Below are 72089 nucleotides of genomic sequence, written 5' to 3'. Positions count from 1 at the left end.
CACAGAAATAAGGCTAGCAAAGAGATCCACGAAATACAGATGTAACTCTGTGAGTGGAAGTCACACATAACAGAGCAGTTTCTCAGAAAGCTTCTGTCCAGATTTCATCTGAGGATATTTGCTTTTTCACCGTAGCCCTCTATGGCGTTCCAAATATCACTTTGCCAATTCCACAAGAACTGTCTTAGCGAAAGGCTTCTTGAGGGGAAAGCTGTAACTCTGTGAGATGATTTCACAGAACACAAAGAAGTTTCTCAGAAAGCTTCTTTCTCTTTGTTATCGGAGGATATTTCCTTTGGCCCTATAGTCTTCCAAGGGATCCGAAATATCTGTTCTCAGATTCCACAGAAATAAGGCTAGCAAAGAGATCCACGAAATACAGATGTAACTCTGTGAGATGAATTAACAGAACACTAAGCAGTTTCTCAGAAAGCTTCTTTCCAGATTTCATCTGAGGATATTTCCTTTTTCACCATAGCCCTCTATGGGCTTCCAAGTATCACTTTGCCAATTCCACAAGAACTGTCTTAGCGAAAGGCTTCTTGAGAGGAAAGCTGTAACTCTGTGAGATGATTTCACAGAACACAAAGAAGTTTCTCAGAAATCTTCTTTCTCTTTGTTATCGGAGGATATTTCCTTTGGCCCTATAGTCTTCAAAGGCATCCGAAATATCTGTTCTCAGATTGCACAGAAATAAGGCTAGCAAAGAGATCCACGAAATACAGATGTAACTCTGTGAGTGGAAGTCACATATCACAGAGCAGTTTCTCAGAAAGCTTCTTTCCAGATTTCATCTGAGGATATTTCCTTTTTCACCGTAGCCCTGTAAGGCGTTCCAAATATCACTTTGCCAAATCCACAAGAACTGTCTTAGCGAAAGGCTTCTTGAGGGGAAAGCTGTAACTCTGTGAGATGATTTCACAGAACACAAAGAAGTTTCTCAGAAAGCTTTTTTCTCTTTGTTATCGGAGGATATTTCCCTTGGCCCTATAGTCTTCAAAGGGATCGGAAATATCTGTTCTCAGATTCCACAGAAATAAGGCTAGCAGAGAGATCCACGAAATACAGATGTAAGTCTGTGAGATGAATTAACAGAACACTAAGCAGTTTCTCCCAAAGCTTCTTTCCAGATTTCATCTGAGGATATTTCCTTTTTCACCATAGCCCTCTATGGACTTCCAATTATCACTTTGCCAATTCCACAAGAACTGTCTTAGCGAAAGGCTTCTTGAGGGGAAAGCTGTAACTCTGTGAGATGATTACACAGAACACAAAGAAGTTTCTCAGAAAGCTTCTTTCTCTTTGTTATCGGAGGATATTTCCTTTGGCCCTATAGTCTTCAAAGTGATCCGAAATATCTGTTCTCAGATTCCACAGAAATAAGGCTAGCAAAGAGATCCACGAAATACAGTTGTAATTCTGTGAGATGAATTAACAGAACACTAAGCAGTTTCTCAGAAAGCTTCTGTCCAGATTTCATCTGAGGATATTTCCTTTTTCACCATAGCCCTCTATGGGCTTCCAAATATCACTTTGCCAATTCCACAAGAACTGTCTTAGCGAAAGGCTTCTTGAGGGGAAAGCTGTAACTCTGTGAGATGATTTCACAGAACACAAAGAAGTTTCTCAGAAAGCTTCTTTCTCTTTGTTATCGGAGGATATTTCCTTTGGCCCTATAGTCTTCAAAGGGATCCGAAATATCTGTTCTCAGATTCCACAGAAATAAGGCTAGCAAAGGGATCCACGAAATACAGATGTAACTTTGTGAGTGGAAGTCACATATAACAGAGCAGTTTCTCAGAAAGCTTCTTTCCAGATTTCATTTGAGGATATTTTCTTTTTCACCTTAGCCCTCTATGGCCTTCCAAATATCACTTTGCCAATTCCACAAGAACTGTCTTAGCGAAAGGTTTCCTGAGGGGAAAGCTGTAACTCTGTGAGATGATTTCACAGAACACAAAGAAGTTTCTCAGAAAGCTTCTTTCTCTTTGTTATCGGAGGATATTTCCTTTGGCCCTATAGTCTTCAAAGGGATCCGAAATATCTGTTCTCAGATTCCACAGAAATAAGGCTAGCAAAGAGATCCAAGAAATACAGATGTAACTCTGTGAGTGGAAGTCACATATAACAGAGCAGTTTCTCAGAAAGCTTCTGTCCAGATTTCATCTGAGGATATTTCCTTTTTCACCATAGCCCTCTATGGCGTTCCAAATATCACTTTGCCAATTCCACAAGAACTGTCTTAGCGAAAGGCTTCTTGAAGGGAAAGCTGTAACTCTGTGAGATGATTTCACAGAACACAAAGAAGTTTCTCAGAAAGCTTCTTTCTCTTTGTTATCGGAGGATATTTCCTTTGGCCCTATAGTCTTCAAAGGGATCCGAAATATCTGTTCTCAGATTCCACAGAAATAAGGCTAGCAGAGAGATCCACGAAATACAGATGTAAGTCTGTGAGATGAATTAAAAGAACACTAAGCAGTTTCTCAGAAAGCTTCTTTCCAGATTTCATCTGAGGATATTTCCTTTTTCACCATAGCCCTCTATGGCCTTCCAAATATCACTTTGCCAATTCCACAAGAACTGTCTTAGCGAAAGGCTTCTTGAGGGGAAAGCTGTAACTCTGTGAGATGATTTCACAGAACACAAAGAAGTTTCTCAGAAAGCTTCTTTCTCTTTGTTATCGGAGGATATTTCCTTTGGCCCTATAGTCTTCAAAGGGATCCGAAATATCTGTTCTCAGATTCCACAGAAATAAGGCTAGCAAAGAGATCCACGAAATACAGATGTCATTCTGTGAGATGAATTAACAGAACACTAAGCAGTTTCTCAGAAAGTTTCTTTCCAGATTTCATCTGAGGATATTTCCTTTTTCACCATAGCCCTCTATGGCCTTCCAAATATCACTTTGCCAATTCCACAAGAACTGTCTTAGCGAAAGGCTTCTTGAGGGGAAAGCTGTAACTCTGTGAGATGATTTCACAGAACACAAAGAAGTTTCTCAGAAAGCTTCTTTCTCTTTGTTATCGGAGGATACTTCGTTTGGCCCTATAGTCTTCAAAGGGATCCGAAATATCTGTTCTCAGATTCCACAGAAATAAGGCTAGCAGAGAAATCCACGAAATACAGATGTAACTCTGTGAGATGAATTAACAGAACACTAAGAAGTTTCTCAGAAAGCTTCTTTCCAGATTTCATCTGAGGATATTTCCTTTTTCACCATAGCCCTCTATGGCCTTCCAAATATCACTTTGCCAATTCCACAAGAACTGTCTTAGCGAAAGGCTTCTTGAGGGGAAAGCTGTAACTCTGTGAGATGATTTCACAGAACACAAAGAAGTTTCTCAGAAAGCTTCTTTCTCTTTGTTATCGGAGGATATTTCCTTTGGCCCTATAGTCTTCAAAGGGATCCGAAATATCTGTTCTCAGATTGCACAGAAATAAGGCTAGCAAAGAGATCCACGAAATACAGATGTAACTCTGTGAGTGGAAGTCACATATCACAGAGCAGTTTCTCAGAAAGCTTCTTTCCAGATTTCATCTGAGGATATTTCCTTTTTCACCATAGCCTTCTATGGCGTTCCAAATATCACTTTGCCAATTCCACAAGAACTGTCTTAGCGAAAGGCTTCTTGAGGGGAAAGCTGTAACTCTGTGAGATGATTTCACAGAACACAAAGAAGTTTCTCAGAAAGCTTCTTTCTCTTTGTTATCGGAGGATATTTCCTTTGGCCCTATAGTATTCAAAGGGATCCGAAATATCTGTTCTCAGATTCCACAGAAATAAGGCTAGCACAGAGATCCACGAAATACAGATGTAACTCTGTGAGATGAATTAAAGGAACACTAAGCAGTTTCTCAGAAAGCTTCTTTCCAGATTTCATCTGAGGATATTTCCTTTTTCACCATAGCCCTCTAGGGCCTTCCAAATATCACTTTGCCAATTCCACAAGAACTGTCTTAGCGAAAGGCTTCTTGAGGGGAAAGCTGTAACTCTGTGAGATGATTTCACAGAACACAAAGAAGTTTCTCAGAAAGCTTCTTTCTCTTTCTTATCGGAGGATATTTCCTTTGGCCCTATAGTCTTCAAAGAGATCCGAAATATCTCTTCTCAGATTCCACAGAAATTAGGCTAGCAAAGAGATCCACGAAATACAGATATAACTATGTGAGATGAATTAACAGAACACTAAGCAGTTTCTCAGAAAGCTTCTTTCCAGATTTCATCTGAGGATATTTCCTTTTACATCATAGCCCTCTATGGCCTTCCAAATATCACTTTGCCAATTCCACAAGAACTGTCTTAGCGAAAGGCTTCTTGAGGGGAAAGCTGTAACTCTGTGAGATGATTTCACAGAACACAAAGAAGTTTCTCAGAAAGCTTCTTTCTCTTTGTTAACGGAGGATATTTCCTTTGGCCCTATAGTCTTCAAAGGGATCCGAAATATCTGTTCTCAGATTCCACAGAAATAAGGCTACCAAAGAGATCCACGAAATACAGATGTAAGTCTGTGAGATGAATTAAAACAACACTAAGCAGTTTCTCAGAAAGCTTCTTTCCAGATTTCATCTGAGGATATTTCCTTTTTCACCATAGCCCTCTATGGCCTTCCAAATATCACTTTGCCAATTCCACAAGAACTGTCTTAGCGAAAGGCTTCTTGAGGGGAAAGCTGTAACTCTGTGAGATGATTTCACAGAACACAAAGAAGTTTCTCAGAAAGCTTCTTTCTCTTTGTTATCGGATGATATTTCCTTTGGCCCTATAGTCTTCAAAGAGATGGGAAATATCTGTTCTCAGATTCCACAGAAATTAGGCTAGCAAAGAGATCCACGAAATACAGATGTACCTCTGTGAGATGAATTAACAGAACACTAAGCAGTTTCTCAGAAAGCTTCCTTCCAGATTTCATCTGAGGATATTTCCTTTTTCACCATTGCCCTCTATGGCCTTCCAAATATCACTTTGCCAATTCCACAAGAACTGTCTTAGCGAAAGGCTTCTTGAGGGGAAAGCTGTAACTCTGTGAGATGATTTCACAGAACACAAAGAAGTTTCTCAGAAAGCTTCTTTCTCTTTGTTATCGGAGGATATTTCCTTTGGCCCTATAGTCTTCAAAGGGATCCGAAATATCTGTTGTCAGATTGCAGAGAAATAAGGCTAGCAAAGAGATCCACGAAATACAGATGTAACTTTGTGAGTGGAAGTCACATATAACAGAGCAGTTTCTCAGAAAGCTTCTTTCCAGATTTCATTTGAGGATATTTCCATTTTCACCGTAGCCCTCTATGGCCTTCCAAATATCACTTTGCCAATTCCACAAGAACTGTCTTAGCGAAAGGTTTCTTGAGAGGAAAGCTGTAACTCTGTGAGATGATTACACAGAACACAAAGAAGTTTCTCAGAAAGCTTCTTTCTCTTTGTTATCGGAGGATATTTCCTTTGGCCCTATAGTCTTCAAAGTGATCCGAAATATCTGTTCTCAGATTCCACAGAAATAAGGCTAGCAAAGAGATCCACGAAATACAGTTGTAATTCTGTGAGATGAATTAACAGAACACTAAGCAGTTTCTCAGAAAGCTTCTGTCCAGATTTCATCTGAGGATATTTCCTTTTTCACCATAGCCCTCTATGGGCTTCCAAATATCACTTTGCCAATTCCACAAGAACTGTCTTAGCGAAAGGCTTCTTGAGGGGAAAGCTGTAACTCTGTGAGATGATTTCACAGAACACAAAGAAGTTTCTCAGAAAGCTTCTTTCTCTTTGTTATCGGAGGATATTTCCTTTGGCCCTATAGTCTTCAAAGGGATCCGAAATATCTGTTCTCAGATTCCACAGAAATAAGGCTAGCAAAGGGATCCACGAAATACAGATGTAACTTTGTGAGTGGAAGTCACATATAACAGAGCAGTTTCTCAGAAAGCTTCTTTCCAGATTTCATTTGAGGATATTTTCTTTTTCACCTTAGCCCTCTATGGCCTTCCAAATATCACTTTGCCAATTCCACAAGAACTGTCTTAGCGAAAGGTTTCCTGAGGGGAAAGCTGTAACTCTGTGAGATGATTTCACAGAACACAAAGAAGTTTCTCAGAAAGCTTCTTTCTCTTTGTTATCGGAGGATATTTCCTTTGGCCCTATAGTCTTCAAAGGGATCCGAAATATCTGTTCTCAGATTCCACAGAAATAAGGCTAGCAAAGAGATCCAAGAAATACAGATGTAACTCTGTGAGTGGAAGTCACATATAACAGAGCAGTTTCTCAGAAAGCTTCTGTCCAGATTTCATCTGAGGATATTTCCTTTTTCACCATAGCCCTCTATGGCGTTCCAAATATCACTTTGCCAATTCCACAAGAACTGTCTTAGCGAAAGGCTTCTTGAAGGGAAAGCTGTAACTCTGTGAGATGATTTCACAGAACACAAAGAAGTTTCTCAGAAAGCTTCTTTCTCTTTGTTATCGGAGGATATTTCCTTTGGCCCTATAGTCTTCAAAGGGATCCGAAATATCTGTTCTCAGATTCCACAGAAATAAGGCTAGCAGAGAGATCCACGAAATACAGATGTAAGTCTGTGAGATGAATTAAAAGAACACTAAGCAGTTTCTCAGAAAGCTTCTTTCCAGATTTCATCTGAGGATATTTCCTTTTTCACCATAGCCCTCTATGGCCTTCCAAATATCACTTTGCCAATTCCACAAGAACTGTCTTAGCGAAAGGCTTCTTGAGGGGAAAGCTGTAACTCTGTGAGATGATTTCACAGAACACAAAGAAGTTTCTCAGAAAGCTTCTTTCTCTTTGTTATCGGAGGATATTTCCTTTGGCCCTATAGTCTTCAAAGGGATCCGAAATATCTGTTCTCAGATTCCACAGAAATAAGGCTAGCAAAGAGATCCACGAAATACAGATGTCATTCTGTGAGATGAATTAACAGAACACTAAGCAGTTTCTCAGAAAGTTTCTTTCCAGATTTCATCTGAGGATATTTCCTTTTTCACCATAGCCCTCTATGGCCTTCCAAATATCACTTTGCCAATTCCACAAGAACTGTCTTAGCGAAAGGCTTCTTGAGGGGAAAGCTGTAACTCTGTGAGATGATTTCACAGAACACAAAGAAGTTTCTCAGAAAGCTTCTTTCTCTTTGTTATCGGAGGATACTTCGTTTGGCCCTATAGTCTTCAAAGGGATCCGAAATATCTGTTCTCAGATTCCACAGAAATAAGGCTAGCAGAGAAATCCACGAAATACAGATGTAACTCTATGAGATGAATTAACAGAACACTAAGAAGTTTCTCAGAAAGCTTCTTTCCAGATTTCATCTGAGGATATTTCCTTTTTCACCATAGCCCTCTATGGCCTTCCAAATATCACTTTGCCAATTCCACAAGAACTGTCTTAGCGAAAGGCTTCTTGAGGGGAAAGCTGTAACTCTGTGAGATGATTTCACAGAACACAAAGAAGTTTCTCAGAAAGCTTCTTTGTCTTTGTTATCGGAGGATATTTCCTTTGGCCCTATAGTCTTCAAAGGGATCCGAAATATCTGTTCTCAGATTGCACAGAAATAAGGCTAGCAAAGAGATCCACGAAATACAGATGTAACTCTGTGAGTGGAAGTCACATATCACAGAGCAGTTTCTCAGAAAGCTTCTTTCCAGATTTCATCTGAGGATATTTCCTTTTTCACCATAGCCTTCTATGGCGTTCCAAATATCACTTTGCCAATTCCACAAGAACTGTCTTAGCGAAAGGCTTCTTGAGGGGAAAGCTGTAACTCTGTGAGATGATTTCACAGAACACAAAGAAGTTTCTCAGAAAGCTTCTTTCTCTTTGTTATCGGAGGATATTTCCTTTGGCCCTATAGTATTCAAAGGGATCCGAAATATCTGTTCTCAGATTCCACAGAAATAAGGCTAGCACAGAGATCCACGAAATACAGATGTAACTCTGTGAGATGAATTAAAGGAACACTAAGCAGTTTCTCAGAAAGCTTCTTTCCAGATTTCATCTGAGGATATTTCCTTTTTCACCATAGCCCTCTAGGGCCTTCCAAATATCACTTTGCCAATTCCACAAGAACTGTCTTAGCGAAAGGCTTCTTGAGGGGAAAGCTGTAACTCTGTGAGATGATTTCACAGAACACAAAGAAGTTTCTCAGAAAGCTTCTTTCTCTTTCTTATCGGAGGATATTTCCTTTGGCCCTATAGTCTTCAAAGAGATCCGAAATATCTCTTCTCAGATTCCACAGAAATTAGGCTAGCAAAGAGATCCACGAAATACAGATATAACTATGTGAGATGAATTAACAGAACACTAAGCAGTTTCTCAGAAAGCTTCTTTCCAGATTTCATCTGAGGATATTTCCTTTTACACCATAGCCCTCTATGGCCTTCCAAATATCACTTTGCCAATTCCACAAGAACTGTCTTAGCGAAAGGCTTCTTGAGGGGAAAGCTGTAACTCTGTGAGATGATTTCACAGAACACAAAGAAGTTTCTCAGAAAGCTTCTTTCTCTTTGTTAACGGAGGATATTTCCTTTGGCCCTATAGTCTTCAAAGGGATCCGAAATATCTGTTCTCAGATTCCACAGAAATAAGGCTACCAAAGAGATCCACGAAATACAGATGTAAGTCTGTGAGATGAATTAAAACAACACTAAGCAGTTTCTCAGAAAGCTTCTTTCCAGATTTCATCTGAGGATATTTCCTTTTTCACCATAGCCCTCTATGGCCTTCCAAATATCACTTTGCCAATTCCACAAGAACTGTCTTAGCGAAAGGCTTCTTGAGGGGAAAGCTGTAACTCTGTGAGATGATTTCACAGAACACAAAGAAGTTTCTCAGAAAGCTTCTTTCTCTTTGTTATCGGATGATATTTCCTTTGGCCCTATAGTCTTCAAAGAGATGGGAAATATCTGTTCTCAGATTCCACAGAAATTAGGCTAGCAAAGAGATCCACGAAATACAGATGTACCTCTGTGAGATGAATTAACAGAACACTAAGCAGTTTCTCAGAAAGCTTCCTTCCAGATTTCATCTGAGGATATTTCCTTTTTCACCATTGCCCTCTATGGCCTTCCAAATATCACTTTGCCAATTCCACAAGAACTGTCTTAGCGAAAGGCTTCTTGAGGGGAAAGCTGTAACTCTGTGAGATGATTTCACAGAACACAAAGAAGTTTCTCAGAAAGCTTCTTTCTCTTTGTTATCGGAGGATATTTCCTTTGGCCCTATAGTCTTCAAAGGGATCCGAAATATCTGTTGTCAGATTGCAGAGAAATAAGGCTAGCAAAGAGATCCACGAAATACAGATGTAACTTTGTGAGTGGAAGTCACATATAACAGAGCAGTTTCTCAGAAAGCTTCTTTCCAGATTTCATTTGAGGATATTTTCTTTTTCACCGTAGCCCTCTATGGCCTTCCAAATATCACTTTGCCAATTCCACAAGAACTGTCTTAGCGAAAGGTTTCTTGAGAGGAAAGCTGTAACAATGTGAGATGATTTCACAGAACACAAAGAAGTTTCTCAGAAAGCTTCTTTCTCTTTGTTATCGGAGGATATTTCCTTTGGCCCTATAGTCTTCAAAGGGATCCGAAATATCTGTTCTCAGATTCCACAGAAATAAGGCTAGCAAAGAGATCCACGAAATACAGATGTAACTCTGTGAGATGAATTAACAGAACACTAAGCAGTTTCTCAGAAAGCTTCTCTCCAGATTTCATCTGAGGATATTTCCTTTTTCACCATAGCCCTCTATGGCCTTCCAAATATCACTTTGCCAATTCCACAAGAACTGTCTTAGCGAAAGGCTTCTTGAGGGGAAAGCTGTAACTCTGTGAGATGATTTCACAGAACACAAAGAAGTTTCTCAGAAAGCTTCTTTCTCTTTGTTATCGGAGGATATTTCCTTTGGCCCTATAGTCTTCAAAGGGATCCGAAATATCTGTTGTCAGATTGCAGAGAAATAAGGCTAGCAAAGAGATCCACGAAATACAGATGTAACTTTGTGAGTGGAAGTCACATATAACAGAGCAGTTTCTCAGAAAGCTTCTTTCCAGATTTCATTTGAGGATATTTTCTTTTTCACCGCAGCCCTCTATGGCCTTCCAAATATCACTTTGCCAATTCCACAAGAACTGTCTTAGCGAAAGGTTTCTTGAGAGGAAAGCTGTAACTCTGTGAGATGATTTCACAGAACACAAAGAAGTTTCTCAGAAAGCTTCTTTCTCTTTGTTATCGGAGGATATTTCCTTTGGCCCTATAGTCTTCAAAGGGATCCGAAATATCTGTTCTCAGATTCCACAGAAATAAGGCTAGCAAAGAGATCCACGAAATACAGATGTAACTCTGTGAGATGAATTAACAGAACACTAAGCAGTTTCTCAGAAAGCTTCTTTCCAGATTTCATCTGAGGATATTTCCTTTTTCACCATAGCCCTCTATGGCCTTCCAAATATCACTTTGCCAATTCCACAAGAACTGTCTTAGCGAAAGGCTTCTTGAGGGGAAAGCTGTAACTCTGTGAGATGATTTCACAGAACACAAAGAAGTTTCTCAGAAAGCTTCTTTCTCTTTGTTATCGGAGGATATTTCCTTTGGCCCTATAGTCTTCAAAGGGATCCGAAATATCTGTTCTCAGACTCCACAGAAATAAGGCTAGCAAAGAGATCCACGAAATACAGATGTAACTTTGTGAGTGGAAGTCACATATAACAGAGCAGTTTCTCAGAAAGCTTCTTTCCAGATTTCATTTGAGGATATTTTCTTTTTCACCTTAGCCCTCTATGGCCTTCCAAATATCACTTTGCCAATTCCACAAGAACTGTCTTAGCGAAAGGTTTCCTGAGGGGAAAGCTGTAACTCTGTGAGATGATTTCACAGAACACAAAGAAGTTTCTCAGAAAGCTTCTTTCTCTTTGTTATCGGAGGATATTTCCTTTGGCCCTATAGTCTTCAAAGGGATCCGAAATATCTGTTCTCAGATTCCACAGAAATAAGGCTAGCAAAGAGATCCAAGAAATACAGATGTAACTCTGTGAGTGGAAGTCACATATAACAGAGCAGTTTCTCAGAAAGCTTCTGTCCAGATTTCATCTGAGGATATTTCCTTTTTCACCATAGCCCTCTAAGGCGTTCCAAATATCACTTTGCAAATTCCACAAGAACTGTCTTAGCGAAAGGCTTCTTGAAGGGAAAGCTGTAACTCTGTGAGATGATTTCACAGAACACAAAGAAGTTTCTCAGAAAGCTTCTTTCTCTTTGTTATCGGAGGATATTTCATTTGGCCCTATAGTCTTCAAAGGGATCCGAAATATCTGTTCTCAGATTCCACAGAAATAAGGCTAGCAAAGAGATCCACGAAATACAGATGTCATTCTGTGAGATGAATTGACAGAACACTAAGCAGTTTCTCAGAAAGCTTCTTTCCAGATTTCATCTGAGGATATTTCCTTTTTCACCATAGCCCTCTATGGCCTTCCAAATATCACTTTGCCAATTCCACAAGAACTGTCTTAGCGAAAGGCTTCTTGAGGGGAAAGCTGTAACTCTGTGAGATGATTTCACAGAACACAAAGAAGTTTCTCAGAAAGCTTCTTTCTCTTTGTTATCGGAGGATATTTCCTTTGGCCCTATAGTCTTCAAAGGGATACGAAATATCTGTTCTCAGATTCCACAGAAATAAGGCTAGCAAAGAGATCCACGAAATACAGATGTAACTTTGTGAGTGGAAGTCACATATAACAGAGCAGTTTCTCAGAAAGCTTCTTTCCAGGTTTCATTTGAGGATATTTTCTTTTTCACCTTAGCCCTCTATGGCCTTCCAAATATCACTTTGCCAATTCCACAAGAACTGTCTTAGCGAAAGGTTTCCTGAGGGGAAAGCTGTAACTCTGTGAGATGATTTCACAGAACACAAAGAAGTTTCTCAGAAAGCTTCTTTCTCTTTGTTATCGGAGGATATTTCCTTTGGCCCTATAGTCTTCAAAGGGATCAGAAATATCTGTTCTCAGATTCCACAGAAATAAGGCTAGCAAAGAGATCCAAGAAATACAGATGTAACTCTGTGAGTGGAAGTCACATATAACAGAGCAGTTTCTCAGAAAGCTTCTGTCCAGATTTCATCTGAGGATATTTCCTTTTTCACCATAGCCCTCTATGGCGTTCCAAATATCACTTTGCCAATTCCACAAGAACTGTCTTAGCGAAAGGCTTCTTGAAGGGAAAGCTGTAACTCTGTGAGATGATTTCACAGAACACAAAGAAGTTTCTCAGAAAGCTTCTTTCTCTTTGTTATCGGAGGATATTTCCTTTGGCCCTATAGTCTTCAAAGGGATCAGAAATATCTTTCTCAGCTTCCACAGAAATAAGGCTAGCAAAGAGATCCACGAAATACAGATGTAACTCTGTGAGATGAATTAACAGAACACTAAGCAGTTTCTCAGAAAGCTTCTTTCCAGATTTCATCTGAGGATATTTCCTTTTTCACCATAGCCCTCTATGGCCTTCCAAATATCACTTTGCCAATTCCACTAGAACTGTCTTAGCGAAAGGCTTCTTGAGGGGAAAGCTGTAACTCTGTGAAAGGATTTCACAGAACGCAAAGAAGTTTCTCAGAAAGCTTCTTTCTCTTTGTTATCGGAGGATAGTTCCTTTGGCCCTATAGTCTTCAAAGGGATCCGAAATATCTGTTCTCAGATTGCACAGAAATAAGGCTAGCAAAGAGATACACGAAATACAGATGTAACTCTGTGAGTGGAAGTCACATATCACAGAGCAGTTTCTCAGAAAGCTTCTTTCCAGATTTCATCTGAGGATATTTCCTTTTTCACCATAGCCCTCTATGGCCTTCCAAATATCACTTTGCCAATTCCACAAGAACTGTCTTAGCGAAAGTCTTCTTGAGGGGAAAGCTGTAACTCTGTGAGATGATTTCACAGAACACAAAGAAGTTTCTCAGAAAGCTTCTTTCTCTTTGTTATCGGAGGATATTTCCTTTGGCCCTATAGTCTTCAAAGGGATCCGAAATATCTGTTCTCAGATTCCACAGAAATAAGGCTAGCAGAGAGATCCACGAAATACAGATGTAAGTCTGTGAGATGAATTAAAAGAACACTAAGCAGTTTCTCAGAAAGCTTCTTTCCAGATTTCATCTGAGGATATTTCCTTTTTCACCATAGCCCTCTATGGCCTTCCAAATATCACTTTGCCAATTCCACAAGAAGTGTCTTAGCGAAAGGCTTCTTGAGGGGAAAGCTGTAACTCTGTGAGATGGTTTCACAGAACACAAAGAAGTTTCTCAGAAAGCTTCTTTCTCTTTGTTATCGGAGGATATTTCCTTTGGCCCTATAGTCTTCAAAGGGATCCGAAATATCTGTTCTCAGATTCCACAGAAATAAGGCTAGCAAAGAGATCCACGAAATACAGATGTCATTCTGTGAGATGAATTAACAGAACACTAAGCAGTTTCTCAGAAAGTTTCTTTCCAGATTTCATCTGAGGATATTTCCTTTTTCACCATAGCCCTCTATGGCCTTCCAAATATCACTTTGCCAATTCCACAAGAACTGTCTTAGCGAAAGGCTTCTTGAGGGGAAAGCTGTAACTCTGTGAGATGATTTCACAGAACACAAAGAAGTTTCTCAGAAAGCTTCTTTCTCTTTGTTATCGGAGGATACTTCGTTTGGCCCCATAGTCTTCAAAGGGATCCGAAATATCTGTTCTCAGATTCCACAGAAATAAGGCTAGCAGAGAAATCCACGAAATACAGATGTAACTCTGTGAGATGAATTAACAGAACACTAAGCAGTTTCTCAGAAAGCTTCTTTCCAGATTTCATCTGAGGATATTTCTTTTTTCGCCATAGCCCTCTATGGCCTTCCAAATATCACTTTGCCAATTCCACAAGAACTGTCTTAGCGAAAGGCTTCTTGAGGGGAAAGCTGTAACTCTGTGAGATGATTTCACAGAACACAAAGAAGTTTCTCAGAAAGCTTCTTTCTCTTTGTTATCGGAGGATATTTCCTTTGGCCCTATAGTCTTCAATGGGATCCGAAATATCTGTTCTCAGATTCCACAGAAATAAGGCTAGCAAAGAGATCCACGAAATACAGATGTAACTCTGTGAGTGGAAGTCACATATCACAGAGCAGTTTCTCAGAAAGCTTCTTTCCAGATTTCATCTGAGGATATTTCCTTTTTCACCATAGCCTTCTATGGCGTTCCAAATATCACTTTGCCAATTCCACAAGAACTGTCTTAGCGAAAGGCTTCTTGAGGGGAAAGCTGTAACTCTGTGAGATGATTTCACAGAACACAAAGAAGTTTCTCAGAAAGCTTCTTTCTCTTTGTTATCGGAGGATATTTCCTTTGGCCCTATAGTATTCAAAGGGATCCGAAATATCTGTTCTCAGATTCCACAGAAATAAGGCTAGCAAAGAGATCCACGAAATACAGATGTAACTCTGTGAGATGAATTAAAGGAACACTAAGCAGTTTCTCAGAAAGCTTCTTTCCAGATTTCATCTGAGGATATTTCCTTTTTCACCATAGCCCTCTATGGCCTTCCAAATATCACTTTGCCAATTCCACAAGAACTGTCTTAGCGAAAGGCTTCTTGAGGGGAAAGCTGTAACTCTGTGAGATGATTTCACAGAACACAAAGAAGTTTCTCAGAAAGCTTCTTTCTCTTTGTTATCGGAGGATATTTCCTTTGGCCCTATAGTCTTCAAAGAGATCCGAAATATCTCTTCTCAGATTCCACAGAAATAAGGCTAGCAAAGAGATCCACGAAATACAGATGTAAGTCTGTGAGATGAATTAAAAGAACACTAAGCAGTTTCTCAGAAAGCTTCTTTCCAGATTTCATCTGAGGATATTTCCTTTTTCACCATAGCCCTCTATGGCCTTCCAAATATCACTTTGCCAATTCCACAAGAACTGTCTTAGCGAAAGGCTTCTTGAGGGGAAAGCTGTAACTCTGTGAGATGATTTCACAGAACACAAAGAAGTTTCTCAGAAAGCTTCTTTCTCTTTGTTATCGGAGGATATTTCCTTTGGCCCTATAGTCTTCAAAGGGATCCGAAATATCTGTTCTCAGATTCCACAGAAATAAGGCTAGCAAAGAGATCCACGAAATACAGATGTAAGTCTGTGAGATGAATTAACAGAACACTAAGCAGTTTCTCAGAAAGCTTCTTTCCAGATTTCATCTGAGGATATTTCCTTTTTCACCATAGCCCTCTATGGCCTTCCAAATATCACTTTGCCATTTCCACAAGAACTGTCTTAGCGAAAGTCTTCTTGAGGGGAAAGCTGTAACTCTGTGAGATGATTTCACAGAACACAAAGAAGTTTCTCAGAAAGCTTCTTTCTCTTTGTTATCGGAGGATATTTCCTTTGGCCCTATAGTCTTCAAAGGGATCCGAAATATCTGTTCTCAGATTCCACAGAAATAAGGCTAGCAAGGAGATCCACGAAATACAGATGTAAGTCTGTGAGATGAATTAACAGAACACTAAGCAGTTTCTCAGAAAGCTTCTTTCCAGATTTCATCTGAGGATATTTCCTTTTTCACCATAGCCCTCTATGGCCTTCCAAATATCACTTTGCCAATTCCACAAGAACTGTCTTAGCGAAAGGCTTCTTGAGGGGAAAGCTGTAACTCTGTGAAAGGATTTCACAGAACACAAAGAAGTTTCTCAGAAAGCTTCTTTCTCTTTGTTATCAGAGGATATTTCCTTTGGCCCTATAGTCTTCAAAGGGATCCGAAATATCTGTTCTCAGATTCCACAGAAATAAGGCTAGCAAAGAGATCCACGAAATACAGATGTAACTCTGTGAGATGAATTAACAGAACACTAAGCAGTTTCTCAGAAAGCTTCTTTCCAGATTTCATCTGAGGATATTTCCTTTTTCACCATAGCCCTCTATGGCCTTCCAAATATCACTTTGCCAATTCCACAAGAACTGTCTTAGCGAAAGGCTTCTTGAGGGGAAAGCTGTAACTCTGTGAGATGATTTCACAGAACACAAAGAAGTTTCTCAGAAAGCTTCTTTCTCTTTGTTATCGGAGGATATTTCCTTTGGCCCTATAGTCTTCAAAGGGATACGAAATATCTGTTCTCAGACTCCACAGAAATAAGGCTAGCAAAGAGATCCACGAAATACAGATGTAACTTTGTGAGTGGAAGTCACATATAACAGAGCAGTTTCTCAGAAAGCTTCTTTCCAGATTTCATTTGAGGATATTTTCTTTTTCACCTTAGCCCTCTATGGCCTTCCAAATATCACTTTGCCAATTCCACAAGAACTGTCTTAGCGAAAGGTTTCCTGAGGGGAAAGCTGTAACTCTGTGAGATGATTTCACAGAACACAAAGAAGTTTCTCAGAAAGCTTCTTTCTCTTTGTTATCGGAGGATATTTCCTTTGGCCCTATAGTCTTCAAAGGGATCCGAAATATCTGTTCTCAGATTCCACAGAAATAAGGCTAGCAAAGAGATCCAAGAAATACAGATGTAACTCTGTGAGTGGAAGTCACATATAACAGAGCAGTTTCTCAGAAAGCTTCTGTCCAGATTTCATCTGAGGATATTTCCTTTTTCACCATAGCCCTCTAAGGCGTTCCAAATATCACTTTGCAAATTCCACAAGAACTGTCTTAGCGAAAGGCTTCTTGAAGGGAAAGCTGTAACTCTGTGAGATGATTTCACAGAACACAAAGAAGTTTCTCAGAAAGCTTCTTTCTCTTTGTTATCGGAGGATATTTCATTTGGCCCTATAGTCTTCAAAGGGATCCGAAATATCTGTTCTCAGATTCCACAGAAATAAGGCTAGCAAAGAGATCCACGAAATACAGATGTCATTCTGTGAGATGAATTGACAGAACACTAAGCAGTTTCTCAGAAAGCTTCTTTCCAGATTTCATCTGAGGATATTTCCTTTTTCACCATAGCCCTCTATGGCCTTCCAAATATCACTTTGCCAATTCCACAAGAACTGTCTTAGCGAAAGGCTTCTTGAGGGGAAAGCTGTAACTCTGTGAGATGATTTCACAGAACACAAAGAAGTTTCTCAGAAAGCTTCTTTCTCTTTGTTATCGGAGGATATTTCCTTTGGCCCTATAGTCTTCAAAGGGATACGAAATATCTGTTCTCAGACTCCACAGAAATAAGGCTAGCAAAGAGATCCACGAAATACAGATGTAACTTTGTGAGTGGAAGTCACATATAACAGAGCAGTTTCTCAGAAAGCTTCTTTCCAGGTTTCATTTGAGGATATTTTCTTTTTCACCTTAGCCCTCTATGGCCTTCCAAATATCACTTTGCCAATTCCACAAGAACTGTCTTAGCGAAAGGTTTCCTGAGGGGAAAGCTGTAACTCTGTGAGATGATTTCACAGAACACAAAGAAGTTTCTCAGAAAGCTTCTTTCTCTTTGTTATCGGAGGATATTTCCTTTGGCCCTATAGTCTTCAAAGGGATCAGAAATATCTGTTCTCAGATTCCACAGAAATAAGGCTAGCAAAGAGATCCAAGAAATACAGATGTAACTCTGTGAGTGGAAGTCACATATAACAGAGCAGTTTCTCAGAAAGCTTCTGTCCAGATTTCATCTGAGGATATTTCCTTTTTCACCATAGCCCTCTATGGCGTTCCAAATATCACTTTGCCAATTCCACAAGAACTGTCTTAGCGAAAGGCTTCTTGAAGGGAAAGCTGTAACTCTGTGAGATGATTTCACAGAACACAAAGAAGTTTCTCAGAAAGCTTCTTTCTCTTTGTTATCGGAGGATATTTCCTTTGGCCCTATAGTCTTCAAAGGGATCAGAAATATCTTTCTCAGCTTCCACAGAAATAAGGCTAGCAAAGAGATCCACGAAATACAGATGTAACTCTGTGAGATGAATTAACAGAACACTAAGCAGTTTCTCAGAAAGCTTCTTTCCAGATTTCATCTGAGGATATTTCCTTTTTCACCATAGCCCTCTATGGCCTTCCAAATATCACTTTGCCAATTCCACTAGAACTGTCTTAGCGAAAGGCTTCTTGAGGGGAAAGCTGTAACTCTGTGAAAGGATTTCACAGAACACAAAGAAGTTTCTCAGAAAGCTTCTTTCTCTTTGTTATCGGAGGATAGTTCCTTTGGCCCTATAGTCTTCAAAGGGATCCGAAATATCTGTTCTCAGATTGCACAGAAATAAGGCTAGCAAAGAGATACACGAAATACAGATGTAACTCTGTGAGTGGAAGTCACATATCACAGAGCAGTTTCTCAGAAAGCTTCTTTCCAGATTTCATCTGAGGATATTTCCTTTTTCACCATAGCCCTCTATGGCCTTCCAAATATCACTTTGCCAATTCCACAAGAACTGTCTTAGCGAAAGTCTTCTTGAGGGGAAAGCTGTAACTCTGTGAGATGATTTCACAGAACACAAAGAAGTTTCTCAGAAAGCTTCTTTCTCTTTGTTATCGGAGGATATTTCCTTTGGCCCTATAGTCTTCAAAGGGATCCGAAATATCTGTTCTCAGATTCCACAGAAATAAGGCTAGCAGAGAGATCCACGAAATACAGATGTAAGTCTGTGAGATGAATTAAAAGAACACTAAGCAGTTTCTCAGAAAGCTTCTTTCCAGATTTCATCTGAGGATATTTCCTTTTTCACCATAGCCCTCTATGGCCTTCCAAATATCACTTTGCCAATTCCACAAGAAGTGTCTTAGCGAAAGGCTTCTTGGGGGGAAAGCTGTAACTCTGTGAGATGGTTTCACAGAACACAAAGAAGTTTCTCAGAAAGCTTCTTTCTCTTTGTTATCGGAGGATATTTCCTTTGGCCCTATAGTCTTCAAAGGGATCCGAAATATCTGTTCTCAGATTCCACAGAAATAAGGCTAGCAAAGAGATCCACGAAATACAGATGTCATTCTGTGAGATGAATTAACAGAACACTAAGCAGTTTCTCAGAAAGTTTCTTTCCAGATTTCATCTGAGGATATTTCCTTTTTCACCATAGCCCTCTATGGCCTTCCAAATATCACTTTGCCAATTCCACAAGAACTGTCTTAGCGAAAGGCTTCTTGAGGGGAAAGCTGTAACTCTGTGAGATGATTTCACAGAACACAAAGAAGTTTCTCAGAAAGCTTCTTTCTCTTTGTTATCGGAGGATACTTCGTTTGGCCCCATAGTCTTCAAAGGGATCCGAAATATCTGTTCTCAGATTCCACAGAAATAAGGCTAGCAGAGAAATCCACGAAATACAGATGTAACTCTGTGAGATGAATTAACAGAACACTAAGCAGTTTCTCAGAAAGCTTCTTTCCAGATTTCATCTGAGGATATTTCTTTTTTCACCATAGCCCTCTATGGCCTTCCAAATATCACTTTGCCAATTCCACAAGAACTGTCTTAGCGAAAGGCTTCTTGAGGGGAAAGCTGTAACTCTGTGAGATGATTTCACAGAACACAAAGAAGTTTCTCAGAAAGCTTCTTTCTCTTTGTTATCGGAGGATATTTCCTTTGGCCCTATAGTCTTCAATGGGATCCGAAATATCTGTTCTCAGATTCCACAGAAATAAGGCTAGCAAAGAGATCCACGAAATACAGATGTAACTCTGTGAGTGGAAGTCACATATCACAGAGCAGTTTCTCAGAAAGCTTCTTTCCAGATTTCATCTGAGGATATTTCCTTTTTCACCATAGCCTTCTATGGCGTTCCAAATATCACTTTGCCAATTCCACAAGAACTGTCTTAGCGAAAGGCTTCTTGAGGGGAAAGCTGTAACTCTGTGAGATGATTTCACAGAACACAAAGAAGTTTCTCAGAAAGCTTCTTTCTCTTTGTTATCGGAGGATATTTCCTTTGGCCCTATAGTATTCAAAGGGATCCGAAATATCTGTTCTCAGATTCCACAGAAATAAGGCTAGCAAAGAGATCCACGAAATACAGATGTAACTCTGTGAGATGAATTAAAGGAACACTAAGCAGTTTCTCAGAAAGCTTCTTTCCAGATTTCATCTGAGGATATTTCCTTTTTCACCATAGCCCTCTATGGCCTTCCAAATATCACTTTGCCAATTCCACAAGAACTGTCTTAGCGAAAGGCTTCTTGAGGGGAAAGCTGTAACTCTGTGAGATGATTTCACAGAACACAAAGAAGTTTCTCAGAAAGCTTCTTTCTCTTTGTTATCGGAGGATATTTCCTTTGGCCCTATAGTCTTCAAAGAGATCCGAAATATCTCTTCTCAGATTCCACAGAAATAAGGCTAGCAAAGAGATCCACGAAATACACATGTAAGTCTGTGAGATGAATTAAAAGAACACTAAGCAGTTTCTCAGAAAGCTTCTTTCCAGATTTCATCTGAGGATATTTCCTTTTTCACCATAGCCCTCTATGGCCTTCCAAATATCACTTTGCCAATTCCACAAGAACTGTCTTAGCGAAAGGCTTCTTGAGGGGAAAGCTGTAACTCTGTGAGATGATTTCACAGAACACAAAGAAGTTTCTCAGAAAGCTTCTTTCTCTTTGTTATCGGAGGATATTTCCTTTGGCCCTATAGTCTTCAAAGGGATCCGAAATATCTGTTCTCAGATTCCACAGAAATAAGGCTAGCAAAGAGATCCACGAAATACAGATGTAAGTCTGTGAGATGAATTAACAGAACACTAAGCAGTTTCTCAGAAAGCTTCTTTCCAGATTTCATCTGAGGATATTTCCTTTTTCACCATAGCCCTCTATGGCCTTCCAAATATCACTTTGCCATTTCCACAAGAACTGTCTTAGCGAAAGTCTTCTTGAGGGGAAAGCTGTAACTCTGTGAGATGATTTCACAGAACACAAAGAAGTTTCTCAGAAAGCTTCTTTCTCTTTGTTATCGGAGGATATTTCCTTTGGCCCTATAGTCTTCAAAGGGATCCGAAATATCTGTTCTCAGATTCCACAGAAATAAGGCTAGCAAGGAGATCCACGAAATACAGATGTAAGTCTGTGAGATGAATTAACAGAACACTAAGCAGTTTCTCAGAAAGCTTCTTTCCAGATTTCATCTGAGGATATTTCCTTTTTCACCATAGCCCTCTATGGCCTTCCAAATATCACTTTGCCAATTCCACAAGAACTGTCTTAGCGAAAGGCTTCTTGAGGGGAAAGCTGTAACTCTGTGAAAGGATTTCACAGAACACAAAGAAGTTTCTCAGAAAGCTTCTTTCTCTTTGTTATCAGAGGATAGTTCCTTTGGCCCTATAGTCTTCAAAGGGATCCGAAATATCTGTTCTCAGATTGCATAGAAATAAGGCTAGCAAAGAGATACACGAAATACAGATGTAACTCTGTGAGTGGAAGTTACATATCACAGAGCAGTTTCTCAGAAAGCTTCTTTCCAGATTTCATCTGAGGATATTTCCTTTTTCACCATAGCCCTCTATGGCCTTCCAAATATCACTTTGCCAATTCCACAAGAACTGTCTTAGCGAAAGGCTTCTTGAGGGGAAAGCTGTAACTCTGTGAGATGATTTCACAGAACACAAAGAAGTTTCTCAGAAAGCTTCTTTCTCTTTGTTATCGGAGGATATTTCCTTTGGCCCTATAGTCTTCAAAGGGATCCGAAATATCTGTTCTCAGATTTCACAGAAATAAGGCTAGCAAAGAGATCCACGAAATACAGATGTAATTCTGTGAGATGAATTAACAGAACACTAAGCAGTTTCTCAGAAAGCTTCTTTCCAGATTTCATCTGAGGATATTTCCTTTTTCACCGTAGCCCTCTATGGCCTTCCAAATATCACTTTGCCAATTCCACAAGAAGTGTCTTAGCGAAAGGCTTCTTGAGGGGAAAGCTGTAACTCTGTGAGATGATTTCACAGAACACAAAGAAGTTTCTCAGAAAGCTTCTTTCTCTTTGTTATCGGAGGATATTTCCTTTGGTCCTGAAGTCTTCAAAGGGATCCGAAATATCTGTTCTCAGATTTCAGAGAAATAAGGCTAGCAAAGAGATCCACGAAATAGAGATGTAACTCTGTGATTGGAAGTCACATATCACAGAGCAGTTTCTCGGAAAGCTTCTTTCCAGATTTCATCTGAGGATATTTCCTTTTTCACCATAGCCCTCTATGGCGTTCCAAATATCACTTTGCCAATTCCACAAGAACTGTCTTAGCGAAAGGCTTCTTGAGGGGAAAGCTGTAACTCTGTGAGATGATTTCACAGAACACAAAGAAGTTTCTGAGAAAGCTTCTTTCTCTTTGTTATCGGAGGATATTTCCTTTGGCCCTATAGTCTTCAAAGTGATCCGAAATATCTGTTCTCAGATTCCACAGAAATAAGGCTAGCAAAGAGATCCACGAAATACAGATGTAACTCTGTGAGATGAATTAAAGGAACACTAAGCAGTTTCTCAGAAAGCTTCTTTCCAGATTTCATCTGAGGATATTTCCTTTTTCACCATAGCCCTCTATGGCCTTCCAAATATCACTTTGCCAATTCCACAAGAACTGTCTTAGCGAAAGGCTTCTTGAGGGGAAAGCTGTAACTCTGTGAGATGATTTCACAGAACACAAAGAAGTTTCTCAGAAAGCTTCTTTCTCTTTGTTATCGGAGGATATTTCCTTTGGCCCTATAGTCTTCAAAGGGATACGAAATATCTGTTCTCAGACTCCACAGAAATAAGGCTAGCAAAGAGATCCACGAAATACAGATGTAACTTTGTGAGTGGAAGTCACATATAACAGAGCAGTTTCTCAGAAAGCTTCTTTCCAGATTTCATTTGAGGATACTTTCTTTTTCACCTTAGCCCTCTATGGCCTTCCAAATATCACTTTGCCAATTCCACAAGAACTGTCTTAGCGAAAGGTTTCCTGAGGGGAAAGCTGTAACTCTGTGAGATGATTTCACAGAACACAAAGAAGTTTCTCAGAAAGCTTCTTTCTCTTTGTTATCGGAGGATATTTCCTTTGGCCCTATAGTCTTCAAAGGGATCCGAAATATCTGTTCTCAGATTCCACAGAAATAAGGCTAGCAAAGAGATCCAAGAAATACAGATGTAACTCTGTGAGTGGAAGTCACATATAACAGAGCAGTTTCTCAGAAAGCTTCTTTCCAGATTTCATCTGAGGATATTTCCTTTTTCACCATAGCCCTCTATGGCGTTCCAAATATCACTTTGCCAATTCCACAAGAACTGTCTTAGCGAAAGGCTTCTTGAAGGGAAAGCTGTAACTCTGTGAGATGATTTCACAGAACACAAAGAAGTTTCTCAGAAAGCTTCTTTCTCTTTGTTATCGGAGGATATTTCCTTTAGCCCTATAGTCTTCAAAGGGATCCGAAATATCTGTTCTCAGATTCCACAGAAATAAGGCTAGCAAAGAGATCCACGAAATACAGATGTCATTCTGTGAGATGAATTGACAGAACACTAAGCAGTTTCTCAGAAAGCTTCTTTCCAGATTTCATCTGAGGATATTTCCTTTTTCACCATAGCCCTCTATGGCCTTCCAAATATCACTTTGCCAATTCCACAAGAACTGTCTTAGCGAAAGGCTTCTTGAGGGGAAAGCTGTAACTCTGTGAGATGATTTCACAGAACACAAAGAAGTTTCTCAGAAAGCTTCTTTCTCTTTGTTATCGGAGGATATTTCCTTTGGCCCTATAGTCTTCAAAGGGATACGAAATATCTGTTCTCAGACTCCACAGAAATAAGGCTAGCAAAGAGATCCACGAAATACAGATGTAACTTTGTGAGTGGAAGTCACATATAACAGAGCAGTTTCTCAGAAAGCTTCTTTCCAGATTTCATTTGAGGATATTTTCTTTTTCACCGTAGCCCTCTATGGCCTTCCAAATATCACTTTGCCAATTCCACAAGAACTGTCTTAGCGAAAGGTTTCCTGAGGGGAAAGCTGTAACTCTGTGAGATGATTTCACAGAACACAAAGAAGTTTCTCAGAAAGCTTCTTTCTCTTTGTTATCGGAGGATATTTCCTTTGGCCCTATAGTCTTCAAAGGGATCCGAAATATCTGTTCTCAGATTCCACAGAAATAAGGCTAGCAAAGAGATCCAAGAAATACAGATGTAACTCTGTGAGTGGAAGTCACATATAACAGAGCAGTTTCTCAGAAAGCTTCTGTCCAGATTTCATCTGAGGATATTTCCTTTTTCACCATAGCCCTCTATGGCGTTCCAAATATCACTTTGCCAATTCCACAAGAACTGTCTTAGCGAAAGGCTTCTTGAAGGGAAACCTGTAACTCTGTGAGATGATTTCACAGAACACAAAGAAGTTTCTCAGAAAGCTTCTTTCTCTTTGTTATCGGAGGATATTTCCTTTGGCCCTATAGTCTTCAAAGGGATCCGAAATATCTGTTCTCAGATTGCACAGAAATAAGGCTAGCAGAAAGATCCACGAAATACAGATGTAAGTCTGTGAGATGAATTAAAAGAACACTAAGCAGTTTCTCAGAAAGCTTCTTTCCAGATTTCATCTGAGGATATTTCCTTTTTCACCATAGCCCTCTATGGCCTTCCAAATATCACTTTGCCAATCCCACAAGAACTGTCTTAGCGAAAGGCTTCTTGAGGGGAAAGCTGTAACTCTGTGAGATGATTTCACAGAACACAAAGAAGTTTCTCAGAAAGCTTCTTTCTCTTTGTTATCGGAGGATATTTCCTTTGGCCCTATAGTCTTCAAAGGGATCCGAAATATCTGTTCTCAGATTCCACAGAAATAAGGCTAGCAAAGAGATCCACGAAATACAGATGTCATTCTGTGAGATGAATTAACAGAACACTAAGCAGTTTCTCAGAAAGTTTCTTTCCAGATTTCATCTGAGGATATTTCCTTTTTCACCATAGCCCTCTATGGGCTTCCAAATATCACTTTGCCAATTCCACAAGAACTGTCTTAGCGAAAGGCTTCTTGAGGGGAAAGCTGTAACTCTGTGAGATGATTTCACAGAACACAAAGAAGTTTCTCAGAAAGCTTCTTTCTCTTTGTTATCGGAGGATACTTCGTTTGGCCCTATAGTCTTCAAAGGGATCCGAAATATCTGTTCTCAGATTCCACAGAAATAAGGCTAGCAGAGAAATCCACGAAATACAGATGTAACTCTGTGAGATGAATTAACAGAACACTAAGAAGTTTCTCAGAAAGCTTCTTTCCAGATTTCATCTGAGGATATTTCCTTTTTCACCATAGCCCTCTATGGCCTTCCAAATATCACTTTGCCAATTCCACAAGAACTGTCTTAGCGAAAGGCTTCTTGAGGGGAAAGCTGTAACTCTGTGAGATGATTTCACAGAACACAAAGAAGTTTCTCAGAAAGCTTCTTTCTCTTTGTTATCGGAGGATATTTCCTTTGACCCTATAGTCTTCAAAGGGATCCGAAATATCTGTTCTCAGATTGCACAGAAATAAGGCTAGCAAAGAGATCCACGAAATACAGATGTAACTCTGTGAGTGGAAGTCACATATCACAGAGCAGTTTCTCAGAAAGCTTCTTTCCAGATTTCATCTGAGGATATTTCCTTTTTCACCATAGCCTTCTATGGCGTTCCAAATATCACTTTGCCAATTCCACAAGAACTGTCTTAGCGAAAGGCTTCTTGAGGGGAAAGCTGTAACTCTGTGAGATGATTTCACAGAACACAAAGAAGTTTCTCAGAAAGCTTCTTTCTCTTTGTTATCGGAGGATATTTCCTTTGGCCCTATAGTATTCAAAGGGATCCGAAATATCTGTTCTCAGATTCCACAGAAATAAGGCTAGCACAGAGATCCACGAAATACAGATGTAACTCTGTGAGATGAATTAAAGGAACACTAAGCAGTTTCTCAGAAAGCTTCTTTCCAGATTTCATCTGAGGATATTTCCTTTTTCACCATAGCCCTCTATGGCCTTCCAAATATCACTTTGCCAATTCCACAAGAACTGTCTTAGCGAAAGGCTTCTTGAGGGGAAAGCTGTAACTCTGTGAGATGATTTCACAGAACACAAAGAAGTTTCTCAGAAAGCTTCTTTCTCTTTGTTATCGGAGGATATTTCCTTTGGCCCTATAGTCTTCAAAGAGATCCGAAATATCTCTTCTCAGATTCCACAGAAATAAGGCTAGCAAAGTGATCCACGAAATACAGATGTAAGTCTGTGAGATGAATTAAAAGAACACTAAGCAGTTTCTCAGAAAGCTTCTTTCCAGATTTCATCTGAGGATATTTCCTTTTTCACCATAGCCCTCTATGGCCTTCCAAATATCACTTTGCCAATTCCACAAGAACTGTCTTAGCGAAAGGCTTCTTGAGGGGAAAGCTGTAACTCTGTGAGATGATTTCACAGAACACAAAGAAGTTTCTCAGAAAGCTTCTTTCTCTTTCTTATCGGAGGATATTTCCTTGGGCCCTATAGTCTTCAAAGGGATCCGAAATATCTGTTCTCAGATTCCACAGAAATAAGGCTAGCAAAGAGATCCACGAAATACAGATGTAAGTCTGTGAGATGAATTAACAGAACACTAAGCAGTTTCTCAGAAAGCTTCTTTCCAGATTTCATCTGAGGATATTTCCTTTTTCACCATAGCCCTCTATGGCCTTCCAAATATCACTTTGCCAATTCCACAAGAACTGTCTTAGCGAAAGGCTTCTTGAGGGGAAAGCTGTAACTCTGTGAGATGATTTCACAGAACACAAAGAAGTTTCTCAGAAAGCTTCTTTCTCTTTGTTATCGGAGGATATTTCCTTTGGCCCTATAGTCTTCAAAGGGATCCGAAATATCTTTCTCAGATTCCACAGAAATAAGGCTAGCAAAGAGATCCACGAAATACAGATGTAACTCTGTGAGATGAATTAACAGAACACTAAGCAGTTTCTCAGAAAGCTTCTTTCCAGATTTCATCTGAGGATATTTCCTTTTTCACCATAGCCCTCTATGGCCTTCCAAATATCACTTTGCCAATTCCACAAGAACTGTCTTAGCGAAAGGCTTCTTGAGGGGAAAGCTGTAACTCTGTGAAAGGATTTCACAGAACACAAAGAAGTTTCTCAGAAAGCTTCTTTCTCTTTGTTATCGGAGGATAGTTCCTTTGGCCCTATAGTCTTCAAAGGGATCCGAAATATCTGTTCTCAGATTGCACAGAAATAAGGCTAGCAAAGAGATACACGAAATACAGATGTAACTCTGTGAGTGGAAGTCACATATCACAGAGCAGTTTCTCAGAAAGCTTCTTTCCAGATTTCATCTGAGGATATTTCCTTTTTCACCATAGCCCTCTATGGCCTTCCAAATATCACTTTGCCAATTCCACAAGAACTGTCTTAGCGAAAGGCTTCTTGAGGGGAAAGCTGTAACTCTGTGAGATGATTTCACAGAACACAAAGAAGTTTCTCAGAAAGCTTCTTTCTCTTTGTTATCGGAGGATATTTCCTTTGGCCCTATAGTCTTCAAAGGGATCCGAAATATCTGTTCTCAGATTCCACAGAAATAAGGCTAGCAGAGAGATCCACGAAATACAGATGTAAGTCTGTGAGATGAATTAAAAGAACACTAAGCAGTTTCTCAGAAAGCTTCTTTCCAGATTTCATCTGAGGATATTTCCTTTTTCACCATAGCCCCCTATGGCCTTCCAAATATCACTTTGCCAATTCCACAAGAAGTGTCTTAGCGAAAGGCTTCTTGAGGGGAAAGCTGTAACTCTGTGAGATGGTTTCACAGAACACAAAGAAGTTTCTCAGAAAGCTTCTTTCTCTTTGTTATCGGAGGATATTTCCTTTGGCCCTATAGTCTTCAAAGGGATCCGAAATATCTGTTCTCAGATTCCACAGAAATAAGGCTAGCAAAGAGATCCACGAAATACAGATGTCATTCTGTGAGATGAATTAACAGAACACTAAGCAGTTTCTCAGAAAGTTTCTTTCCAGATTTCATCTGAGGATATTTCCTTTTTCACCATAGCCCTCTATGGCCTTCCAAATATCACTTTGCCAATTCCACAAGAAATGTCTTAGCAAAAGGCTTCTTGAGGGGAAAGCTGTAACTCTGTGAGATGATTTCACAGAACACAAAGAAGTTTCTCAGAAAGCTTCTTTCTCTTTGTTATTGGAGGATACTTCGTTTGGCCCTATAGTCTTCAAAGGGATCCGAAATATCTGTTCTCAGATTCCACAGAAATAAGGCTAGCAGAGAAATCCACGAAATACAGATGTAAGTCTGTGAGATGAATTAACAGAACACTAAGCAGTTTCTCAGAAAGCTTCTTTCCAGATTTCATCTGAGGATATTTCTTTTTTCACCATAGCCCTCTATGGCCTTCCAAATATCACTTTGCCAATTCCACAAGAACTGTCTTAGCGAAAGGCTTCTTGAGGGGAAAGCTGTAACTCTGTGAGATGATTTCACAGAACACAAAGAAGTTTCTCAGAAAGCTTCTTTCTCTTTGTTATCGGAGGATATTTCCTTTGGCCCTATAGTATTCAAAGGGATCCGAAATATCTGTTCTCAGATTCCACAGAAATAAGGCTAGCAAAGAGATCCACGAAATACAGATGTAACTCTGTGAGATGAATTAAAGGAACACTAAGCAGTTTCTCAGAAAGCTTCTTTCCAGATTTCATCTGAGGATATTTCCTTTTTCACCATAGCCCTCTATGGCCTTCCAAATATCACTTTGCCAATTCCACAAGAACTGTCTTAGCGAAAGGCTTCTTGAGGGGAAAGCTGTAACTCTGTGAGATGATTTCACAGAACACAAAGAAGTTTCTCAGAAAGCTTCTTTCTCTTTGTTATCGGAGGATATTTAATTTGGCCCTATAGTCTTCAAAGAGATCCGAAATATCTCTTCTCAGATTCCACAGAAATAAGGCTAGCAAAGAGATCCACGAAATACAGATGTAAGTCTGTGAGATGAATTAAAAGAACACTAAGCAGTTTCTCAGAAAGCTTCTTTCCAGATTTCATCTGAGGATATTTCCTTTTTCACCATAGCCCTCTATGGCCTTCCAAATATCACTTTGCCAATTCCACAAGAACTGTCTTAGCGAAAGGCTTCTTGAGGGGAAAGCTGTAACTCTGTGAGATGATTTCACAGAACACAAAGAAGTTTCTCAGAAAGCTTCTTTCTCTTTGTTATCGGAGGATATTTCCTTTGGCCCTATAGTCTTCAAAGGGATCCGAAATATCTGTTCTCAGATTCCACAGAAATAAGGCTAGCAAAGAGATCCACGAAATACAGATGTAACTCTGTGAGTGGAAGTCACATATCACAGAGCAGTTTCTCAGAAAGCTTCTTTCCAGATTTCATCTGAGGATATTTCCTTTTTCACCATAGCCTTCTATGGCGTTCCAAATATCACTTTGCCAATTCCACAAGAACTGTCTTAGCGAAAGGCTTCTTGAGGGGAAAGCTGTAACTCTGTGAGATGATTTCACAGAACACAAAGAAGTTTCTCAGAAAGCTTCTTTCTCTTTGTTATCGGAGGATATTTCCTTTGGCCCTATAGTATTCAAAGGGATCCGAAATATCTGTTCTCAGATTCCACAGAAATAAGGCTAGCAAAGAGATCCACGAAATACAGATGTAACTCTGTGAGATGAATTAAAGGAACACTAAGCAGTTTCTCAGAAAGCTTCTTTCCAGATTTCATCTGAGGATATTTCCTTTTTCACCATAGCCCTCTATGGCCTTCCAAATATCACTTTGCCAATTCCACAAGAACTGTCTTAGCGAAAGGCTTCTTGAGGGGAAAGCTGTAACTCTGTGAGATGATTTCACAGAACACAAAGAAGTTTCTCAGAAAGCTTCTTTCTCTTTGTTATCGGAGGATATTTCCTTTGGCCCTATAGTCTTCAAAGAGATCCGAAATATCTCTTCTCAGATTCCACAGAAATAAGGCTAGCAAAGAGATCCACGAAATACAGATGTAAGTCTGTGAGATGAATTAAAAGAACACTAAGCAGTTTCTCAGAAAGCTTCTTTCCAGATTTCATCTGAGGATATTTCCTTTTTCACCATAGCCCTCTATGGCCTTCCAAATATCACTTTGCCAATTCCACAAGAACTGTCTTAGCGAAAGGCTTCTTGAGGGGAAAGCTGTAACTCTGTGAGATGATTTCACAGAACACAAAGAAGTTTCTCAGAAAGCTTCTTTCTCTTTGTTATCGGAGGATATTTCCTTTGGCCCTATAGTCTTCAAAGGGATCCGAAATATCTGTTCTCAGATTCCACAGAAATAAGGCTAGCAAAGAGATCCACGAAATACAGATGTAAGTCTGTGAGATGAATTAACAGAACACTAAGCAGTTTCTCAGAAAGCTTCTTTCCAGATTTCATCTGAGGATATTTCCTTTTTCACCATAGCCCTCTATGGCCTTCCAAATATCACTTTGCCAATTCCACAAGAACTGTCTTAGCGAAAGGCTTCTTGAGGGGAAAGCTGTAACTCTGTGAGATGATTTCACAGAACACAAAGAAGTTTCTCAGAAAGCTTCTTTCTCTTTGTTATCGGAGGATATTTCCTTTGGCCCTATAGTCTTCAAAGGGATCCGAAATATCTGTTCTCAGATTCCACAGAAATAAGGCTAGCAAAGAGATCCACGAAATACAGATGTAAGTCTGTGAGATGAATTAACAGAACACTAAGCAGTTTCTCAGAAAGCTTCTTTCCAGATTTCATCTGAGGATATTTCCTTTTTCACCATAGCCCTCTATGGCCTTCCAAATATCACTTTGCCAATTCCACAAGAACTGTCTTAGCGAAAGGCTTCTTGAGGGGAAAGCTGTAACTCTGTGAAAGGATTTCACAGAACACAAAGAAGTTTCTCAGAAAGCTTCTTTCTCTTTGTTATCGGAGGATAGTTCCTTTGGCCCTATAGTCTTCAAAGGGATCCGAAATATCTGTTCTCAGATTGCATAGAAATAAGGCTAGCAAAGAGATACACGAAATACAGATGTAACTCTGTGAGTGGAAGTCACATATCACAGAGCAGTTTCTCAGAAAGCTTCTTTCCAGATTTCATCTGAGGATATTTCCTTTTTCACCATAGCCCTCTATGGCCTTCCAAATATCACTTTGCCAATTCCACAAGAACTGTCTTAGCGAAAGGCTTCTTGAGGGGAAAGCTGTAACTCTGTGAGATGATTTCACAGAACACAAAGAAGTTTCTCAGAAAGCTTCTTTCTCTTTGTTATCGGAGGATATTTCCTTTGGCCCTATAGTCTTCAAAGGGATCCGAAATATCTGTTCTCAGATTTCACAGAAATAAGGCTAGCAAAGAGATCCACGAAATACAGATGTAATTCTGTGAGATGAATTAACAGAACACTAAGCAGTTTCTCAGAAAGCTTCTTTCCAGATTTCATCTGAGGATATTTCCTTTTTCACCATAGCCCTCTATGGCCTTCCAAATATCACTTTGCCAATTCCACAAGAACTGTCTTAGCGAAAGGCTTCTTGAGGGGAAAGCTGTAACTCTGTGAGATGATTTCACAGAACACAAAGAACTTTCTCAGAAAGCTTCTTTCTCTTTGTTATCGGAGGATACTTCGTTTGGCCCTATAGTCTTCAAAGGGATCCAAAATATCTGTTCTCAGATTCCACAGAAATAAGGCTAGCAGAGAAATCCACGAAATACAGATGTAACTCTGTGAGATGAATTAACAGAACACTAAGCAGTTTCTCAGAAAGCTTCTTTCCAGATTTCATCTGAGGATATTTCTTTTTTCACCATAGCCCTCTAAGGCCTTCCAAATATCACTTTGCCAATTCCACAAGAACTGTCTTAGCGAAAGGCTTCTTGAGGGGAAAGCTGTAACTCTGTGAGATGATTTCACAGAACACAAAGAAGTTTCTCAGAAAGCTTCTTTCTCTTTGTTATCGGAGGATATTTCCTTTGGCCCTATAGTCTTCAATGGGATCCGAAATATCTGTTCTCAGATTCCACAGAAATAAGGCTAGCAAAGAGATCCACGAAATACAGATGTAACTCTGTGAGTGGAAGTCACATATCACAGAGCAGTTTCTCAGAAAGCTTCTTTCCAGATTTCATCTGAGGATATTTCCTTTTTCACCATAGCCTTCTATGGCGTTCCAAATATCACTTTGCCAATTCCACAAGAACTGTCTTAGCGAAAGGCTTCTTGAGGGGAAAGCTGTAACTCTGTGAGATGATTTCACAGAACACAAAGAAGTTTCTCAGAAAGCTTCTTTCTCTTTGTTATCGGAGGATATTTCCTTTGGCCCTATAGTATTCAAAGGGATCCGAAATATCTGTTCTCAGATTCCACAGAAATAAGGCTAGCAAAGAGATCCACGAAATACAGATGTAACTCTGTGAGATGAATTAAAGGAACACTAAGCAGTTTCTCAGAAAGCTTCTTTCCAGATTTCATCTGAGGATATTTCCTTTTTCACCATAGCCCTCTATGGCCTTCCAAATATCACTTTGCCAATTCCACAAGAACTGTCTTAGCGAAAGGCTTCTTGAGGGGAAAGCTGTAACTCTGTGAGATGATTTCACAGAACACAAAGAAGTTTCTCAGAAAGCTTCTTTCTCTTTGTTATCGGAGGATATTTCCTTTGGCCCTATAGTCTTCAAAGAGATCCGAAATATCTCTTCTCAGATTCCACAGAAATAAGGCTAGCAAAGAGATCCACGAAATACAGATGTAAGTCTGTGAGATGAATTAAAAGAACACTAAGCAGTTTCTCAGAAAGCTTCTTTCCAGATTTCATCTGAGGATATTTCCTTTTTCACCATAGCCCTCTATGGCCTTCCAAATATCACTTTGCCAATTCCACAAGAACTGTCTTAGCGAAAGGCTTCTTGAGGGGAAAGCTGTAACTCTGTGAGATGATTTCACAGAACACAAAGAAGTTTCTCAGAAAGCTTCTTTCTCTTTGTTATCGGAGGATATTTCCTTTGGCCCTATAGTCTTCAAAGGGATCCGAAATATCTGTTCTCAGATTCCACAGAAATAAGGCTAGCAAAGAGATCCACGAAATACAGATGTAAGTCTGTGAGATGAATTAACAGAACACTAAGCAGTTTCTCAGAAAGCTTCTTTCCAGATTTCATCTGAGGATATTTCCTTTTTCACCATAGCCCTCTATGGCCTTCCAAATATCACTTTGCCAATTCCACAAGAACTGTCTTAGCGAAAGGCTTCTTGAGGGGAAAGCTGTAACTCTGTGAAAGGATTTCAGAGAACACAAAGAAGTTTCTCAGAAAGCTTCTTTCTCTTTGTTATCGGAGGATAGTTCCTTTGGCCCTATAGTCTTCAAAGGGATCCGAAATATCTGTTCTCAGATTGCATAGAAATAAGGCTAGCAAAGAGATACACGAAATACAGATGTAACTCTGTGAGTGGAAGTCACATATCACAGAGCAGTTTCTCAGAAAGCTTCTTTCCAGATTTCATCTGAGGATATTTCCTTTTTCACCATAGCCCTCTATGGCCTTCCAAATATCACTTTGCCAATTCCACAAGAACTGTCTTAGCGAAAGGCTTCTTGAGGGGAAAGCTGTAACTCTGTGAGATGATTTCACAGAACACAAAGAAGTTTCTCAGAAAGCTTCTTTCTCTTTGTTATCGGAGGATATTTCCTTTGGCCCTATAGTCTTCAAAGGGATCCGAAATATCTGTTCTCAGATTTCACAGAAATAAGGCTAGCAAAGAGATCCACGAAATACAGATGTAATTCTGTGAGATGAATTAACAGAACACTAAGCAGTTTCTCAGAAAGCTTCTTTCCAGATTTCATCTGAGGATATTTCCTTTTTCACCGTAGCCCTCTATGGCCTTCCAAATATCACTTTGCCAATTCCACAAGAAGTGTCTTAGCGAAAGGCTTCTTGAGGGGAAAGCTGTAACTTTGTGAGATGATTTCACAGAACACAAAGAAGTTTCTCAGAAAGCTTCTTTCTCTTTGTTATCGGAGGATATTTCCTTTGGTCCTGAAGTCTTCAAAGGGATCCGAAATATCTGTTCTCAGATTGCAGAGAAATAAGGCTAGCAAAGAGATCCACGAAATAGAGATGTAACTCTGTGAGTGGAAGTCACATATCACAGAGCAGTTTCTCGGAAAGCTTCTTTCCAGATTTCATCTGAGGATATTTCCTTTTTCACCATAGCCCTCTATGGCGTTCCAAATATCACTTTGCCAATTCCACAAGAACTGTCTTAGCGAAAGGCTTCTTGAGGGGAAAGCTGTAACTCTGTGAGATGATTTCACAGAACACAAAGAAGTTTCTGAGAAAGCTTCTTTCTCTTTGTTATCGGAGGATATTTCCTTTGGCCCTATAGTCTTCAAAGTGATCCGAAATATCTGTTCTCAGATTCCACAGAAATAAGGCTAGCAAAGAGATCCACGAAATACAGATGTAACTCTGTGAGATGAATTAAAGGAACACTAAGCAGTTTCTCAGAAAGCTTCTTTCCAGATTTCATCTGAGGATATTTCCTTTTTCACCATAACCCTCTATGGCCTTCCAAATATCACTTTGCCAATTCCACAAGAACTGTCTTAGCGAAAGGCTTCTTGAGGGGAAAGCTGTAACTCTGTGAGATGATTTCACAGAACACAAAGAAGTTTCTCAGAAAGCTTCTTTCTCTTTGTTATCGGAGGATATTTCCTTTGGCCCTATAGTCTTCAAAGGGATCCGAAATATCTGTTCTCAGATTCCACAGAAATAAGGCTAGCAAAGAGATCCACGAAATACAGATGTAACTCTGTGAGATGAATTAACAGAACACTAAGCAGTTTCTCAGAAAGCTTCTTTCCAGATTTCATCTGAGGATATTTCCTTTTTCACCATAGCCCTCTATGGCCTTCCAAATATCTCTTTGCCAATTCCACAAGAACTGTCTTAGCGAAAGGCTTCTTGAGTGGAAAGCTGTAACTCTGTGAGATGATTTCACAGAACACAAAGAAGTTTCTCAGAAAGCTTCTTTCTCTTTGTTATCGGAGGATATTTCCTTTGGCCCTATAGTCTTCAAAGGGATCCGAAATATCTGTTCTCAGATTCCACAGAAATAAGGCTAGCAAAGAGATCCACGAAATACAGATGTAACTCTGTGAGATGAATTAACAGAACACTAAGCAGTTTCTCAGAAAGCTTCTTTCCAGATTTCATCTGAGGATATTTCCTTTTTCACCATAGCCCTCTATGGCCTTCCAAATATCACTTTGCCAATTCCACAAGAACTGTCTTAGCGAAAGGCTTCTTGAGGGGAAAGCTGTAACTCTGTGAAATGATTTCACAGAACACAAAGAAGTTTCTCAGAAAGCTTCTTTCTCTTTGTTATCGGAGGATAGTTCCTTTGGCCCTATAGTCTTCAAAGGGATCCGAAATATCTGTTCTCAGATTGCACAGACATAAGGCTAGCAAAGAGATACACGAAATACAGATGTAACTCTGTGAGTGGAAGTCACATATCACAGAGCAGTTTCTCAGAAAGCTTCTTTCCAGATTTCATCTGAGGATATTTCCTTTTTCACCATAGCCCTCTATGGCGTTCCAAATATCACTTTGCCAATTCCACAAGAACTGTCTTAGCGAAAGGCTTCTTGAGGGGAAAGCTGTAACTCTGTGAGATGATTTCACAGAACACAAAGAAGTTTCTCAGAAAGCTTCTTTCTCTTTGTTATCGGAGGATATTTCCTTTGGCCCTATAGTCTTCAAAGGGATCCAAAATATCTGTTCTCAGATTCCACAGAAATTAGGCTAGCAAAGAGATCCACGAAATACAGATGTAATTCTGTGAGATGAATTAACAGAACACTAAGCACTTTCTCAGAAAGCTTCTTTCCAGATTTCATCTGAGGATATTTCCTTTTTCACCATAGCCCTCTATGGCCTTCCAAATATCATTTTGCCAATTCCACAAGAACTGTCTTAGCGAAAGGCTTCTTGAGGGGAAAGCTGTAACTCTGTGAGATGATTTCACAGAACAGAAAGAAGTTTCTCAGAAAGCTTCTTTCTCTTTGTTATCGGAGGATATTTCCTTTGGCCCTATAGTCTTCAAAGTGATCCGAAATATCTGTTCTCAGATTCCACAGAAATAAGGCTAGCAAAGAGATCCACGAAATACAGATGTAAGTCTGTGAGATGAATTAAAAGAACACTAAGCAGTTTCTCAGAAAGCTTCTTTCCATATTTCATCTGAGGATATTTCCTTTTTCACCATAGCCCTCTATGGCCTTCCAAATATCACTTTGCCAATTCCACAAGAACTGTCTTAGCGAAAGGCTTCTTGAGGGGAAAGCTGTAACTCTGTGAGATGATTTCACAGAACACAAAGAAGTTTCTCAGAAAGCTTCTTTCTCTTTGTTATCGGAGGATATTTCCTTTGGCCCTATAGTCTTAAAAGGGATCCGAAATATCTGTTCTCAGATTGCACAGAAATAAGGCTAGCAAAGAGATCCACGAAATACAGATGTAACTCTGTGAGTGGAAGTCACATATCACAGAGCAGTTTCTCAGAAAGCTTCTGTCCAGATTTCATCTGAGGATATTTCCTTTTTCACCATAGCCCTCTATGGCCTTCCAAATATCACTTTGCCAATTCCACAAGAACTGTCTTAGCGAAAGGCTTCTTGAGGGGAAAGCTGTAACTGTGTGAGATGATTTCACAGAACACAAAGAAGTTTCTCAGAAAGCTTCTTTTCCTTGTTATCGGAGGATATTTCCTTTGGCCCTATAGTCTTCAAAGGGATCCGAAATATCTGTACTCAGATTCCGCAGAAATAAGGCTAGCAAAGAGATCCACGAAATACAGATGTAACTCTGTGAGATGAATTAACAGAACACTAAGCAGTTTCTCAGAAAGCTTCTTTCCAGATTTCATCTGAGGATATTTCCTTTTTCACCATAGCCCTCTATGGGCTTCCAAATATCACTTTGCCAATTCCACAAGAACTGTCTTAGCGAAAGGCTTCTTGAGGGGAAAGCTGTAACTCTGAGAGATGATTTCACAGAACACAAAGAAGTTTCTCAGAAAGCTTCTTTCTCTTTGTTATCGGAGGATATTTCCTTTGGCCCTGAAGTCTTCAAAGGGATCCGAAATATCTGTTCTCAGATTGCAGAGAAATAAGGCTAGCAAAGAGATCCACGAAATACAGATGTAACTCTGTCAGTGGAAGTCACATATCACAGAGCAGTTTCTCAGAAAGCTTCTTTTCAGATTTCATCTGAGGATATTTCCTTTTTCACCATAGCCCTCTATGGCGTTCCAAATATCACTTTGCCAATTCCACAAGAACTGTCTTAGCGAAAGGCTTCTTGAGGGGAAAGCTGTAACTCTGTGAGATGATTTCACAGAACACAAAGAAGTTTCTGAGAAAGCTTCTTTCTCTTTGTTATCGGAGGATATTTCCTTTGGCCCTATAGTCTTCAAAGTGATCCGAAATATCTGTTCTCAGATTCCACAGAAATAAGGCTAGCAAAGAGATCCACGAAATACAGATGTAACTCTGTGAGATGAATTAAAAGAACACTAAGCAGTTTCTCAGAAAGCTTCTTTCCAGATTTCATCTGAGGATATTTCCTTTTTCACCATAGCCCTCTATGGCCTTCCAAATATCACTTTGCCAATTCCACAAGAACTGTCTTAGCGAAAGGCTTCTTGAGGGGAAAGCTGTAACTCTGTGAGATGATTTCACAGAACAGAAAGAAGTTTCTCAGAAAGCTTCTTTCTCTTTGTTATCGGAGGATATTTCCTTTGGCCCTATAGTCTTCAAAGTGATCCGAAATATCTGTTCTCAGATTCCACAGAAATAAGGCTATCAAAGAGATCCACGAAATACAGATGTAAGTCTCTGAGATGAATTAAAAGAACACTAAGCAGTTTCTCAGAAAGCTTCTTTCCAGATTTCATCTGAGGATATTTCCTTTTTCACCATAGCCCTCTATGGCCTTACAAATATCACTTTGCCAATTCCACAATAACTGTCTTAGCGAAAGGCTTCTTGAGGAGAAAGCTGTAACTCTGTGAGATGATTTCACAGAACACAAAGAAGTTTCTCAGAAAGCTTCTTTCTCTTTGTTATCGGAGGATATTTCCTTTGGCCCTATAGTCTTCAAAGGGATCCGAAATATCTGTTCTCAGATTCCACAGAAATAAGGCTAGCAAAGAGATCCACGAAATACAGATGTAACTCTGTGAGATGAATTAACAGAACACTAAGCAGTTTCTCAGAAAGCTTCTTTCCAGATTTCATCTGAGGATATTTCCTTTTTCACCATAGCCCTCTATGGCCTTCCAAATATCACTTTGCCAATTCCACAAGAACTGTCTTAGCGAAAGGCTTCTTGAGTGGAAAGCTGTAACTCTGTGAGATGATTTCACAGAACACAAAGAAGTTTCTCAGAAAGCTTCTTTCTCTTTGTTATCGGAGGATATTTCCTTTGGCCCTATAGTCTTCAAAGGGATCCGAAATATCTGTTCTCAGATTCCACAGAAATAAGGCTAGCAAAGAGATCCACGAAATACAGATGTAACTCTGTGAGATGAATTAACAGAACACTAAGCAGTTTCTCAGAAAGCTTCTTTCCAGATTTCATCTGAGGATATTTCCTTTTTCACCATAGCCCTCTATGGCCTTCCAAATATCACTTTGCCAATTCCACAAGAACTGTCTTAGCGAAAGGCTTCTTGAGGGGAAAGCTGTAACTCTGTGAAATGATTTCACAGAACACAAAGAAGTTTCTCAGAAAGCTTCTTTCTCTTTGTTATCGGAGGATAGTTCCTTTGGCCCTATAGTCTTCAAAGGGATCCGAAATATCTGTTCTCAGATTGCACAGACATAAGGCTAGCAAAGAGATACACGAAATACAGATGTAACTCTGTGAGTGGAAGTCACTTATCACAGAGCAGTTTCTCAGAAAGCTTCTTTCCAGATTTCATCTGAGGATATTTCCTTTTTCACCATAGCCCTCTATGGCCTTCCAAATATCACTTTGCCAATTCCACAAGAACTGTCTTAGCGAAAGGCTTCTTGAGGGGAAAGCTGTAACTCTGTGAGATGATTTCACAGAACACAAAGAAGTTTCTCAGAAAGCTTCTTTCTCTTTGATATCGGAGGATATTTCCTTTGGCCCTATAGTCTTCAAAGGGATCCGAAATATCTGCTCTCAGATTCCACAGACATAAGGCGAGCAAAGAGATCCACGAAATACAGATGTAAGTCTGTGAGATGAATTAAAAGAACACTAAGCAGTTTCTCAGAAAGCTTCTTTCCAGATTTCATCTGAGGATATTTCCTTTTTCACCATAGCCCTCTATGGCCTTCCAAATATCACTTTGCCAATTCCACAAGAACTGTCTTAGCGAAAGGCTTCTTGAGGGGAAAGCTGTAACTCTGTGAGATGATTTCACAGGTCACAAAGAAGTTTCTCAGAAAGCTTCTTTCTCTTTGTTATCGGAGGATATTTCCTTTGGCCCTATAGTCTTCAAAGAGATGGGAAATATCTGTTCGCAGATTCCACAGAAATTAGGCTAGCAAAGAGATCCACGAAATACAGATGTAACTCTGTGAGATGAATTAACAGAACACTAAGCAGTTTCTCAGAAAGCTTCTTTCCAGATTTCATCTGAGGATATTTCCTTTTTCACCATAGCCCTCTATGGCCTTCCAAATATCACTTTGCCAATTCCACAAGAACTGTCTTAGCAAAAGGCTTCTTGAGGGGAAAGCTGTAACTCTGTGAGATGATTTCACAGAACACAAAGAAGTTTCTCAGAAAGCTTCTTTCTCTTTGTTATCGGAGGATATTTCCTTTGGCCCTAGAGTCTTCGAAGGGATCCGAAATATCTGTTCTCAGATTCCACAGAAATAAGGCTGGCAAAGAGATCCAAGAAATACTGATGTAATTCTGTGAGATGAATTAACAGAACACTAAGCAGTTTCTCAGAAAGCTTCTTTCCAGATTTCATCTGAGGATATTTCCTTTTTCACCATAGCCCTCTAGGGCCTTCCAAATATCACTTTGCCAATTCCACAAGAACTGTCTTAGCGAAAGGCTTCATGAGGGGAAAGCTGTAACTCTGTGAGATGATTTCACAGAACACAAAGAAGTTTCTCAGAAAGCTTCTTTCTCTTTGTTATCGGAGGATATTTCCTTTGGCCCTATAGTCTTCAAAGGGATCCGAAATATCTGTACTCAGATTCCGCAGAAATAAGGCTAGCAAAGAGATCCACGAAATACAGATGTAACTCTGTGAGATGAATTAACAGAACACTAAGCAGTTTCTCAGAAAGCTTCTTTCCAGATTTCATCTGAGGATATTTCCTTTTTCACCATAGCCCTCTATGGGCTTCCAAATATCACTTTGCCAATTCCACAAGAACTGTCTTAGCGAAAGGCTTCTTGAGGGGAAAGCTGTAACTCTGTGAGATGAATTCACAGAATACAAAGAAGTTTCTCAGAAAGCTTCTTTCTCTTTGTTATCGGAGGATATTTCCTTTGGCCCTATAGTCTTCAAAGGGATCCGAAATATCTGTTCTCAGATTCCACAGAAATAGGCTAGCAAAGAGATCCACGAAATGCATATGTAACTCTGTGAGATGAATTAACAGAACACTAAGCAGTTTCTCAGAAAGCTTCTTTCCAGATTTCATCTGAGGATATTTCCTTTTTCACCATAGCCCTCTATGGCCTTCCAAATATCACTTTGCCAATTCCACAAGAACTGTATTAGCGAAAGGCTTCTTGAGGGGAAAGCTGTAACTCTGTGAGATGATTTCACAGAACACAAAGAAGTTTCTCAGAAAGCTTCTTTCTCTTTGTTATCGGAGGATATTTCCTTTGGCCCTATAGTCTTCAAAGGGATCCGAAATATCTGTTCTCAGATTCCACAGAAATTAGGCTAGCAAAGAGATCCACGAAATACAGATATAACTCTGTGAGATGAATTAACAGAACACTAAGCAGTTTCTCAGAAAGCTTCTTTCCAGATTTCATCTGAGGATATTTCCTTTTTCACCGTAGCCCTCTATGGGCTTCCAAATATCACTTTGCCAGTTCCACAAGAACTGTCTTAGCGAAAGGCTTCTTGAGGGGAAAGCTGTAACTCTGTGAGATGATTTCACAGAACACAAAGAAGTTTCTCAGAAAGCTTCTTTCTCTTTGTTATCGGAGGATAGTTCCATTGGCCCTATAGTCTTCAAAGGGATCCGAAATATCTGTTCTCAGATTGCACAGAAATAAGGCTAGCAAAGAGATCACGAAATACAGATGTAACTCTGTGAGTGGAAGTCACATATCACAGAGCAGTTTCTCAGAAAGCTTCTTTCCAGATTTCATCTAAGGATATTTCCTTTTTCACCATAGCCCTCTATGGCGTTACAAATATCACTTTGCCAATTCCACAAGAACTGTCTTAGCTAAAGGCTTCTTGAGGGGAAAGCTGTAACTCTGTGAGATGATTTCACAGAACACAAAGAAGTTTCTCAGAAAGCTTCTTTCTCTTTGTTACCGGAGGATATTTCCTTTTGGCCCTATAGTCTTCAAAGGGATCAGAAATATCTGTTCTCAGATTCCACAGAAATAAGGCTAGCAAAGAGATCCACGAAATACAGATGTAATTCTGTGAGATGAATTAACAGAACACTAAGCAGTTTCTCAGAAAGCTTCTTTCCAGATTTCATCTGAGGATATTTCCTTTTTCACCGTAGCCCTCTATGGCCTTCCAAATATCACTTTGCCAATTCCACAAGAACTGTCTTAGCGAAAGGCTTCTTGAGGGGAAAGCTGTAACTCTGTGAGATGATTTCACAGAACACAAAGAAGTTTCTCAGAAAGCTTCTTTCTCTTTGTTATCGGAGGATATTTCCTTTGGCCCTATAGTCTTCAAAGGGATCCGAAATATCTGTTCTCAGATTCCACAGAAATAAGGCTAGCAAAGAGATCCACGAAATACAGATGTAACTCTGTGAGATGAATGAACAGCACACTAAGCAGTTTCTCAGAAAGCTTCTTTCCAGATTTCATCTGAGGATATTTCCTTTTTCACCATAGCCCTCTATGGCCTTCCAAATATCACTTTGCCAATTCCACAAGAACAGTCTTAGCGAAAGGCTTCTTGAGGGGAAAGCTGTAACTCTGTGAGATGATTTCACAGAACACAAAGAAGTTTCTCAGAAAGCTTCTTTCTCTTTGTTATCGGAGGATATTTCCTTTGGCCCTATGGTCTTCAAAGGGATCCGAAATATCTGTTCTCAGATTCCACAGAAATAAGGCTAGCAAAGAGATCCACGAAATACAGATGTAACTCTGTGAGTGGAAGTCACATATCACAGAGCAGTTTCTCAGAAAGCTTCTTTCCAGATTTCATCTGAGGATATTTCCTTTTTCACCATAGCCCTCTATGGCCTTCCAAATATCACTTTGCCAATTCCACAAGAACTGTCTTAGCGAAAGGCTTCTTGAGGGGAAAGCTGTAACTCTGTGAGATGATTTCACAGAACACAAAGAAGTTTCTCAGAAAGCTTCTTTCTCTTTGTTATCGGAGGATATTTCCTTTGGCCCTGTAGTCTTCAAAGGGATCCGAAATATCTGTTCTCAGATTCCACAGAAATAAGGCTAGCAAAGAGATCCACGAAATGCAGATGTAACTCTGTGAGATGAATTAATAGAACACTAAGCAGTTTCTCAGAAAGCTTCTTTCCAGATTTCATCTGAGGATATTTCCTTTTTCACCATAGCCCTCTATGGCATTCCAAATATCACTTTGTCAATTCCACAAGAACTGTCTTAGCGAAAGGCTTCTTGAGGGGAAAGCTGTAACTCTGAGAGATGATTTCACAGAACACAAAGAAGTTTCTCAGAAAGCTTCTTTCTCTTTGTTATCGGAGGATATTTCCTTTGGCCCTGAAGTCTTCAAAGGGATCCGAAATATCTGTTCTCAGATTGCAGAGAAATAAGGCTAGCAAAGAGATCCACGAAATACAGATGTAACTCTGTGAGTGGAAGTCACATATCACAGAGCAGTTTCTCAGAAAGCTTCTTTCCAGATTTCATCTGAGGATATTTCCTTTTTCACCATAGCCCTCTAGGGCTTTCCAAATATCACTTTGCCAATTCCACAAGAACTGTCTTAGCGAAAGGCTTCTTGAGGGGAAAGCTGTAACTCTGTGAGATGATTTCACATAACACAAAGAAGTTTCTCAGAAAGCTTCTTTCTCTTTGTTATCGGAGGATATTTCCTTTGGCCCTATAGTCTTCAAAGGGATGGGAAATATCTGTTCTCAGATTCCACAGAAATAAGGCTAGCAAAGAGATCCACGAAATACAGATGTAACTCTGTGAGATGAATTAACAGAACACTAAGCAGTTTCTCAGAAAGCTTCTTTCCAGATTTCATCTGAGGATATTGCCTTTTTCACCATAGCCCTCTATGGCCTTCCAAATATCACTTTGCCAATTCCACAAGAACTGTCTTAGCGAAAGGCTTCTTGAGGGGAAAGCTGTAACTCTGTGAGATGATTTCACAGAACACAAAGAAGATTCTCAGAAAGCTTCTTTCTCTTTGTTATTGGAGGATATTTCCTTTGGCCCTATAGTCTTCAAAGGGATCCGAAATATCTGTTCTCAGATTGCACAGAAATAAGGCTAGCAAAGAGATCCACGAAATACAGATGTAACTCTGTGAGTGGAAGTAACATATCACAGAGCAGTTTCTCAGAAAGCTTCTTTCCAGATTTCATCTGAGGATAATTCCTTTTTCACCATAGCCCTGTATGGCGTTCCAAATATCACTTTGCCAATTCCACAAGAACTGTCTTAGCGAAAGGCTTCTTGAGGGGAAAGCTGTAACTCTGTGAGATGATTTCACAGAACACAAAGAAGTTTTTCAGAAAGCTTCTTTCTCTTTGTTATCGGAGGATATTTCCTTTGGCCCTATAGTCTTCAAAGGGATCCGAAATATCTGTTCTCAGATTCCACAGAAATAAGGCTAGCAATGAGATCCACGAAATACAGATGTAATTCTGTGAGATGAATTAACAGAACACTAAGCAGTTTCTCAGAAAGCTTCTTTCCAGATTTCATCTGAGGATATTTCCTTTTTCACCACAGCCCTCTGTGGCGTTCCATTTATCACTTTGCCAATTCCACAAGAACTGTCTTAGAGAAAGGCTTCATGAGAGGAAAGCTGTAACTCTGTGAGATGATTTCACAGAACACAAAGAAGTTTCTCAGAAAGCTTCTTTCTCTTTGTTATCGGAGGATATTTCCTTTGGCCCTATAGACTTCAAAGGGATCCGAAATATCTGTTCTCAGATTCCACAGAAATAAGGCTAGCAAAGAGATCCACGAAATACAGATGTAACTCTGTGAGTGGAAGTCACATATCACAGAGCACTTTCTCAGAAAGCTTCTTTCCAGATTTCATCTGAGGATATTTCCTTTTTCACCACAGCCCTCTATGGCGTTCATTTTATCACTTTGCCAATTCCACAAGAACTGTCTTAGCGAAAGGCTTCTTGAGAGGAAAGCTGTAACTCTGTGAGATGATTTCACAGAACACAAAGAAGTTTCTCAGAAAGCTTCTTTCTCTTTGTTATCGGAGGATATTTCCTTTGGCCCTATAGTCTTCAAAGGGATCCGAAATATCTGTTCTCAGATTGCACGGAAATAAGGCTAGCAAAGAGATCCACGAAATACAGATGTAACTCTGTGAGTGGAAGTCTCATATCACAGAGCAGTTTCTCAGAAAGCTTCTTTCCAGATTTCATCTAAGGATATTTCCTTTTTCACCATAGCCCTCTATGGGCTTCCAAATATCACTTTGCCAATTCCACAAGAACTGTCTTAGTGAAAGGCTTCTTGAGGGGAAAGCTGTAACTCTGTGAGATGATTTCACAGAACACAAAGAAGTTTCTCAGAAAGCTTCTTTCTCTTTGTTATCGGAGGATATTTCCTTTGGCCCTATAGTCTTCAAAGGGATCCGAAATATCTGTTCTCAGATTCCACAGAAATAAGGCTAGCAAAGAGATCCACGAAATACAGATGTAACTCTGTGAGATGAATTAACAGAACACTAAGCAGTTTCTCAGAAAGCTTCTTTCCAGATTTCATCTGAGGATATTTCCTTTTTCACCATAGCCCTCTATGGGCTTCCAAATATCACTTTGCCAATTCCACAAGAACTGTCTTAGCGAAAGGCTTCTTGAGGGGAAAGCTGTAACTCTGTGAGATGATTTCACAGAACACAAAGAAGTTTCTCAGAAAGCTTCTTTCTCTTTGTTATCGAAGGATATTTCCTTTGGCCCTATAGTCTTCAAAGGGATCCGAAATATCTGTTCTCAGATTCCACAGAAATAAGGCTAGCAACGAGATCCACGAAATACAGATGTAACTCTGTGAGTGGAAGTCACATATCACAGAGCAGTTTCTCAGAAAGCTTCTTTCCAGATTTCATCTGAGGATATTTCCTTTTTCACCATAGCCCTCTAAGGCGTTCCAAATATCACTTTGCCAATTCCACAAGAACTGTCTTAGCGAAAGGCTTCTTGAGGGGAAAGCTGTAACTCTGTGAGATGATTTCACAGAACACAAAGAAGTTTCTCAGAAAGCTTCTTTCTCTTTGTTATCGGAGGATATTTCCTTTGGCCCTATAGTCTTCAAAGGGATACGATATATCTGTTCTCAGATTCCACAGAAATAAGGCTACCAGAGAGATCCACGAAATACAGATGTAAGTCTGTGAGATGAATTAACAGAACACTAAGCAGTTTCTCAGAAAGCTTCTTTCCAGATTTCATCTGAGGATATTTACTTTTTCACCAAAGCCCTCTATGGCCTTCCAAATATCACTTGCCAATTCCACAACAACTGTCTTAGCGAAAGGCTTCTTGAGGCGAAATCTGTAACTCTGTGAGATGATTTCACAGAACACAAAGAAGTTTCTCAGAAAGCTTCTTTCTCTTTGTTATCGGAGGATATTTCCTTTGGCCCTATAGTCTTCGAAGGGATCCGAAATATCTGTTCTCAGATTCCACAGAAATAAGGCTAGCAAAGAGATCCACGAAATACAGATGTAATTCTGTGAGATGAATTAACAGAACACTAAGCAGTTTCTCAGAAAGCTTCTTTCCAGATTTCATCTGAGGATATTTCCTTTTTCACCATAGCCCTCTATGGCCTTCCAAATATCACTTTGCCAATTCCACAAGAACTGTCTTAGCGAAAGGCTTCTTGAGGGGAAAGCTGTAACTCTGTGAGATGATTTCACAGAACACAAAGAAGTTTCTCAGAAAGCTTCTTTCTCTTTGTTATCGGAGGATATTTCCTTTGGCCCTATAGTCTTCAAAGGGATCCGAAATATCTGTTCTCAGATTCCACAGAAATAAGGCTAGCAAAGAGATCCACGAAATGCAGATGAAACTCTGTGAGATGAATTAAAGGAACACTAAGCAGTTTCTCAGAAAGCTTCTTTCCAGATTTCATCTGAGGATATTTCCTTTTTCACCATAGCCCTCTATGGCCTTCCAAATATCACTTTGCCAATTCCACAAGAACTGTCTTAGCGAAAGGCTTCTTGAGGGGAAAGCTGTAACTCTGTGAGATGATTTCACAGAACACAAAGAAGTTTCTCAGAAAGCTTCTTTCTCTTTGTTATCGGAGGATATTTCCTTTGGCCCTATAGTCTTCAAAGGGATCCGAAATATCTGTTCTCAGATTGCACAGAAATAAGGCTAGCAAAGAGATCCACGAAATACAGATGTAAGTCTGTGAGATGAATTAAAAGAACACTAAGCAGTTTCTCAGAAAGCTTCTTTCCAGATTTCATCTGAGGATATTTCCTTTTTCACCATAGCCCTCTATGGCCTTCCAAATATCACTTTGCCAATTCCACAAGAACTGTCTTAGCGAAAGGCTTCTTGAGGGGAAAGCTGTAACTCTGTGAGATGATTTCACAGAACACAAAGCAGTTTCTCAGAAAGCTTCTTTCTCTTTGTTATCGGAGGATATTTCCTTTGGCCCTATAGTCTTCAAAGGGATCCGAAATATCTGTTCTCAGATTCCACAGAAATAAGGCTAGCAGAGAGATCCACGAAATACAGATGTAATTCTGTGAGATGAATTAACAGAACACTAAGCAGTTTCTCAGAAAGCTTCTGTCCAGATTTCATCTGAGGATATTTCCTTTTTCACCATAGCCCTCTATGGCCTTCCAAATATCACTTTGCCAATTCCACAAGAACTGTCTTAGCGAAAGGCTTCTTGAGGGGAAAGCTGTAACTCTGTGAGATGATTTCACAGAACACAAAGAAGTTTCTCAGAAAGCTTCTTTCTCTTTGTTATCGGAGGATATTTCCTTTGGCCCTATAGTCTTCAAAGGGATGGTAAATATCTGTTCTCAGATTCCACAGAAATAAGGCTAGCAAAGAGATCCACGAAATACAGATGTAATTCTGTGAGATGAATTAACAGAACACTAAGCAGTTTCTCAGAAAGCTTCTTTCCAGATTTCATCTGAGGATATTTCCTTTTTCACCATAGCCCTCTATGGCCTTCCAAATATCACTTTGCCAATTCCACAAGAACAGTCTTAGCGAAAGGCTTCTTGAGGGGAAAGCTGTAACTCTGTGAGATGATTTCACAGAACACAAAGAAGTTTCTCAGAAAGCTTCTTTCTCTTTGTTATCGGAGGATATTTCCTTTGGCCCTATGGTCTTCAAAGGGATCCGAAATATCTGTTCTCAGATTCCACAGAAATAAGGCTAGCAAAGAGATCCACGAAATACAGATGTAACTCTGTGAGTGGAAGTCACATATCACAGAGCAGTTTCTCAGAAAGCTTCTTTCCAGATTTCATCTGAGGATATTTCCTTTTTCACCATAGCCCTCTATGGCCTTCCAAATATCACTTTGCCAATTCCACAAGAACTGTCTTAGCGAAAGGCTTCTTGAGGGGAAAGCTGTAACTCTGTGAGATGATTTCACAGAACACAAAGAAGTTTCTCAGAAAGCTTCTTTCTCTTTGTTATCGGAGGATATTTCCTTTGGCCCTGTAGTCTTCAAAGGGATCCGAAATATCTGTTCTCAGATTCCACAGAAATAAGGCTAGCAAAGAGATCCACGAAATGCAGATGTAACTCTGTGAGATGAATTAATAGAACACTAAGCAGTTTCTCAGAAAGCTTCTTTCCAGATTTCATCTGAGGATATTTCCTTTTTCACCATAGCCCTCTATGGCATTCCAAATATCACTTTGCCAATTCCACAAGAACTGTCTTAGCGAAAGGCTTCTTGAGGGGAAAGCTGTAACTCTGAGAGATGATTTCACAGAACACAAAGAAGTTTCTCAGAAAGCTTCTTTCTCTTTGTTATCGGAGGATATTTCCTTTGGCCCTGAAGTCTTCAAAGGGATCCGAAATATCTGTTCTCAGATTGCAGAGAAATAAGGCTAGCAAAGAGATCCACGAAATACAGATGTAACTCTGTGAGTGGAAGTCACATATCACAGAGCAGTTTCTCAGAAAGCTTCTTTCCAGATTTCATCTGAGGATATTTCCTTTTTCACCATAGCCCTCTAGGGCTTTCCAAATATCACTTTGCCAATTCCACAAGAACTGTCTTAGCGAAAGGCTTCTTGAGGGGAAAGCTGTAACTCTGTGAGATGATTTCACAGAACACAGAGAAGTTTCTGTGAAAGCTTCTTTCTCTTTGTTATCGGAGGATATTTCCTTTGGCCCTAATAGTCTTCAAAGGGATCCGAAATATCTGTTCTCAGATTCCCCAGAAATAAGGCTAGCAAAGAGATCCACGAAATACAGATGTAATTCTGTGAGATGAATTAACAGAACACTAAGCACTTTCTCAGAAAGCTTCTTTCCAGATTTCATCTGAGGATATTTCCTTTTTCACCGTAGCCCTCTATGGCCTTCCAAATATCACTTTGCCAATTCCACAAGAACTGTCTTAGCGAAAGGCTTCTTGAGGGGAAAGCTGTAACTCTGTGAGATGATTTCACAGAACACAAAGAAGTTTCTCAGAAAGCTTCTTTCTCTTTGTTATCGGAGGATATTTCCTTTGGCCCTATAGTCCTCAAAGTGATCCGAAATATCTGTTCTCAGATTCCACAGAAATAAGGCTAGCAAACAGATCCACGAAATACAGATGTAAGTCTGTGAGATGGATTGAAAGAACACTAAGCAGTTTCTCAGAAAGCTTCTTTCCAGATTTCATCTGAGGATATTTCCTTTTTCACCATAGCCCTCTATGGCCTTCCAATTATCACTTTGCCAATTCCACAAGAACTGTCTTAGCGAAAGGCTTCTTGAGGGGAAAGCTGTAACTCTGTGAGATGATTTCACAGAACACAAAGAAGTTTCTCAGAAAGCTTCTTTCTCTTTGTTATCGGAGGATATTTCCTTTGGCCCTATAGTCTTCAAAGTGATCCGAAATATCTGTTCTCAGATTGCACAGAAATAAGGCTAGCAAAGAGATCCACGAAATACAGATGTAAGTCTGTGAGATGAATTAAAAGAACACTAAGCAGTTTCTCAGAAAGCTTCTTTCCAGATTTCATCTGAGGATATTTCCTTTTTCACCATAGCCCTCTATGGCGTTCCATTTATCACTTTGCCAATTCCACAAGAACTGTCTTAGAGAAAGGCTTCTTGAGAGGAAAGCTGTAACTCTGTGAGATGATTTCACAGAACACAAAGAAGTTTCTCAGAAAGCTTCTTTCTCTTTGTTATCGGAGGATATTTCCTTTGGCCCTATAGTCTTCAAAGGGATCCGAAATATCTGTTCTCAGATTGCACGGAAATAAGGCTAGCAAAGAGATCCACGAAATACAGATGTAACTCTGTGAGTGGAAGTCTCATATCACAGAGCAGTTTCTCAGAAAGCTTCTTTCCAGATTTCATCTAACGATATTTCCTTTTTCACCATAGCCCTCTATGGGCTTCCAAATATCACTTTGCCAATTCCACAAGAACTGTCTTAGCGAAAGGCTTCTTGAGAGAAAAGCTGTAACTCTGTGAGATGATTTCACAGAACACAAAGAAGTTTCTCAGAAAGCTTCTTTCTCTTTGTTATCGGAGGATATTTCCTTTGGCCCTATAGTCTTCAAAGGGATCCGAAATATCTGTTCTCAGATTGCACGGAAATAAGGCTAGCAAAGAGATCCACGAAATACAGATGTAACTCTGTGAGTGGAAGTCTCATATCACAGAGCAGTTTCTCAGAAAGCTTCTTTCCAGATTTCATCTAAGGATATTTCCTTTTTCACCATAGCCCTCTATGGGCTTCCAAATATCACTTTGCCAATTCCACAAGAACTGTCTTAGCGAAAGGCTTCTTGAGGGGAAAGCTGTAACTCTGTGAGATGATTTCACAGAACACAAAGAAGTTTCTCAGAAAGCTTCTTTCTCTTTGTTATCGGAGGATATTTCCTTTGGCCCTATAGTCTTCAAAGGGATCCGAAATATCTGTTCTCAGATTCCACAGAAATAAGGCTAGCAAAGAGATCCACGAAATACAGATGTAACTCTGTGAGATGAATTAACAGAACACTAAGCAGTTTCTCAGAAAGCTTCTTTCCAGATTTCATCTGAGGATATTTCCTTTTTCACCATAGCCCTCTATGGGCTTCCAAATATCACTTTGCCAATTCCACAAGAACTGTCTTAGCGAAAGGCTTCTTGAGGGGAAAGCTGTAACTCTGTGAGATGATTTCACAGAACACAAAGAAGTTTCTCAGAAAGCTTCTTTCTCTTTGTTATCGAAGGATATTTCCTTTGGCCCTATAGTCTTCAAAGGGATCCGAAATATCTGTTCTCAGATTCCACAGAAATAAGGCTAGCAACGAGATCCACGAAATACAGATGTAACTCTGTGAGTGGAAGTCACATATCACAGAGCAGTTTCTCAGAAAGCTTCTTTCCAGATTTCATCTGAGGATATTTCCTTTTTCACCATAGCCCTCTAAGGCGTTCCAAATATCACTTTGCCAATTCCACAAGAACTGTCTTAGCGAAAGGCTTCTTGAGGGGAAAGCTGTAACTCTGTGAGATGATTTCACAGAACACAAAGAAGTTTCTCAGAAAGCTTCTTTCTCTTTGTTATCGGAGGATATTTCCTTTGGCCCTATAGTCTTCAAAGGGATACGATATATCTGTTCTCAGATTCCACAGAAATAAGGCTACCAGAGAGATCCACGAAATACAGATGTAAGTCTGTGAGATGAATTAACAGAACACTAAGCAGTTTCTCAGAAAGCTTCTTTCCAGATTTCATCTGAGGATATTTACTTTTTCACCAAAGCCCTCTATGGCCTTCCAAATATCACTTGCCAATTCCACAACAACTGTCTTAGCGAAAGGCTTCTTGAGGGGAAATCTGTAACTCTGTGAGATGATTTCACAGAACACAAAGAAGTTTCTCAGAAAGCTTCTTTCTCTTTGTTATCGGAGGATATTTCCTTTGGCCCTATAGTCTTCGAAGGGATCCGAAATATCTGTTCTCAGATTCCACAGAAATAAGGCTAGCAAAGAGATCCACGAAATACAGATGTAATTCTGTGAGATGAATTAACAGAACACTAAGCAGTTTCTCAGAAAGCTTCTTTCCAGATTTCATCTGAGGATATTTCCTTTTTCACCATAGCCCTCTATGGCCTTCCAAATATCACTTTGCCAATTCCACAAGAACTGTCTTAGTGAAAGGCTTCTTGAGGGGAAAGCTGTAACTCTGTGAGATGATTTCACAGAACACAAAGAAGTTTCTCAGAAAGCTTCTTTCTCTTTGTTATCGGAGGATATTTCCTTTGGCCCTATAGTCTTCAAAGGGATCCGAAATATCTGTTCTCAGATTCCACAGAAATAAGGCTAGCAAAGAGATCCACGAAATGCAGATGAAACTCTGTGAGATGAATTAAAGGAACACTAAGCAGTTTCTCAGAAAGCTTCTTTCCAGATTTCATCTGAGGATATTTCCTTTTTCACCATAGCCCTCTATGGCCTTCCAAATATCACTTTGCCAATTCCACAAGAACTGTCTTAGCGAAAGGCTTCTTGAGGGGAAAGCTGTAACTCTGTGAGATGATTTCACAGAACACAAAGAAGTTTCTCAGAAAGCTTCTTTCTCTTTGTTATCGGAGGATATTTCCTTTGGCCCTATAGTCTTCAAAGGGATCCGAAATATCTGTTCTCAGATTGCACAGAAATAAGGCTAGCAAAGAGATCCACGAAATACAGATGTAAGTCTGTGAGATGAATTAAAAGAACACTAAGCAGTTTCTCAGAAAGCTTCTTTCCAGATTTCATCTGAGGATATTTCCTTTTTCACCATAGCCCTCTATGGCCTTCCAAATATCACTTTGCCAATTCCACAAGAACTGTCTTAGCGAAAGGCTTCTTGAGGGGAAAGCTGTAACTCTGTGAGATGATTTCACAGAACACAAAGAAGTTTCTCAGAAAGCTTCTTTCTCTTTGTTATCGGAGGATATTTCCTTTGGCCCTATAGTCTTCAAAGGGATCCGAAATATCTGTTCTCAGATTCCACAGAAATAAGGCTAGCAGAGAGATCCACGAAATACAGATGTAATTCTGTGAGATGAATTAACAGAACACTAAGCAGTTTCTCAGAAAGCTTCTGTCCAGATTTCATCTGAGGATATTTCCTTTTTCACCATAGCCCTCTATGGCCTTCCAAATATCACTTTGCCAATTCCACAAGAACTGTCTTAGCGAAAGGCTTCTTGAGGGGAAAGCTGTAACTCTGTGAGATGATTTCACAGAACACAAAGAAGTTTCTCAGAAAGCTTCTTTCTCTTTGTTATCGGAGGATATTTCCTTTGGCCCTATAGTCTTCAAAGGGATGGTAAATATCTGTTCTCAGATTCCACAGAAATAAGGCTAGCAAAGAGATCCACGAAATACAGATGTAATTCTGTGAGATGAATTAACAGAACACTAAGCAGTTTCTCAGAAAGCTTCTTTCCAGATTTCATCTGAGGATATTTCCTTTTTCACCATAGCCCTCTATGGCCTTCCAAATATCACTTTGCCAATTCCACAAGAACAGTCTTAGCGAAAGGCTTCTTGAGGGGAAAGCTGTAACTCTGTGAGATGATTTCACAGAACACAAAGAAGTTTCTCAGAAAGCTTCTTTCTCTTTGTTATCGGAGGATATTTCCTTTGGCCCTATGGTCTTCAAAGGGATCCGAAATATCTGTTCTCAGATTCCACAGAAATAAGGCTAGCAAAGAGATCCACGAAATACAGATGTAACTCTGTGAGTGGAAGTCACATATCACAGAGCAGTTTCTCAGAAAGCTTCTTTCCAGATTTCATCTGAGGATATTTCCTTTTTCACCATAGCCCTCTATGGCCTTCCAAATATCACTTTGCCAATTCCACAAGAACTGTCTTAGCGAAAGGCTTCTTGAGGGGAAAGCTGTAACTCTGTGAGATGATTTCACAGAACACAAAGAAGTTTCTCAGAAAGCTTCTTTCTCTTTGTTATCGGAGGATATTTCCTTTGGCCCTGTAGTCTTCAAAGGGATCCGAAATATCTGTTCTCAGATTCCACAGAAATAAGGCTAGCAAAGAGATCCACGAAATGCAGATGTAACTCTGTGAGATGAATTAATAGAACACTAAGCAGTTTCTCAGAAAGCTTCTTTCCAGATTTCATCTGAGGATATTTCCTTTTTCACCATAGCCCTCTATGGCATTCCAAATATCACTTTGCCAATTCCACAAGAACTGTCTTAGCGAAAGGCTTCTTGAGGGGAAAGCTGTAACTCTGAGAGATGATTTCACAGAACACAAAGAAGTTTCTCAGAAAGCTTCTTTCTCTTTGTTATCGGAGGATATTTCCTTTGGCCCTGAAGTCTTCAAAGGGATCCGAAATATCTGTTCTCAGATTGCAGAGAAATAAGGCTAGCAAAGAGATCCACGAAATACAGATGTAACTCTGTGAGTGGAAGTCACATATCACAGAGCAGTTTCTCAGAAAGCTTCTTTCCAGATTTCATCTGAGGATATTTCCTTTTTCACCATAGCCCTCTAGGGCTTTCCAAATATCACTTTGCCAATTCCACAAGAACTGTCTTAGCGAAAGGCTTCTTGAGGGGAAAGCTGTAACTCTGTGAGATGATTTCACAGAACACAGAGAAGTTTCTGAGAAAGCTTCTTTCTCTTTGTTATCGGAGGATATTTCCTTTGGCCCTAATAGTCTTCAAAGGGATCCGAAATATCTGTTCTCAGATTCCCCAGAAATAAGGCTAGCAAAGAGATCCACGAAATACAGATGTAATTCTGTGAGATGAATTAACAGAACACTAAGCACTTTCTCAGAAAGCTTCTTTCCAGATTTCATCTGAGGATATTTCCTTTTTCACCGTAGCCCTCTATGGCCTTCCAAATATCACTTTGCCAATTCCACAAGAACTGTCTTAGCGAAAGGCTTCTTGAGGGGAAAGCTGTAACTCTGTGAGATGATTTCACAGAACACAAAGAAGTTTCTCAGAAAGCTTCTTTCTCTTTGTTATCGGAGGATATTTCCTTTGGCCCTATAGTCCTCAAAGTGATCCGAAATATCTGTTCTCAGATTCCACAGAAATAAGGCTAGCAAACAGATCCACGAAATACAGATGTAAGTCTGTGAGATGGATTGAAAGAACACTAAGCAGTTTCTCAGAAAGCTTCTTTCCAGATTTCATCTGAGGATATTTCCTTTTTCACCATAGCCCTCTATGGCCTTCCAATTATCACTTTGCCAATTCCACAAGAACTGTCTTAGCGAAAGGCTTCTTGAGGGGAAAGCTGTAACTCTGTGAGATGATTTCACAGAACACAAAGAAGTTTCTCAGAAAGCTTCTTTCTCTTTGTTATCGGAGGATATTTCCTTTGGCCCTATAGTCTTCAAAGTGATCCGAAATATCTGTTCTCAGATTGCACAGAAATAAGGCTAGCAAAGAGATCCACGAAATACAGATGTAAGTCTGTGAGATGAATTAAAAGAACACTAAGCAGTTTCTCAGAAAGCTTCTTTCCAGATTTCATCTGAGGATATTTCCTTTTTCACCATAGCCCTCTATGGCCTTCCAAATATCACTTTGCCAATTCCACAAGAACTGTCTTAGCGAAAGGCTTCTTGAGGGGAAAGCTGTAACTCTGTGAGATGATTTCACAGAACACAAAGAAGTTTCTCAGAAAGCTTCTTTCTCTTTGTTATCGGAGGATATTTCCTTTGGCCCTATAGTCTTCAAAGGGATCCGAAATATCTGTTCTCAGATTCCACAGAAATAAGGCTAGCAAAGAGATCCACGAAATGCAGATGAAACTCTGTGAGATAAATTAAAGGAACACTAAGCAGTTTCTCAGAAAGCTTCTTTCCAGATTTCATCTGAGGATATTTCCTTTTTCACCATAGCCCTCTATGGCCTTCCAAATATCACTTTGCCAATTCCACAAGAACTGTCTTAGCGAAAGGCTTCTTGAGGGGAAAGCTGTAACTCTGTGAGATGATTTCACAGAACACAAAGAAGTTTCTCAGAAAGCTTCTTTCTCTTTGTTATCGGAGGATATTTCCTTTGGCCCTATAGTCTTCAAAGGGATCCGAAATATCTGTTCTCAGATTGCACAGAAATAAGGCTAGCAAAGAGATCCACGAAATACAGATGTAAGTCTGTGAGATGAATTAAAAGAACACTAAGCAGTTTCTCAGAAAGCTTCTTTCCAGATTTCATCTGAGGATATTTCCTTTTTCACCATAGCCCTCTATGGCCTTCCAAATATCACTTTGCCAATTCCACAAGAACTGTCTTAGCGAAAGGCTTCTTGAGGGGAAAGCTGTAACTCTGTGAGATGATTTCACAGAACACAAAGAAGTTTCTCAGAAAGCTTCTTTCTCTTTGTTATCGGAGGATATTTCCTTTGGCCCTATAGTCTTCAAAGGGATCCGAAATATCTGTTCTCAGATTCCACAGAAATAAGGCTAGCAGAGAGATCCACGAAATACAGATGTAATTCTGTGAGATGAATTAACAGAACACTAAGCAGTTTCTCAGAAAGCTTCTGTCCAGATTTCATCTGAGGATATTTCCTTTTTCACCATAGCCCTCTATGGCCTTCCAAATATCACTTTGCCAATTCCACAAGAACTGTCTTAGCGAAAGGCTTCTTGAGGGGAAAGCTGTAACTCTGTGAGATGATTTCACAGAACACAAAGAAGTTTCTCAGAAAGCTTCTTTCTCTTTGTTATCGGAGGATATTTCCTTTGGCCCTATAGTCTTCAAAGGGATGGTAAATATCTGTTCTCAGATTCCACAGAAATAAGGCTAGCAAAGAGATCCACGAAATACAGATGTAATTCTGTGAGATGAATTAACAGAACACTAAGCAGTTTCTCAGAAAGCTTCTTTCCAGATTTCATCTGAGGATATTTCCTTTTTCACCATAGCCCTCTATGGCCTTCCAAATATCACTTTGCCAATTCCACAAGAACAGTCTTAGCGAAAGGCTTCTTGAGGGGAAAGCTGTAACTCTGTGAGATGATTTCACAGAACACAAAGAAGTTTCTCAGAAAGCTTCTTTCTCTTTGTTATCGGAGGATATTTCCTTTGGCCCTATGGTCTTCAAAGGGATCCGAAATATCTGTTCTCAGATTCCACAGAAATAAGGCTAGCAAAGAGATCCACGAAATACAGATGTAACTCTGTGAGTGGAAGTCACATATCACAGAGCAGTTTCTCAGAAAGCTTCTTTCCAGATTTCATCTGAGGATATTTCCTTTTTCACCATAGCCCTCTATGGCCTTCCAAATATCACTTTGCCAATTCCACAAGAACTGTCTTAGCGAAAGGCTTCTTGAGGGGAAAGCTGTAACTCTGTGAGATGATTTCACAGAACACAAAGAAGTTTCTCAGAAAGCTTCTTTCTCTTTGTTATCGGAGGATATTTCCTTTGGCCCTGTAGTCTTCAAAGGGATCCGAAATATCTGTTCTCAGATTCCACAGAAATGAGGCTAGCAAAGAGATCCACGAAATGCAGATGTAACTCTGTGAGATGAATTAATAGAACACTAAGCAGTTTCTCAGAAAGCTTCTTTCCAGATTTCATCTGAGGATATTTCCTTTTTCACCATAGCCCTCTATGGCATTCCAAATATCACTTTGCCAATTCCACAAGAACTGTCTTAGCGAAAGGCTTCTTGAGGGGAAAGCTGTAACTCTGAGAGATGATTTCACAGAACACAAAGAAGTTTCTCAGAAAGCTTCTTTCTCTTTGTTATCGGAGGATATTTCCTTTGGCCCTGAAGTCTTCAAAGGGATCCGAAATATCTGTTCTCAGATTGCAGAGAAATAAGGCTAGCAAAGAGATCCACGAAATACAGATGTAACTCTGTGAGTGGAAGTCACATATCACAGAGCAGTTTCTCAGAAAGCTTCTTTCCAGATTTCATCTGAGGATATTTCCTTTTTCACCATAGCCCTCTAGGGCTTTCCAAATATCACTTTGCCAATTCCACAAGAACTGTCTTAGCGAACGGCTTCTTGAGGGGAAAGCTGTAACTCTGTGAGATGATTTCACAGAACACAGAGAAGTTTCTGAGAAAGCTTCTTTCTCTTTGTTATCGGAGGATATTTCCTTTGGCCCTAATAGTCTTCAAAGGGATCCGAAATATCTGTTCTCAGATTCCCCAGAAATAAGGCTAGCAAAGAGATCCACGAAATACAGATGTAATTCTGTGAGATGAATTAACAGAACACTAAGCACTTTCTCAGAAAGCTTCTTTCCAGATTTCATCTGAGGATATTTCCTTTTTCACCGTAGCCCTCTATGGCCTTCCAAATATCACTTTGCCAATTCCACAAGAACTGTCTTAGCGAAAGGCTTCTTGAGGGGAAAGCTGTAACTCTGTGAGATGATTTCACAGAACACAAAGAAGTTTCTCAGAAAGCTTCTTTCTCTTTGTTATCGGAGGATATTTCCTTTGGCCCTATAGTCCTCAAAGTGATCCGAAATATCTGTTCTCAGATTCCACAGAAATAAGGCTAGCAAACAGATCCACGAAATACAGATGTAAGTCTGTGAGATGGATTGAAAGAACACTAAGCAGTTTCTCAGAAAGCTTCTTTCCAGATTTCATCTGAGGATATTTCCTTTTTCACCATAGCCCTCTATGGCCTTCCAATTATCACTTTGCCAATTCCACAAGAACTGTCTTAGCGAAAGGCTTCTTGAGGGGAAAGCTGTAACTCTGTGAGATGATTTCACAGAACACAAAGAAGTTTCTCAGAAAGCTTCTTTCTCTTTGTTATCGGAGGATATTTCCTTTGGCCCTATAGTCTTCAAAGTGATCCGAAATATCTGTTCTCAGATTGCACAGAAATAAGGCTAGCAAAGAGATCCACGAAATACAGATGTAAGTCTGTGAGATGAATTAAAAGAACACTAAGCAGTTTCTCAGAAAGCTTCTTTCCAGATTTCATCTGAGGATATTTCCTTTTTCACCATAGCCCTCTATGGCGTTCCATTTATCACTTTGCCAATTCCACAAGAACTGTCTTAGAGAAAGGCTTCTTGAGAGGAAAGCTGTAACTCTGTGAGATGATTTCACAGAACACAAAGAAGTTTCTCAGAAAGCTTCTTTCTCTTTGTTATCGGAGGATATTTCCTTTGGCCCTATAGTCTTCAAAGGGATCCGAAATATCTGTTCTCAGATTGCACGGAAATAAGGCTAGCAAAGAGATCCACGAAATACAGATGTAACTCTGTGAGTGGAAGTCTCATATCACAGAGCAGTTTCTCAGAAAGCTTCTTTCCAGATTTCATCTAAGGATATTTCCTTTTTCACCATAGCCCTCTATGGGCTTCCAAATATCACTTTGCCAATTCCACAAGAACTGTCTTAGCGAAAGGCTTCTTGAGAGAAAAGCTGTAACTCTGTGAGATGATTTCACAGAACACAAAGAAGTTTCTCAGAAAGCTTCTTTCTCTTTGTTATCGGAGGATATTTCCTTTGGCCCTATAGTCTTCAAAGGGATCCGAAATATCTGTTCTCAGATTGCACGGAAATAAGGCTAGCAAAGAGATCCACGAAATACAGATGTAACTCTGTGAGTGGAAGTCTCATATCACAGAGCAGTTTCTCAGAAAGCTTCTTTCCAGATTTCATCTAAGGATATTTCCTTTTTCACCATAGCCCTCTATGGGCTTCCAAATATCACTTTGCCAATTCCACAAGAACTGTCTTAGCGAAAGGCTTCTTGAGGGGAAAGCTGTAACTCTGTGAGATGATTTCACAGAACACAAAGAAGTTTCTCAGAAAGCTTCTTTCTCTTTGTTATCGGAGGATATTTCCTTTGGCCCTATAGTCTTCAAAGGGATCCGAAATATCTGTTCTCAGATTCCACAGAAATAAGGCTAGCAAAGAGATCCACGAAATACAGATGTAACTCTGTGAGTGGAAGTCACATATCACAGAGCAGTTTCTCAGAAAGCTTCTTTCCAGATTTCATCTGAGGATATTGCTTTTTCACCATAGCCCTCTCTGGCGTTCCAAATATCACTTTGCCAATTCCACAAGAACTGTCTTAGCGAAAGGCTTCTTGAGTGGAAAGCTGTAAATCTGTGAGATGATTTCACAGAACACAAAGAAGTTTCTCAGAAAGCTTCTTTCTCTTTGTTATCGGAGGATATTTCCTTTGGCCCTATAGTCTTCAAAGGGATCCGAAATATCTGTTCTCAGATTCCACAGAAATAAGGCTAGCAAAGAGATCCACGAAATACAGATGTAACTCTGTGAGATGAATTAACAGAACACTAAGCAGTTTCTCAGAAAGCTTCTTTCCAGATTTCATCTGAGGATATTTCCTTTTTCACCATAGCCCTCTAAGGGCTTCCAAATATCACTTTGCCAATTCCACAAGAACTGTCTTAGCGAAAGGCTTCTTGAGGGGAAAGCTGTAACTCTGTGAGATGATTTCACAGAACACAAAGAAGTTTCTCAGAAAGCTTCTTTCTCTTTGTTATCGAAGGATATTTCCTTTGGCCCTATAGTCTTCAAAGGGATCCGAAATATCTGTTCTCAGATTCCACAGAAATAAGGCTAGCAAAGAGATCCACGAAATACAGATGTAACTCTGTGAGTGGAAGTCACATATCACAGAGCAGTTTCTCAGAAAGCTTCTTTCCAGATTTCATCTGAGGATATTTCCTTTTTCACCATAGCCCTCTATGGCGTTCCAAATATCACTTTGCCAATTCCACAAGAACTGTCTTAGCGAAAGGCTTCTTGAGGGGAAAGCTGTAACTCTGTGAGATGATTTCACAGAACACAAAGAAGTTTCTCAGAAAGCTTCTTTCTCTTTGTTATCGGAGGATATTTCCTTTGGCCCTATAGTCTTCAAAGGGATACGATATATCTGTTCTCAGATTCCACAGAAATAAGGCTACCAGAGAGATCCACGAAATACAGATGTAAGTCTGTGAGATGAATTAACAGAACACTAAGCAGTTTCTCAGAAAGCTTCTTTCCAGATTTCATCTGAGGATATTTACTTTTTCACCAAAGCCCTCTATGGCCTTCCAAATATCACTTGCCAATTCCACAACAACTGTCTTAGCGAAAGGCTTCTTGAGGGGAAAGCTGTAACTCTGTGAGATGATTTCACAGAACACAAAGAAGTTTCTCAAAAAGCTTCTTTCCCTTTGTTATCGGAGGATATTTCCTTTGGCCCTATAGTCTTCGAAGGGATCCGAAATATCTGTTCTCAGATTCCACAGAAATAAGGCTAGCAAAGAGATCCACGAAATACAGATGTAATTCTGTGAGATGAATTAACAGAACACTAAGCAGTTTCTCAGAAAGCTTCTTTCCAGATTTCATCTGAGGATATTTCCTTTTTCACCATAGCCCTCTATGGCCTTCCAAATATCACTTTGCCAATTCCACAAGAACTGTCTTAGCGAAAGGCTTCTTGAGGGGAAAGCTGTAACTCTGTGAGATGATTTCACAGAACACAAAGAAGTTTCTCAGAAAGCTTCTTTCTCTTTGTTATCGGAGGATATTTCCTTTGGCCCTATAGTCTTCAAAGGGATCCGAAATATCTGTTCTCAGATTCCACAGAAATAAGGCTAGCAAAGAGATCCACGAAATACCGATGTCATTCTGTGAGATGAATTAACAGAACACTAAGCACTTTCTCAGAAAGCTTCTTTCCAGATTTCATCTGAGGATATTTCCTTTTTCACCATAGCCCTCTATGGCCTTCCAAATATCACTTTGCCAATTCCAAAAGAACTGTCTTAGCGAAAGGCTTCTTGAGGGGAAAGCTGTAACTCTGTGAGATGATTTCACAGAACAGAAAGAAGTTTCTCAGAAAGCTTCTTTCTCTTTGTTATCGGAGGATATTTCCTTTGGCCCTATAGTCTTCAAAGTGATCCGAAATATCTGTTCTCAGATTCCACAGAAATAAGGCTAGCCAAGAGATCCACGAAATACAGATGTAAGTCTGTGAGATGAATTAAAAGAACACTAAGCAGTTTCTCAGAAAGCTTCTTTCCAGATTTCATCTGAGGATATTTCCTTTTTCACCATAGCCCTCTATGGCCTTCCAAATATCACTTTGCCAATTCCACAAGAACTGTCTTAGCGAAAGGCTTCTTGAGGGGAAAGCTGTAACTCTGTAAGATGATTTCACAGAACACAAAGAAGTTTCTGAGAAAGCTTCTTTCTCTTTGTTATCGGAGGATATTTCCTTTGGCCCTATAGTCTTCAAAGGGATCCGAAATATCTGTTCTCAGATTCCACAGAAATAAGGCTAGCAAAGAGATCCACGAAATACAGATGTAACTCTGTGAGATGAATTTATAGAACACTAAGCAGTTTCTCAGAAAGCTTCTTTCCAGATTTCATCTGAGGATATTTCCTTTTTCACCATAGCCCTCTATGGCATTCCAAATATCACTTTGCCAATTCCACAAGAACTGTCTTAGCGAAAGGCTTCTTGAGGGGAAAGCTGTAACTCTGAGAGATGATTTCACAGAACACAAAGAAGTTTCTCAGAAAGCTTCTTTCTCTTTGTTATCGGAGGATATTCCTTTTGGCCCTATAGTCTTCAAAGGGATCCGAAATATCTGTTCTCAGATTCCACAGAAATAAGGCTAGCAAAGAGATCCACGAAATACAGATGTAACTCTCTGAGTGGAAGTCACATATCACAGAGCAGTTTCTCAGAAAGCTTCTGTCCAGATTTCATCTGAGGATATTTCCTTTTTCACCATAGCCCTCTATGGCGTTCCAAATATCACTTTGCCAATTCCACAAGAACTGTCTTAGCGAAAGGCTTCTTGAGGGGAAAGCTGTAACTCTGTGAGATGATTTCACAGAACACAAAGAAGTTTCTCAGAAAGCTTCTTTCTCTTTGTTATCGGAGGATATTTCCTTTGGCCCTATAGTCTTCAAAGGGATGGTAAATATCTGTTCTCAGATTCCACAGAAATAAGGCTAGCAAAGAGATCCACGAAATACAGATGTAATTCTGTGAGATGAATTAACAGAACACTAAGCAGTTTCTCAGAAAGCTTCTTTCCAGGTTTCATCTGAGGATATTTCCTTTTTCACCATAGCCCTCTATGGCCTTCCAAATATCACTTTGCCAATTCCACAAGAACTGTCTTAGCGAAAGGCTTCTTGAGGGGAAAGCTGTAACTCTGTGAGATGATTTCACAGAACACAAAGAAGTTTCTCAGAAAGCTTCTTTCTCTTTGTTATCGGAGGATATTTCCTTTGGCCCTATAGTCTTCAAAGGGATCCGAAATATCTGTTCTCAGATTCCACAGAAATAAGGCTAGCAAAGAGATCCACGAAATACAGATGTAATTCTGTGAGATGAATTAACAGAACACTAAGCACTTTCTCAGAAAGCTTCTTTCCAGATTTCATCTGAGGATATTTCCTTTTTCACCATAGCCCTCTATGGCCTTCCAAATATCACTTTGCCAATTCCACAAGAACTGTCTTAGCGAAAGGCTTCTTGAGGGGAAAGCTGTAACTCTGTGAGATGATTTCACAGAACAGAAAGAAGTTTCTGAGAAAGCTTCTTTCTCTTTGTTATCGGAGGATATTTCCTTTGGCCCTATAGTCTTCAAAGTGATCCGAAATATCTGTTCTCAGATTCCACAGAAATAAGGCTAGCAAAGAGATCCACGAAATACAGATGTAAGTCTGTGAGATGAATTAAAAGAACACTAAGCAGTTTCTCAGAAAGCTTCTTTCCAGATTTCATCTGAGGATATTTCCTTTTTCACCATAGCCCTCTATGGCCTTCCAAATATCACTTTGCCAATTCCACAAGAACTGTCTTAGCGAAAGGCTTCTTGAGGGGAAAGCTGTAACTCTGTGAGATGATTTCACAGAACACAAAGAAGATTCTCAGAAAGCTTCTTTCTCTTTGTTATCGGAGGATATTTCCTTTGGCCCTGTAGTCTTCAAAGGGATCCGAAATATCTGTTCTCAGATTCCACAGAAATAAGGCTAGCAAAGAGATCCACGAAATGCAGATGTAACTCTGTGAGATGAATTAATAGAACACTAAGCAGTTTCTCAGAAAGCTTCTTTCCAGATTTCATCTGAGGATATTTCCTTTTTCACCATAGCCCTCTATGGCATTCCAAATATCACTTTGCCAATTCCACAAGAACTGTCTTAGCGAAAGGCTTCTTGAGGGGAAAGCTGTAACTCTGAGAGATGATTTCACAGAACACAAAGAAGTTTCTCAGAAAGCTTCTTTCTCTTTGTTATCGGAGGATATTTCCTTTGGCCCTGAAGTCTTCAAAGGGATCCGAAATATGTGTTCTCAGATTGCAGAGAAATAAGGCTAGCAAAGAGATCCACGAAATACAGATGTAACTCTGTGAGTGGAAGTCACATATCACAGAGCAGTTTCTCAGAAAGCTTCTTTCCAGATTTCATCTGAGGATATTTCCTTTTTCACCATAGCCCTCTAGGGCGTTCCAAATATCACTTTGCCAATTCCACAAGAACTGTCTTAGCGAAAGGCTTCTTGAGGGGAAAGCTGTAACTCTGTGAGATGATTTCACAGAACACAGAGAAGTTTCTGAGAAAGCTTCTTTCTCTTTGTTATCGGAGGATATTTCCTTTGGCCCTATAGTCTTCAAAGGGATCCGAAATATCTGTTCTCAGATTCCCCAGAAATAAGGCTAGCAAAGAGATCCACGAAATACAGATGTAATTCTGTGAGATGAATTAACAGAACACTAAGCACTTTCTCAGAAAGCTTCTTTCCAGATTTCATCTGAGGATATTTCCTTTTTCACCGTAGCCCTCTATGGCCTTCCAAATATCACTTTGCCAATTCCACAAGAACTGTCTTAGCGAAAGGCTTCTTGAGGGGAAAGCTGTAACTCTGTGAGATGATTTCACAGAACACAAAGAAGTTTCTCAGAAAGCTTCTTTCTCTTTGTTATCGGAGGATATTTCCTTTGGCCCTATAGTCCTCAAAGTGATCCGAAATATCTGTTCTCAGATTCCACAGAAATAAGGCTAGCAAAGAGATCCACGAAATACAGATGTAAGTCTGTGAGATGAATTGAAAGAACACTAAGCAGTTTCTCAGAAAGCTTCTTTCCAGATTTCATCTAAGGATATTTCCTTTTTCACCATAGCCCTCTATTGCCTTCCAAATATCACTTTGCCAATTCCACAAGAACTGTCTTAGCGAAAGGCTTCTTGACTGGAAAGCTGTAACTCTGTGAGATGATTTCACAGAACACAAAGAAGTTTCTCAGAAAGCTTCTTTCTCTTTGTTATCGGAGGATATTTCCTTTGGCCCTATAGTCTTCAAAGGGATCCGAAATATCTGTTCTCAGATTCCACAGAAATAAGGCTAGCAAAGAGATCCACGAAATAAAGATGTAACTCTGTGAGTGGAAGTCCCATATCACAGAGCAGTTTCTCAGAAAGCTTCTTTCCAGATTTCATCTGAGGATATTTCCTTTTTCACCATAGCCCTCTATGGCGTTCCAAATATCACTTTGCCAATTCCACAAGAACTGTCTTAGCGAAAGGCTTCTTGAGGGGAAAGCTGTAACTCTGTGAGATGATTTCACAGAACACAAAGAAGTTTCTCAGAAAGCTTCTTTCTCTTTGTTATCGGAGGATATTTCCTTTGGCCCTATAGTCTTCAAAGGGATACGAAATATCTGTTCTCAGATTCCACAGAAATAAGGCTACCAGAGAGATCCACGAAATACAGATGTAAGTCTGTGAGATGAATTAAGAGAACACTAAGCAGTTTCTCAGAAAGCTTCTTTCCAGATTTCATCTGAGGATATTTACTTTTTCACCAAAGCCCTCTATGGCCTTCCAAATATCACTTTGCCAATTCCACAAGAACTGTCTTAGCGAAAGGCTTCTTGAGGGGAAAGCTGTAACTCTGTGAGATGATTTCACAGAACACAAAGAAGTTTCTCAGAAAGCTTCTTTCTCTTTGTTATCGGAGGATATTTCCTTTGGCCCTATAGTCTTCAAAGGGATCCGAAATATCTGTTCTCAGATTCCACAGAAATAAGGCTAGCAAAGAGATCCACGAAATACCGATGTAACTCTGTGAGATGAATTAACAGAACACTAAGCCGTTTCTCAGAAAGCTTCTTTCCAGATTTCATCTGAGGATATTTCCTTTTTCACCATAGCCCTCTATGGGCTTCCAAATATCACTTTGCCAATTCCACAAGAACTGTCTTAGCGAAAGGCTTCTTGAGGGGAAAGCTGTAACTCTGTGAGATGATTTCACAGAACACAAAGAAGTTTCTCAGAAAGCTTCTTTCTCTTTGTTATCGGAGGATATTTCCTTTGGCCCTACAGTCTTCAAAGGGATCCGAAATATCTGTTCTCAGATTGCACAGAAATAAGGCTAGCAAAGAGATCCACGAAATACAGATGTAACTCTGTGAGTGGAAGTCACATATCACAGAGCAGTTTCTCAGAAAGCTTCTTTCCAGATTTCATCTGAGGATAATTCCTTTTTCACCATAGCCCTCTATGGCGTTCCAAATATCACTTTGCCAATTCCACAACAACTGTCTTAGCGAAAGGCTTCTGGAGGGGAAAGCTGTAACTCTGTGAGATGATTTCACAGAACACAAAGAAGTTTCTCAGAAAGCTTCTTTCTCTTTGTTATCGGAGGATATTTCCTTTGGCCCTATAGTCTTCAAAGGGATACGAAATATCTGTTCTCAGATTCCACAGAAATAAGGCTACCAGAGAGATCCACGAAATACAGATGTAAGTCTGTGAGATGAATTAACAGAACACTAAGCAGTTTCTCAGAAAGCTTCTTTCCAGATTTCATCTGAGGATATTTACTTTTTCACCAAAGCCCTCTATGGCCTTCCAAATATCACTTTGCCAATTCCAAAACAACTGTCTTAGCGAAAGGCTTCTTGAGGGGAAAGCTGTAACTCTGTGAGATGATTTCACAGAACACAAAGAAGTTTCTCAGAAAGCTTCTTTCTCTTTGTTATCGGAGGATATTTCCTTTGGCCCTATAGTCTTCGAAGGGATCCGAAATATCTGTTCTCAGATTCCACAGAAATAAGGCTAGCAAAGAGATCCACGAAATACAGATGTAATTCTGTGAGATGAATTAACAGAACACTAAGCAGTTTCTCAGAAAGCTTCTTTCCAGATTTCATCTGAGGATATTTCCTTTTTCACCATAGCCCTCTATGGCCTTCCAAATATCACTTTGCCAATTCCACAAGAACTGTCTTAGCGAAAGGCTTCTTGAGGGGAAAGCTGTAACTCTGTGAGATGATTTCACAGAACACAAAGAAGTTTCTCAGAAAGCTTCTTTCTCTTTGTTATCGGAGGATATTTCCTTTGGCCCTATAGTCTTCAAAGGGATCCGAAATATCTGTTCTCAGATTCCACAGAAATAAGGCTAGCAAAGAGATCCACGAAATACAGATGTAACTCTGTGAGATGAATTAAAGGAACACTAAGCAGTTTCTCAGAAAGCTTCTTTCCAGATTTCATCGGAGGATATTTCCTTTTTCACCATAGCCCTCTATGGCCTTCCAAATATCACTTTGCCAATTCCACAAGAACTGTCTTAGCGAAAGGCTTCTTGAGGGGAAAGCTGTAACTCTGTGAGATGATTTCACAGAACACAAAGAAGTTTCTCAGAAAGCTTCTTTCTCTTTGTTATCGGAGGATATTTCCTTTGGCCCTATAGTCTTCAAAGGGATCCGAAATATCTGTTCTCAGATTGCACAGAAATAAGGCTAGCAAAGAGATCCACGAAATACAGATGTAAGTCTGTGAGATGAATTAAAAGAACACTAAGCAGTTTCTCAGAAAGCTTCTTTCCAGATTTCATCTGAGGATATATCCTTTTTCACCATAGCCCTCTATGGCGTTCCATTTATCACTTTGCCAATTCCACAAGAACTGTCTTAGAGAAAGGCTTCTTGAGAGGAAAGCTGTAACTCTGTGAGATGATTTCACAGAACACAAAGAAGTTTCTCAGAAAGCTTCTTTCTCTTTGTTATCGGAGGATATTTCCTTTGGCCCTATAGTCTTCAAAGGGATCCGAAATATCTGTTCTCAGATTGCACGGAAATAAGGCTAGCAAAGAGATCCACGAAATACAGATGTAACACTGTGAGTGGAAGTCTCATATCACAGAGCAGTTTCTCAGAAAGCTTCTTTCCAGATTTCATCTAAGGATATTTCCTTTTTCACCATAGCCCTCTATGGGCTTCCAAATATCACTTTGCCAATTCCACAAGAACTGTCTTAGCGAAAGGCTTCTTGAGAGGAAAGCTGTAACTCTGTGAGATGATTTCACAGAACACAAAGAAGTTTCTCAGAAAGCTTCTTTCTCTTTGTTATCGGAGGATATTTCCTTTGGCCCTATAGTCTTCCAAGGGATACGAAATATCTGTTCTCAGATTGCACGGAAATAAGGCTAGCAAAGAGATCCACGAAATACAGATGTAACTCTGTGAGTGGAAGTCTCATATCACAGAGCAGTTTCTCAGAAAGCTTCTTTCCAGATTTCATCTAAGGATATTTCCTTTTTCACCATAGCCCTCTATGGGCTTTCAAATATCACTTTGCCAATTCCACAAGAACTGTCTTAGCGAAAGGCTTCTTGAGGGGAAAGCTGTAACTCTGTGAGATGATTTCACAGAACACAAAGAAGTTTCTCAGAAACCTTCTTTCTCTTTGTTATCGGAGGATATTTCCTTTGGCCCTATAGTCTTCAAAGGGATCCGAAATATCTGTTCTCAGATTCCACAGAAATAAGGCTAGCAAAGAGATCCACGAAATACAGATGTAACTCTGTGAGTGGAAGTCACATATCACAGAGCAGTTTCTCAGAAAGCTTCTTTCCAGATTTCATCTGAGGATATTTCCTTTTTCACCAGAGCCCTCTATGGCCTTCCAAATATCACTTTGCCAATTCCACAAGAACTGTCTTAGCGAAAGGCTTCTTGAGTGGAAAGCTGTAAATCTGTGAGATGATTTCACAGAACACAAAGAAGTTTCTCAGAAAGCTTCTTTCTCTTTGTTATCGGAGGATATTTCCTTTGGCCCTATAGTCTTCAAAGGGATCCGAAATATCTGTTCTCAGATTCCACAGAAATAAGGCTAGCAAAGAGATCCACGAAATACAGATGTAACTCTGTGAGATGAATTAACAGAACACTAAGCAGTTTCTCAGAAAGCTTCTTTCCAGATTTCATCTGAGGATATTTCCTTTTTCACCATAGCCCTCTATGGGCTTCCAAATATCACTTTGCCAATTCCACAAGAACTGTCTTAGCGAAAGGCTTCTTGAGGGGAAAGCTGTAACTCTGTGAGATGATTTCACAGAACACAAAGAAGTTTCTCAGAAAGCTTCTTTCTCTTTGTTATCGAAGGATATTTCCTTTGGCCCTATAGTCTTCAAAGGGATCCGAAATATCTGTTCTCAGATTCCACAGAAATAAGGCTAGCAAAGAGATCCACGAAATACAGATGTAACTCTGTGAGTGGAAGTCACATATCACAGAGCAGTTTCTCAGAAAGCTTCTTTCCAGATTTCATCTGAGGATATTTCCTTTTTCACCATAGCCCTCTATGGCGTTCCAAATATCACTTTGCCAATTCCACAAGAACTGTCTTAGCGAAAGGCTTCTTGAGGGGAAAGCTGTAACTCTGTGAGATGATTTCACAGAACACAAAGAAGTTTCTCAGAAAGCTTCTTTCTCTTTGTTATCGGAGGATATTTCCTTTGGCCCTATAGTCCTCAAAGGGATACGATATATCTGTTCTCAGATTCCACAGAAATAAGGCTACCAGAGAGATCCACGAAATACAGATGTAAGTCTGTGAGATGAATTAACAGAACACTAAGCAGTTTCTCAGAAAGCTTCTTTCCAGATTTCATCTGAGGATATTTACTTTTTCACCAAAGCCCTCTATGGCCTTCCAAATATCACTTGCCAATTCCACAACAACTGTATTAGCGAAAGGCTTCTTGAGGGGAAAGCTGTAACTCTGTGAGATGATTTCACAGAACACAAAGAAGTTTCTCAAAAAGCTTCTTTCTCTTTGTTATCGGAGGATATTTCCTTTGGCCCTATAGTCTTCGAAGGGATCCGAAATATCTGTACTCAGATTCCACAGAAATAAGGCTAGCAAAGAGATCCACGAAATACAGATATAATTCTGTGAGATGAATTAACAGAACACTAAGCAGTTTCTCAGAAAGCTTCTTTCCAGATTTCATCTGAGGATATTTCCTTTTTCACCATAGCCCTCTATGGCCTTCCAAATATCACTTTGCCAATTCCACAAGAACTGTCTTAGCGAAAGGCTTCTTGAGGGGAAAGCTGTAACTCTGTGAGATGATTTCACAGAACACAAAGAAGTTTCTCAGAAAGCTTCTTTCTCTTTGTTATCGGAGGATATTTCCTTTGGCCCTATAGTCTTCAAAGGGATACGAAATATCTGTTCTCAGATTCCACAGAAATAAGGCTACCAGAGAGATCCACGAAATACAGATGTAAGTCTGTGAGATGAATTAAGAGAACACTAAGCAGTTTCTCAGAAAGCTTCTTTCCAGATTTCATCTGAGGATATTTACTTTTTCACCAAAGCCCTCTATGGCCTTCCAAATATCACTTTGCCAATTCCACAAGAACTGTCTTAGCGAAAGGCTTCTTGAGGGGAAAGCTGTAACTCTGTGAGATGATTTCACAGAACACAAAGAAGTTTCTCAGAAAGCTTCTTTCTCTTTGTTATCGGAGGATATTTCCTATGGCCCTATAGTCTTCAAAGGGATCCGAAATATCTGTTCTCAGATTCCACAGAAATAAGGCTAGCAAAGAGATCCACGAAATACCGATGTAACTCTGTGAGATGAATTAACAGAACACTAAGCCGTTTCTCAGAAAGCTTCTTTCCAGATTTCATCTGAGGATATTTCCTTTTTCACCATAGCCCTCTATGGGCTTCCAAATATCACTTTGCCAATTCCACAAGAACTGTCTTAGCGAAAGGCTTCTTGAGGGGAAAGCTGTAACTCTGTGAGATGATTTCACAGAACACAAAGAAGTTTCTCAGAAAGCTTCTTTCTCTTTGTTATCGGAGGATATTTCCTTTGGCCCTACAGTCTTCAAAGGGATCCGAAATATCTGTTCTCAGATTGCACAGAAATAAGGCTAGCAAAGAGATCCACGAAATACAGATGTAACTCTGTGAGTGGAAGTCACATATCACAGAGCAGTTTCTCAGAAAGCTTCTTTCCAGATTTCATCTGAGGATAATTCCTTTTTCACCATAGCCCTCTATGGCGTTCCAAATATCACTTTGCCAATTCCACAACAACTGTCTTAGCGAAAGGCTTCTTGAGGGGAAAGCTGTAACTCTGTGAGATGATTTCACAGAACACAAAGAAGTTTCTCAGAAAGCTTCTTTCTCTTTGTTATCGGAGGATATTTCCTTTGGCCCTATAGTCTTCAAAGGGATACGAAATATCTGTTCTCAGATTCCACAGAAATAAGGCTACCAGAGAGATCCACGAAATACAGATGTAAGTCTGTGAGATGAATTAACAGAACACTAAGCAGTTTCTCAGAAAGCTTCTTTCCAGATTTCATCTGAGGATATTTACTTTTTCACCAAAGCCCTCTATGGCCTTCCAAATATCACTTTGCCAATTCCAAAACAACTGTCTTAGCGAAAGGCTTCTTGAGGGGAAAGCTGTAACTCTGTGAGATGATTTCACAGAACACAAAGAAGTTTCTCAGAAAGCTTCTTTCTCTTTGTTATCGGAGGATATTTCCTTTGGCCCTATAGTCTTCGAAGGGATCCGAAATATCTGTTCTCAGATTCCACAGAAATAAGGCTAGCAAAGAGATCCACGAAATACAGATGTAATTCTGTGAGATGAATTAACAGAACACTAAGCAGTTTCTCAGAAAGCTTCTTTCCAGATTTCATCTGAGGATATTTCCTTTTTCACCATAGCCCTCTATGGCCTTCCAAATATCACTTTGCCAATTCCACAAGAACTGTCTTAGCGAAAGGCTTCTTGAGGGGAAAGCTGTAACTCTGTGAGATGATTTCACAGAACACAAAGAAGTTTCTCAGAAAGCTTCTTTCTCTTTGTTATCGGAGGATATTTCCTTTGGCCCTATAGTCTTCAAAGGGATCCGAAATATCTGTTCTCAGATTCCACAGAAATAAGGCTAGCAAAGAGATCCACGAAATACAGATGTAACTCTGTGAGATGAATTAAAGGAACACTAAGCAGTTTCTCAGAAAGCTTCTTTCCAGATTTCATCGGAGGATATTTCCTTTTTCACCATAGCCCTCTATGGCCTTCCAAATATCACTTTGCCAATTCCACAAGAACTGTCTTAGCGAAAGGCTTCTTGAGGGGAAAGCTGTAACTCTGTGAGATGATTTCACAGAACACAAAGAAATTTCTCAGAAAGCTTCTTTCTCTTTGTTATCGGAGGATATTTCCTTTGGCCCTATAGTCTTCAAAGGGATCCGAAATATCTGTTCTCAGATTGCACAGAAATAAGGCTAGCAAAGAGATCCACGAAATACAGATGTAAGTCTGTGAGATGAATTAAAAG

This window comes from Macaca mulatta, chromosome 13 (genome assembly GCF_049350105.2).
Source record: "Macaca mulatta isolate MMU2019108-1 chromosome 13, T2T-MMU8v2.0, whole genome shotgun sequence".
NCBI lineage: Eukaryota > Metazoa > Chordata > Mammalia > Primates > Cercopithecidae > Macaca > Macaca mulatta.
Note: the sequence above shows the minus strand (reverse complement) of the source record.